This window comes from Netta rufina (assembly GCF_964035555.1).
Source record: "Netta rufina genome assembly, chromosome: 1".
Lineage (NCBI taxonomy): Eukaryota > Metazoa > Chordata > Aves > Anseriformes > Anatidae > Netta > Netta rufina.
In genome coordinates, this window is record NC_140123.1 from 97030029 (window position 1) to 97102117 (window position 72089).

General features: G+C 40.0%; 2 protein-coding genes across 2 annotated transcripts; one reads left to right on the plus strand and one right to left on the minus strand.

Moving 5' to 3' along the window:
- Positions 1-1835: 1835 nt before the first annotated feature.
- On the plus strand, positions 1836-37040 carry LOC311222318 (multidrug resistance-associated protein 1-like). Its single transcript, XM_084306552.1, has 28 exons — positions 1836-1887; positions 3300-3361; positions 5977-6121; positions 6492-6655; positions 7707-7884; positions 11254-11508; positions 12848-12913; positions 13532-13669; positions 15042-15188; positions 16343-16427; positions 16541-16607; positions 17855-17981; positions 18569-18745; positions 19050-19217; positions 20269-20455; positions 23283-23352; positions 24262-24322; positions 25646-25865; positions 26336-26490; positions 27599-27754; positions 28709-28908; positions 29733-29859; positions 31297-31398; positions 32440-32583; positions 33682-33840; positions 34893-35059; positions 35975-36169; positions 36670-37040. The coding sequence occupies exons 1-28, from the start codon at positions 1846-1848 to the stop codon at positions 36779-36781; spliced, it is 3876 nt and encodes a 1291-aa protein (XP_084162678.1). The 5' UTR covers positions 1836-1845; the 3' UTR covers positions 36782-37040.
- Positions 37041-39607: 2567 nt separating this feature from the next.
- HSPA13 (heat shock protein family A (Hsp70) member 13) lies at positions 39608-46959 on the minus strand. Its single transcript, XM_084282738.1, has 5 exons — positions 46921-46959; positions 46354-46694; positions 45297-45510; positions 44588-44755; positions 39608-43075 (listed from the first exon to the last, which is right to left on the minus strand). The coding sequence occupies exons 1-5, from the start codon at positions 46943-46945 to the stop codon at positions 42405-42407; spliced, it is 1419 nt and encodes a 472-aa protein (XP_084138864.1). The 5' UTR covers positions 46946-46959; the 3' UTR covers positions 39608-42404.
- Positions 46960-72089: the final 25130 nt, after the last annotated feature.

Genomic DNA, 72089 nt, shown 5'->3' on the forward strand with positions numbered 1-72089 from the left:
CCTCAGTCTTTAGCGGCAATACCGGTTGTTCTCTGGATACCCAGTACCCTGAGCTGGTGGAAGGGGATGGGGAGCAGGATGTGGCCCTCACTATCCGCGAAGAACTGGTTGGTGACCTGCTACGGCACTTGGATGTGCACAAGTCGATGGGGCCGGATGGGATCCACCCAAGGGTACTGAGAGAACTGGCAGAGGAGCTGGCCAAGCCCCTTACCATCATTTATCAGCAGTCCTGGCTATCGGGGGAGGTCCCAGTTGACTGGCGGCTCGCAAACGTGACGCCCATCTACAAGAAGGGCCGGAGGGCAGACCCGGGAAACTACAGGCCTGTCAGTTTGACCTCAGTGCCAGGGAAGCTCATGGAGCAGATCCTCCTGAGAGTCATCACGCAGCACTTGCAGGGCGAGCAGGCGATCAGGCCCAGTCAGCATGGGTTTGTGAAAGGCAGGTCATGCCTGATGAACCTGATCTCCTTCTATGACAGAGTGACGCGCTGGGTGGGTGAGGGAAAGGCTGTGGATGTGGTCTACCTTGACTTCAGCAAGGCTTTTGACACCATCTCCCACAGCATTCTCCTCAAGAAACTGGCTGCTCTTGACTTGGACTGGCGCACGCTTCGTTGGGTTAGAAACTGGCTGGATAGCCGGGCCCAAAGAGTCGTGGTGAATGGAGTCAAGTCCAGCTGGAGGCCAGTCACTAGTGGCGTCCCCCAGGGCTCGGTGCTGGGGCCGGTCCTCTTTAATATCTTCATCGATGATCTGGACGAGGGCATCGAGTGCACCCTCAGTAAGTTCGCAGATGACGCCAAGTTAGGTGCGTGTGTCGATCTGCTTGAGGATAGGAAGGCTCTGCAGGAGGATCTGGATAGGCTGCACCGATGGGCTGAGGTCAACTGCATGAAGTTCAACAAGGCCAAGTGCCGGGTCCTGCACCTGGGGCGCAATAACCCCAAGCAGAGCTACAGACTGGGAGAGGAATGGTTGGAGAGCTGCCAGGCAGAGAAGGACCTGGGAGTGATGGTGGATAGTCGGCTGAATATGAGCCAGCAGTGTGCTCAGGTGGCCAAGAAGGCCAACGGCATCCTGGCTTGTATCAGGAACAGTGTGACCAGCAGGGCTAGGGAGGTGATCGTCCCCCTGTACTCGGCCGCACCTCGAGTGCTGTGTTCAGTTCAGTTTTGGGCCCCTCGCTACAAGAAGGACATGGAGGTGCTTGAGCGGGTGCAGAGAAGGGCGACGAAGCTGGTGAGGGGCCTGCAGAACAAGTCCTACGAGGAGCGGCTGAGGGAGCTGGGCTTGTTCAGCCTGGAGAAGAGGAGGCTCAGGGGCGACCTTATTGCTCTCTATGGGTACCTCAAGGGAGGCTGTAGCGAGGTGGGGGTTGGTTTGTTCTCCCACGTGCCTGGTGACAGGACGAGGGGGAATGGGCTTAAGTTGAGCCAGGGGAGTTTTAGGTTGGATGTTAGGAAGAACTTCTTTACCGAAAGGGTTGTTAGGCATTGGAACAGGCTGCCCAGGGAAGTGGTGGAGTCACCATCCCTGGAAGTCTTTAAAAGACATTTAGATGTAGAGCTTAGGGATATGGTTTAGTGGGGACTGTTAGTGTTAGGTCAGAGGTTGGACTCGATGATCTTGAGGTCTCTTCCAACCTAGAAATTCTGTCGTTCTGTGATTTTAAACTCATGTTGTCACTCATACCACCAAACAACCTTGCACGGCATTACATGTTCCTCTCCCCCCCCCGCCTTCCGATAGGTCAAGCCCTGAAGCCCCGAGCAGGGGCGGAGGCGGCGGAGGCAGCAGCGCCCGCCCTGTCCCCGCCCAGTGTGCGCGGGGCAGCCCGGCCATGGCCGGCAGTTACGAGCGGCTGAGCCCGAGCGGGGAGAAGGTGGGGGCGGCCGGGCGGGCCGGGCCGGTTCAGCACAGCCTAGCCCAGCCCAGCCGTGGGGGAGCTGCCGCCGTGGGACGAGGGGGAGGCAGCGGGAGGGAGTCGTGAGGAGGGCGGCGGAGGGGCGTAGTCGTGACGGGGTTTGGTGCAGGTGTCCCCGCAGCCCCGTGCTAACACGCAGTTAACAGGGACTGTGTTGCACCACAGGCGTCCTGGGACGTATCCTGTGAATTCATACGAGGTCTCTAGGCCGGGGATTTGCTCACTTTTTTTTTTTTTTTTTTTTTTTTTAGTCTTTCTTAAGGAAGTAGGAGCTTTGCCTTGGATAGAAATAGGAGCAGGATTTGACCAGAAAATGTTCGTGCCCAAGGCTTCTTTAATAGTAAAAGACGGCATTTCAGGCAAGCAGTGCTGCGTGAATATAAAATCCCGAAGTTGCCATGATCTGTGACGAATATTTACATCTGATAGCGAAGGGCAAGTAGGCGCACAAGGAGATATGCTTGTTACAGAAGGAGCATGTACATTTTCCTTACGTACTGGTTTCCTGGATTATCATTCAGTCGTTTTTCACCGAAAGTGCAAGAACAATTGTATTTTCCACATTTTTTCAATATAGGATCTCAGATCACCGGCAGCGTTTTTCATAGGTGGTTTCTTCACACCACCTACCGAAAAGAACTGTAACTGCACCTCCTGTTAGAAATTAGTTCAAGGTGTTGCTGAATTACTGAGGGACGGAAGTTACGCCCTAGGGGTGCTAAAGGCTTCTTGGGTGTGGGTACAAATACCTCAGGCAGCGCGGGACAGTGCATGCTTGTTTTCCTGTATTGCCTTTATCTCCAGTAGGATATGAACAGGCAGCAGTACATGATCCTAATACTCTTCTCTCTTCCTTCACCTGTACAGTACACGTTAGAAGTACTTCATCTCTTAATGTCTGAAAGGAGGTTGCTTTTCTTTAGATATTAGCAGTTGATCGCTTCCAGTAGCCAGGATTTCAAATAGGGGAAGAATAAATCAAGATTTTAACCCTCAAAATTTAAGGAACGCTTGCTTATATTGGGCATGGTTTACTGTTGGTGTAATACTCTGGAGTGTGTATAAACAGTGCAATATCAAGCTTAAGTGATGGTTAATTATCGTCTCACTGCAAGTTGAGTTGTGAAATTTATTAAGTCATGAAACGGAAGATCTCTCATTCTCCATACCTTGTGTTAGAATTTATTGGTGGGAGCAGGAACCAAAACAAACAAACAACAAAAAAGCAATGTTAAGTGTAGGCAGTGTTGTAGATTAGAATTAAATAGCTCCTAAGAACTATTAAGGAATACTAAGAGGGAAAAAAGTTCTTTAGTCTTTCAAGTAACATGCCTTTTTTTTTTTTCCCTTTTTTTTTTTTTTTTAAACAGAAATGCAGCCCTGAGGAAAATGCTTTTTGCCTCAGTAAATTAACATATGCCTGGTTTAGCAGGTAAGAACTTAATAAGTAGCTTGTTAAAGTTCATTGATAAATTCTGAATTACAGAGCTTGCACATTCCACGCTGTCATTCAGGCTTTATCCATAGCTTGAGACTGAGATTGCTGTTAAATTTTTATACAAAAATCAAAGTTTACCATTTTTAGAGATCATACTATTTTTTGATAGCACAGCATTCTTTTTGTGATAGAAACTACTTTTAGCCACAGGATTTAAGTGCCCCAAATAGGCTATTTTTTATTTATTATTTCTCCTTTGTAAAGTTTGGCAATAGACAAAAAATAAAGCAAGGTTTTCTTTGTGCTTTTTATAGTGACATAACAATTTGCTAGATCTCCAGGAACAAATACTCAGTGGTACATTTAAGGTGTTTTTAAAATAGCTGACTTCATATTTGTCTTCCTCCCTTGTTTACGTCAGGCCGTACATCATTACAGTAGATCACCTGTTTAAGAAGACCAGGAGAGTCCCTCTGCTTCTTAAGATTTTTTCCACTGAAAAATAGGAACTAAAAGTTCAGCTGTATGAAGTCATGCGTCTTCCAGTCACTTAATACTTTGGATGGTATTTCAAACAATCTCGTGTTATGAATGAGTAATAGTCAGAAGATGTAACAGTTTTCTTTTTTTTTTTTCCAAATCATTTAAGCCAGACCTATATGAACATTTTAAGTGAGAAAAAGTATTTTAGGAGTATGGTAACTATGGCTTGCTTTATTCAACATTATTATTTTTAAGCAAAAACTGAAAATGGTATCTGCACTTAATAAGCTGAGACAAAACAATCAGATTATTTAAAGCACTGGGAGTATTTGGTTACCTTCAACAGGGCTGGAGTTCAAGAGTACACCATTTTCAGAGTAGCTGTGGTTGTTACCAGTCTTTCTGTACCATACCAAAGTATGCAGTCTACTGAGTACAGTACATTCATATAATATTTATTTGTTTATGTCATAATGTTAACCCAAATGTCCAATATGGGACATTTGTGTTTTTTGGTTTTGTTTTTTAACAAAACATTGTGTTTTTTAACCAGTTCCACAATGTTTAACGAAAAGAAGGGAGTGGGCTGGGGTGTTAAGATTTCAGTTCTGCTCAGTTAGAGCTTGGTTTACGATGAAATAGGTTACTGGATGCAACTAAATTAATACTGTAAATATTATATATGATCCCTCTTCCCAAGCAGAAGCAAACAAGAGTAATAAATTGTTAAACTCACCTTCAGTGCTTGCAATCTAAATGAAAAAGTCTCAAATTAATTGTTATATAATAAACATGTAATGCCATATTATGTTTCCTCAGCATTCATGCAATGCAGAGATTGCACTGTGAAGGGCATTTGGTAAATCAGTTTACCAAATAGCTGGAGGCAGCAGTGGTTTTTAGCACTGAGATGAATAGCCAATGTCATTCTGCATAACTTAAGTATTAATTGGTCTGCTTTCCTCATCTTCTCAAAAGCTGGTGCTCATAGTACAAGGCAGTGTTGTTTTTGCCTAAATTTATCAAGTGTAGGACAAATACGCTTTGTCTTTGATGTTACAGTTTCAGTAGAAAGGAGGCCCATATGGATAGTGAGGTCCATCCCCACTAGAATTTTGTTACTTCCAACAAAAGTTTCTGAATCTTACTCTGCATACTGTGCTAAGCACAATGGCACACACATTAACACGAAGCCCAGCACTGGCACTGATTGGCACAGAAGTCTGCACTGGATGCACGCTCTAGAGAAGATGGACACTGCATCTGCATTTCAGCCCTCAGGGACGAAAATCACCACCAGCCTAAAAGCATTACAGCTGCCACTGACAGGAAACACTCCTGTGTCCGTGTATGTGTCTCTTGCTGCTTCCCAGATGTTTGGGGCTTTCTTTAAGGTGCATAAGATTGTCCACATTAGTCCTGCTGCATTTTTTCCATCTCAGGAATGGGATGGCAAGTTCTCTGAAATCTGTCCTGCCTGTCAAAAAATACAGGTCAACAGTTATTCTTTGAAATGGAATTCTTGTAGCTTGTTCATCAGCCCTATTTTGCTACTTTTAAGACTGATTTCACGTCTTTTTAACAATAAAGTGAGTAACAGCACTTTGCTGAAACAAAATTTTAATACATGAAGATCTGCAGTAAGGAAACTTCCATCATACTTGTGCTGAACCCCAGCAGTTTAAGGTTGTTACTTTGGTTAGAAGTGAGTCACAACATAATGCAATCTGAGAATTAAAAAAAATAAGATTTAATTCCCAGTTATAGTAGTAACTGTGTAATGGTGCTACACAGGTTTGTGAAATACTGTATTTTCCTGTAGAGAAATGTGGGATCAGAAATGTAGACAGACTTTGAAGTAAAAAGTTTACTCAGTCTGTTTGGGACCTTCTTACTTCAGGTAAATTTCAGTATATTTAAGGTGACTGTAAGTATGTTCCAGTGTTAGGCTGTAGCCTTTATAAGATTACATATATTATTTTGAATATGGAGTTTATTTATATACCCAAAATGATATCCTTAACTTTTTGAGTTTGTATGTCTGTGTTTTTTTTTTTTTTTTTTTTTTCTCTGTATTTCATGCTGTCTAAATTCGTTGTTTGCTTTTTTGTTTGTTTGTTTTTCAGGCTAATATCTATAGGCTATAAAAAACCATTGGAGAGGGATGACCTGTTTGAGCTGAATGAAAGTGATTCACCATACAGCGTGTGTCCTAACTTTGAAAAGCAATGGAGGAAAGAAATCCAAAAGTCTGCTGCAGGATTGATGGCGGTGATAATTAAGAACAGCTAACATTTTTTTCAACCTTAGACATAAAGTTCTTAAAAGTCTAAGTTTTTTGACCTGTGACAATCATTTGAGGATTAAATTATTTTCTGATTTTGTAGGGCTTCTAGACAACCCTAGAAACAATATTTTTCCTTTCCTAAAAGATTTCTAGCCAGACTACATAAAACCACAGTTCATTTCTTACCACAGTTTTTCTTCAGTCCTGACTATAGGAAATGTGCTTCTTCAGAACATAAGTACAAACATGACTTGAAATGGACACTTTATGTTTCATATGTTATATTTGTAGGTGGGGTAGAGGGATGAAATCATTTCATTTGTTAATTATCTACATATTTTTGTAATCTTGCAGGCTTCTTACATCAAAAGAATGCTATGCAAAAGCAAGACAACGAGTTTCCATAAGCAATCTTTGATTTTGCCACTATGGCAAACATTTAAATTTTTATTGATTAAAGTTGCTTTTCTAAAAGTTGCAGCTGACATTCTGCCTTTCATGAGTTCACAAATAATGAAGTAAGTTGTTAATGTGTTTTACTGTATGTTTAAAGATGATTAGTAATAATAAAGGGTTACTGGTATTAAAACCAAACTAAGCAACAGCTTAGATGTGTAAAGATGGGGTGTTTTTTTTTGTGTTTTATTTTTTTTCCTTCAGTGATTATCTGTAAATGATCTAATGAGGGAAAGCTCAAAGTGATCAGTTTATTGACTGACAGACTGAGATAAAAGCAATATAAACTCATTTCCACAATATTTAAGTGTTAAATATAGTTAAATACAAAATCAAATATTAAAAAAAAAAAAAAAACAAAAGAAAAAAAAGTGAAGTGCTGAGATATTTAACTTTCCTGCTTTTTGTTAATATTTTTGTGTCTCTACTTTTACAAAAAAAAAAATAAAAAAATTAAATGTACAACAATGTCTATAGTTCCAAGGTTTCTGGGAAAACTGTGGTAACTCTCTTCTAATGTTATTAATATCATAAGGTGGATGGATATTATGCTTAACAGAAAAGTATAAAGAATTTATCTTGTGCTTTTATAAAGAAAACTAATAACGAACAGAATTATTGTTAACTTCCATACCCTGTGTCAGGGAAATTCTGTTGTATCCTGGGATGCTGAACAAACCTGTTGACCTGTTTCAAGATCTGTTTGAAGATACCACAGTTGCTGGTTATTTAAGATAAACTTTTGCTAACACCAACATAAGAATTAATTTTCCTTCAGATTTATTTTCTCACTTTTGTAGTTGGTAGGTGCAGCCTTTGTGACTTCACAATTAAAATGCTCTGTTTTTTTTTCTTTTGTGCTGTTCTTTATTTGTACTGCATTGCCAGCGAAGTCAGCACTAGCCAATTAATTTTTAGAATAGTGTTTGATAATTTTTTCTAGGCTAACAAATAGTAAAACACTATTTTTAATGTGGTTTGTCTTCATGACATGCCTGGATGCAAAATGGATTTAATTAAACAAGTTGCCAGTATGTCAATTTAGTGAACTTTATATTGTTGGTTGTTGACTATGTGCACAGAGTCTAAAATTTTATTTTGCTTCATTTACAGGTCAATGATAACTCTAAGTGAAAATCACCCTAGTTCATATGGAAGTGGATATGGCTACGCTATTGCCCTTTTTTTTGTAGCTTTCTCACAAACTCTCCTACATCAGCTATACCAGCGTAACAATATGCTTACTGCAGTCAAAATCAAGACTGCCGTTGTTGGCCTGCTATACAAAAAGGTAATCATGCATTCTGTTTTCTTTTGAAACAAACAAAAAAAATAAATTAAAATAAGCTTCTCAGCATGATCAAAACCAAAGATACTATAAACTGGTGACAGGCTTACAGATTGACCTTATATTGTGATGATTTTTATGCATAAGAATTTGTAATTTCAACAGCATTTCTCTTCAGATGCTCCAATCTTGCAGTTAAATTCTTTTTTCAGCAACCTGTTACAAGCTGAGCTCTTCCTATTTTTATTAGATTTAGTTTGGATATAAGGAAGAAATCTTTCACAAAGAGGGTGGTGTGACACTGGAATAGGTTGTCCAGGGAAGTTGTGTGACCCATCACTGGAAGTGTTCAGTGTTGGGTAGTATGGGGCTTTGAGCAACTGGATCTAGAGAAAGATGTCCCTGCCATGGGCAGGTTGAACTTGATAATTCTTACGGGTCCTTTTCAACCCAAATGGTTCTATGATTATGGGATAATTTCCCCAAATTTACTGAATGACATAGGAAAATATTTCAGGCTAGAATTACAGAGAAAAAGCAAGGATGTATGTGATCACAGCTTTTGCTGTACAGTCGAAGTGAATATAACAAACTGAAGTTTGCCACTTTGTCTCCTCTGGAGGTTGAATTTTTTCTCCTTGATTTAAATGAAACTGATTTTCACTTGATTTGAATGTGCAGTAGGTTAACTGCTGTATAAATCTATGTGTAACTTACATTACCTGCAGTATTTCTTATTAAAGTTGAGATTATTACTAACTGTGAGAGAGGAAAGTGCTCATAATGTAATATTGAAGGTATCTGTGTGTGACCTACAAAACATTAAAATGTTTAGAATGCTGTTACTGTATAGCATAGAATCATAGAATATCCTGAGTTGGAAGGGACCCTTAAGGATCATCAAGTCCAACTCTTGACACCGCACAGGTCTACCCAAAAGTTCAGACCATGTGCCTAAGTGCACAGTCCAATCTCTTCTTAAATTCAGACAGGCTCGGTGCAGTGACCACTTCCCTGGGGAGCCTGTTCCAGTGTGCAACCACCCTCTCAGTGAAGAACCCCCTCCTGACGTCCAGCCTAAATTTCCCCTGCCTCAGCTTAACCCCGTTCCCGCGGGTCCTGTCACTAGTGTTAATGGAGAAAAGGTCTCCTGCCTCTCGACATCCCCTTACGAGGAAGTTGTAGACTGTGATGAGGTCTCCCCTCAGCCTCCTCTTCTCCAGGCTGAACAGGCCCAGTGATCTCAGCCGTTCCTCGTACGTCTTCCCCTCCAGGCCTTTCACCATCTTCGTAGCCCTCCTCTGGACACTCTCCAACAGTTTCATGTCCTTTTTATACTGTGGTGCCCAGAACTGCACACAGTACTCGAGGTGAGGCCGCACCAGCGCAGAGTAGAGCAGGACAATCACCTCCCTTGACCTACTAGCGATGCCGTGCTTGATGCACCCCAGGACACGATTGGCCCTCCTGGCTGCCAGGGCACACTGCTGGCTCATATTCAACTTGCTGTCTACCACGACCCCCAGATCCCTCTCTTCCAGGCTGCTCTCCAGCGTCTCATCGCCCAGTCTGTACATGCAGCCAGGGTTTCCCCGTCCCAGGTGCAGGACCCGGCACTTGCTCTTATTGAACTTCATGCGGATGGTGATCGCCCAGCTCTCCAACCTGTCCAGATCCCTCTGTAAGGCCTTTACGCCCTCATTTGAGTCTACAACTCCTCCAAGTTTGGTGTCATCAGCAAACTTGCTCAAAATACCCTCTATTCCTACATCCAGATCGTTTATAAAAATATTGAAAAGTACCGGCCCTAAAATGGAGCCTTGAGGGACCCCACTGGTGACCGCCCGCCAGCCTGACGCAGCCCCATTTACCATAACCCTTTGGGCCCTGCCCATTAGCCAATTGCTCACCCATCGTATGATGTTTTTATTTAGCTGTATGGTGGACATTTTGTCCAGTAGGATCCTATGGGAAACCGTGTCAAAAGCCTTGCTGAAGTCCAAAAAAAATCACATCAGCTGGTTTCCCTTGGTCCACCATACGGGTGATCTTATCATAAAAGGAAATCAGGTTAGTTAGGCAGGACCTACCCTTCACAAACCCATGCTGGCTGGGACCAATGACTGCTTTGTCCCCCAGGTGCGCCTCAATAAGTTCGAGAACCATCTTCTCCATGATTTTACCAGGCACTGACGTGAGACTGACAGGCCTGTAATTGCTAGGGTCTTCTTTCTGACCCTTCTTGAAAATTGGCACAACATTTGCCAGCTTCCAGTCTACCGGGACCTCTCCAAATTCCCAGGATCGTTGAAAAATAATTGAGAGAGGTTCCGCGATGACGTCCGCCAGCTCTTTCAGCACCCGGGGATGAATCCCATCCGGACCCATGGACTTGTAGGGATCCAGGTGGAGTAGCAAATCCCACACACGTTCAGGGTCGGTTGGGAGTTTGTCATCCCCACCGTCCCGGCCCTCCAGCTCAGGGCACCCTGGGTCCCGAAGCATATGAGATGAAGCTGTTTTCTCAGTGCTGCACCTTTAATTCACTCTGTTACAAACACAACACATTGGTATTTTTACTGCAGTATTTGACAACGAAGGAAATGTTAAGGAAGACAAGACATAATCCCAATCTGAAGTAAAGTAGCCAATTTAAAATGCAATCGTTTTTTCCTCAAGGTATTCAAATAAACCTTTTGGCATGGCCTTTTCAGGTATTTTCTGAACCACTACGCAGCATTTCACTTGTCAGCTGCAACTCAGGAAAATGGAGGAATTCTTTCTCTCATGTCATGTGTGAGGATGTGTCAGTACATCAAGTCATGAACAGGGGAATATAGTATGAGGCTGCAACTAGAGTGGGCATGTCATCTGGCAAGTTTCCACAGCTACAGGTCAGAGAGATAGCTTGGTCCTCTCTCTGAATAGAGTCAGTGAATATCAGATCAGGTTGAGTTTTGCACGTGGAATGGATGGTGGAGTGAGTTGCTGCAGCACCGTCTAGTTTTGTGCAGGAATTCAGGTGATACAGTGGAAAAATGTGAGTCACAGCAAGAGTGTGCGTGTGATCTGGCTGGGTATCAGTCCTCAGACACCTGGACATGTGGTGTCAGCCCGCTGCACTTGTGCTTGCTGTGAAGCCTGTTGCTTCCTGCACTTGGAAGATCCAAGCTAGCCCAAAGCTGAGCCTTTCTGAGCTCTCTTTGTGCTATGGTGTCCTCTTTATTTACCATGAGGAGTTGCAAGTTTGTTTCGCTGAGTTCAGCTTTGCTTTACTATTTATCATCCCTTCTTTTAGCTTTTCCTGGGAAGTTAAACCCATCAAAATTGTTGATTTTTGCAACTTTTACCCTCTCTATTTTCTGGTTGCAGGCCTTAACTTTAGCAAATTCTTCACGACGAAAGTATACAACTGGGGAAATTGTGAACCTGATGTCGGCAGATGCTCAGCAACTCATGGAGCTAACTGTAAACATCAACCTGTTATGGTCAGCACCTTTTCAGATCATCGTGGCTGTTGTCTTTCTCTGGAAAGAACTTGGCTCCTCTGCTCTAGCAGGTGTAGCAGTGCTTCTTTTGGTTATACCTATAAATGCACTTATTGCAGCCAAAGTAAAAAGTCTGAAGGTGAGACATTTAAACAGACATGGTAAGGAGAGGTTTAATTGTCGTAATGCAGAAATGAAGGAGGGGGGGGGGGTTAAAATTATGCAGGCATAGGAATTATATTGGCACATCAAAATTAAAACCAAAACAATAAACAACCCAATGTTGTAGCTGTTTTCCACTAGAGGGGAAAGTGGGGGAGCATAACTTCAGTAAGAAAGCAATATGTTTCATAGCTAAACTACTATTTAGATTGCATACCTAAATTTTCATTATACTGAAACAATACATTTGTATTAGTAAAAATTGCTATATGACTCAATTTAGGAGCAGTTATGTTTTTGCATATTACATGAGTTAATTCTATTAAATAAGGGATTTTGTAGGATTATGGCCCTCTTTCACTTCTATTATTTAGGCTAAGCAGCTCTCTCAACCTCAGGAGAGTATGTTATGTTTATGAGAATTCCCACAGAGGTACTATATGTGTTCCTGCTTCTTTCCTGCTTCTCTTATGCTACGGTTCTCTTGCATGCATTGCATATTACTTTAACTGACAATTTCACAAGGTCCACTGGAACAAACACTACAGCCCTAAGCTTTGCATTACTATCAAGGCAAATACCTGTCTGACTTATTCTGCCTTTGATAGTGCAGCATGCAGTGAAGACTCTTCTACAGATCCATAGATTTTTTTGTAAGGCTGTGATAGTAGAGACATCACAGTAAGAAAAGCCCTCACCTCTTTTGAAGATGCAGCTGGTATGCATATACTTAGATTCCTACTAAGATGTCAGAGAGAAAAGAAGTACTGAAGTGTTTTCCTGAACACCCTGGGAACTGGAAGCCTGATAGGTCCTTCCAGTACCTAAAGGGGGCCTACAGGAAAGATGGGGAGTGTCTTTATGAGGGAGTATACTGATAGGACAAGGAGTAACAGCTTTAAATGAAAAGAGGGTAAATTTAGATTAGATATTAGGAAAAAATATTTATAATTGAAGTGGTGAGGTACTGGAACAGGCTGCCCAGAGAAGCTGTGGATGCCCCATCCCTGGAAGTGTTCAAGGCCAGGCTGGTTGGGGCTTTGGGCAACCTGGTCTGGTGAGAGGTGACCCTGCTGATAGCAAGGGGTGGCATAGAACTAGGTGATCTTGAGGTCTCTTCCAACCTAGAAATTCTGTGATTCTGTGATTCTGTGATATGATTTACATATATATCTGAAAATGATATAATTGCAGTGCTAGTGTGTTTTTCAGCAAGGCAAAAGTACTGTAAAACATAATTATTACCTAAATATACTGCATATTTTCTTTCCTTTTTTTGTCACTGAAAAATGAAAATATTGCTGTCTTTTAACCAGAAAAGTCAAATGAGATATTCAGATCAACGAGTCAAGCTACTAAGTGAAATGTTACATGGAATAAAGGTAATGCCACAACTAATAAGGTGTGGTGTTTGGTTTGGTTTGGTTTTGTTAACTTGTGAAGACTGAAAACAAGTTATTTAAAAAAAATAGGGTTCTGTGAATAATCTTTCAGACAATATTGATAGAAGCTTATAAAGAGGACATTTTAACATAATGTGCTTAAAGTTTTTTTTTTTGAAAGATATTTAATGGTTTAATATTATTTGAAAAACTTTATCTGTGATGCCTTAATTTTAGTACATTTTTATTAGAATGTAAAATGTGTTAGTAGATGTCTGAAAACCTTTAGCAGACTAAAATTTTGGTATGTAAAGAAAACACTTCTAAAAGTTGCCTAGTTTTAATCGTTATTTATACAATTCTGAAATAAAACAACTCATCATTTATGATGCATAGGAATATGTTGAAATGTGTAGAATTAAGGGGGACTAGAGCATTCTTTCCATAAGAATAACCTAAGTTTCAGCTACCTGAGCTCATACTTATATTTGTAAAACATTAAAGTTCTTATAGTTTGGTGTTTTTGTATATTTGAAAATGACATTTGGAGCTTAAGCTTATTTTGTGAAGCACGATCACTATTTTATTCAAAAACTTGTTTTTGTTTGATTTGTCTAGATCCTCAAACTTTATGCATGGGAACCTTCATACCAAAGGAAGGTCATGAACATTAGAGAACGTGAAGTGGATGTTTTGAAGTCATCTGGCTATCTGACGACTTACTCCATGCTAACATTGACATGTATCCCTTTCATGGTTCGTTTCATTAAAATATTCATTCATGCAAGACTCTTGTATTTCCAGTTGCTTTAGTAGCTCACAATGTTTGCTCACAAACATTGCCTCACAGTATCTTAAAAATATTATTAACGCAATATATCTGAAGTCACAGGTTCTAATATTAATTATACGACTGGAGAGCAACAAGACAAAGATTATGGATTGAGTAACCTTTTAAAGACTTCTGCTAGAAAGTGAGAAATCAAATTTATGTCTTCTGAATCTCATTTCACTGTTTTAATTGCACTTTATCTGTTGCATAGAAATAACTATTTTCTTTATACTTCTGATTTAAGGGAGTGTATTTTCAATCTGAAATTTTTAGCAAACCCTTCTCAAACACTAAACCTCTAAATAAATGGAAAAGAAAAACAAAAACAAAAAACACATAACAACAACAAAAAGACAACCATGAGCTGAATTCATCCTAGCTTTGTTTCAGTGGAATTGTATCAGGAAGCCATTCATGTCTTTGGATCTTTAAATATCTCTGTTAAACTTCATTGGAAAGTAAATGGATCAAACTGGATTTTTCATTATGGATAAATGACCACTCTTAACTTTAGTTACACAGACTGGAATATTCTGATGCTTAACTCACAATATGTGAGTTAAGTGAGGATGAATATTCCTTAGGTATGGTGAGATGGCATTAGGCATTAAGGCCATCCGGTTTGTAACCTTGATAACTGAAATACTTGAAGCAGTGAGTAAGAAAAAATCACAAAATTAAGTGCAGTGAAATAATCAAATTATTATTTAGGACTTTCATAGGACTCCTAGTTTAGGACTCCTGTTTTAGTTCAAAACTCCTCCTAAACTCAAGAAATGGCACATGAGACCCCATAGGACAGGTTCTTAACTTTAAGTGTTTCTGGGTAGTTCTGAAGGCTCGAGTATCTGCTGCGTAGTAGCCCATCTTATTCTCTGATGACTATACATTTTTTTGAAAAAAAAAAAAATAAATCCAGGTAGTAGAAATAAAGATATCTGCAGTAAATAATTTTACTTTATGACCAATATCATACAGACAGCAAAAAGAAAAAAATGTGAATTTGCTGAAATGTCAGCATGAAATGTCATGTCTAAGTGTTTTCGAAATGAAGAAATCAATTCCTGAGATAGGAAAATTATTTAATAGTTTCATGCACGTCCAGTTGGGTCAACCCCAGTGGCCAAGTATTTCAGCACTCAACATTGCAACCATGAAATAATTTCCAAGTGCAGCAAATGCAGAGAAGTCCCTGTTTATATGTGAAGCAGAAATGGAATTCCACATCTTTCAAATGCAAACAAAATAGACTTTATTTATAATGTGATTTTTCTTTTCATTTTTTGATTTTAAAAGGTCTCATTGGCTACATTTGGAGTCTTCTTTTATCTGGACAAAGAGAACGTTTTAACAGCAACTAAAGTTTTTACATCTATTACTTTATTTAACATACTGCGACTGCCTTTGTTTGATTTGCCATCTGTGATCTCTGCTGTGGCCCAGGTAAGCATATTATGACTAAGGGCAGTAAAAGGCTGATGTTTATTCTGTCTTCTTGTCCTTCTCTGGTGTTTCATCTATATCTAGGAATGATTAAGTCATTCAGTTATTTTAAGTTACACTTTACTAAGATGAAACTGCACAGTATTTTTACAGAAGGGGAAGCATGAAGGCTGTTTAAAGGATGACTCAGTTTTTTAACTAGAATGATAATGGGGTGGAACAGTTGATTGCGACTGAGCTTTCAACTTCTGGCTTTTCTTCCTTGCTTGAGCTAAAATCATCTGCTTTTACTCAACTTCTCCTCTTTGCAGTTCCCAGTGAAAAGTGGGACCAGTTTGGGCCACATCTTTTTTAAATAACTCAAACATTGTTACATGTTGGAGCCCTTGGTACCAAGTAGGGGAGGCCCAATGTGGCCTCTGCATTACTGTTTTTCACTAGTCACTGCTGAAAGAATTAGAGAAAAAAGAAGTAGAGCTGCTGAGGGCATTCCATCAGCAACCTTCAGCCCTAATGGTGTACTAGTAGGGATATTATATGGATTGGGAATTGTTAGCTTTTAAGGCTTTATTAGAGGTACATTATAGGAGCTGCCCATGAATGTACTCTGTCACAGCTTTTTTACAACCCAGCTTTTTGTAAGGATGGGTAGCACTGTGAACAGGTACTCATCCTGATGTGACTTCATTTATGGTCAGCATACTGTAAGATCAAAAACTTGTCTTTTCCTAAGGTTGAGTTCTATTAGCTTAAAAAATTAGCACAAGTGTAAATTCAGCTCATTTTATGTCACAGTACATTTGCACTCACAGTAAAATACTGTGTTTGAAAACAATCTAATCAGAAGAACTAGCCATTCAAGGATTAACTGTATATTTTAACATTGGATAGGTCAAGCGTGCTCTGTTATTTTATAGTTACCTGGCAGCGTAGATCCTGGGGGAGAGGGAGGTGAACGCTTGCTTATGGCTTCATTTACCCTGAACACCAATTTTTGTCTACCTTTAATTAGGACAAGGAATATGTCTTTTCATACTGTCCAGAGTTTTTTTTTTTTGTTGGTTTATTTTTTGTTTGATTGTTTTTTGTTTTTGTTTTTAAGTATTATTTAAGAATTTAGGTAGCACAGGTTGTGCTGTATGTTCATCTTGCAGACCAAGGTTTCTCTGAGACGTTTAGAGGATTTTCTGTGTGCTGAGGATCTTAACCCTGAGGATGTTAATACAAGCTACAGTGGAAGTAAGCTGCAGTTACTCATTTTTAATTGCTCATTAGTTTAAATGGGTGATCATTAAGAACCTCAACTGAGGGGATGGATTAGCAACTGTGTTCTTTTTCCTTTACTGCAACAGATCATGCTGTTGGGTTTATTGGTGCTTCTTTCCGCTGGGAGAAAAATGGCCTGCCAATCTTAAAAAAGTAAGATATTTATTCATTACTTTTTATGAGCTCTTTCAGCAGAGTGTGACATCTATAAAGATTTTCAGGGTTAGGACTAGTTCATGATGAAGACACCAGAAAGAACACACACTGTTATTTGCAGAGTATCCCATGTGATCAGCGTGCTCTGGAAAGTCAAATCTGACCTGGACTCCCTCATGCTCTAAGAGGAACCACATAGCATATGGTTCTGCAACATAGCACTCCTATTGTTTCACACTTCAGTTTGCACAAGGAAGGTTTAAGTTTCTTTGGAAAGAACAAAGTTTGCTTTTCTTACAGTGGTCTCTCTTGCCTGAAAACGCTCCTTTTTTGTTTGTCATTTCTTAATGAGGTATTTTTTAGGTATAAATTCAGATATTTTTAAGCTGCTACACAATGAATTCATTGCAGTGTTAGTAAGAAAACGGAATAATCATGCCCTGGAGTAGAATGAAGAACCTACTTGATAAACTCTGTTCAATTTTACTAGGGCAGCTGAAGCGGTTACCACCCACCCAATCTAACCCTCTCACCATGCTGTCTACTCTGTTCATCTCAGGGATAGAGGGGATCACTTGCCAGAGCCTGCAGTATAATTTCCAGGCATAAGCTGGTTTCAGCAGATGTCATTAAAGCCTGGTATAGTCTCTGTGTACAGTCTTTCTCAACCTTATCTATGCTTCAAACTTTAATCTGAAGGGGGGCTATGCTTATTTTACCATAGGGCCTTTGGTTTAGAACATGCTTAGATCCAGATAGCTGGAGTACAGGTAGAGGAAGTGGCTCTCTATGTATGCAAAAGTTTATGAGATCAGGTTGTACGTGTTTTGACAGCAAAATTTGTGGAGGATGAAGAGCAGCCTTTTTTACTCAGATATTTTTCACACGTTGCATACAGTAGGTTCTACATGAGAAGTCTAGCTGTTGGTTGTCAGAACAAGGTAAAAAGGAAACTACAGGCCTGAGACAAGTAAATGTGTGTACTGGTTAGACATTCTCCCATTTGATTATATTGTGACCAGATGAAAACAACAACCTCTCAATCTGCAGATCAGCAAATTTATTCTTAAAGTCATTATTGCATGTTGCTGAAGGGTATATATTTAAAAGCCATGCAAACTGAAATACTGATTTCTCATTGTCCTGAGGGTAAAATAGAGTATTTCTTTCTTACAATGACTACAACCCATACATGATGCAGTGTTTACAAAGAGGATAACTAATTTCTTCCTTAATATTTCCAGCTTGAGTGTCAGCATTCCTGAAGGCTCTTTAGTTGCTGTTGTGGGACAGGTTGGATCTGGAAAGTCATCTTTTCTTTCTGCTATTCTCGGAGAAATGGAGAAACTTGAAGGAACAGTTCAGAGAAGAGTAAGATTGTCTGTCTGTCCCTCCATACTCCACCCCGACCTACTCACCAGAAAATAAGGAAAACTGCTTTTGGAAGTGCCATTTTATCTTTTCATCCATTTTTACAGGACATACAGCTTATGTAAGAAAAGATCTAGGAGCATTTCTGGTGATCATTGCTATCCTGTAATCTTAATTTTTAGGGGTTTATATATTCCACAGAAAGTTAGGTAAAAATACAGTCAAACCGTATGTCGATACATGCAGCAAAATGGCTCTACATTAGGTATGTAAATATTACCTTTAAAAGATGTCACTGTTTGTTACTGAGATCTTTCACTGAACGACTTCACTCAATGCATGTCCCAGCTCTGTCAGTTTTATTTGAAGTATGTGCTGTTATAGTAATTATCAGCAAGCTGTTGTACAGGAATATTAAACCAATTGTTTTTTATTAGTCAAAATTTTACCGCTTTATTAATGTTCAAATTACGGAAGTAATGTCCTGTTATTTTGAGATAAAGCTAGAATAGCAAGATTATATTAAAATGCTATTTTTGGTGCTCAGAAAGACCAAGTAAAAAATGTTTCCAATTCTTTTAATTTAGGGTTCAGTGGCATACGTTGCTCAGCAAGCTTGGATTCAAAATGACAGTTTACAGGAAAATATTCTCTTCGGCGCAAATCTAAATAGGTCATACTACGAGCTTGTTTTAGAGTCTTGTGCTTTACTGCCAGATTTGGAACAGTTACCGAAGGGAGATCAAACAGAGATTGGAGAAAGGGTGAGAATTTGAAGTATAATTAATATTAATATTAGTATTGCCCGTATGCCTGTAAGTAATAGTTAATTTTCCACGGTGCATTGTAATTGCCCATTTTGAAATGAGAAGTTAATCAACAAGGGGCAAACTTTGCTCTAATTACTTAAAAATCCAACTTGTAACTTTTCTATTTTTATAAATATTAGAAAATTTACTTTGGTTACCTGAAAAATACAATGATGAAATTGACTATGATATGCTGGTCTTGTGTAGTATTTTGTATTAAAATGTGTTTTTTTTTTGTTGCTTTTTTTTTTTTCCTTAGGGCGTCAATATAAGTGGAGGGCAGAAACAGAGAGTGAGTCTTGCTAGAGCTGTGTACAGCAATGCTGACTTGTATCTTCTGGATGACCCCCTATCTGCTGTAGATGTACATGTTGGGAAACATCTTTTTGAGAAGCTAATTGGGCCTTCGGGCCTCTTAAAAAACAAGGTAAAGTAGGGAGGCTGCTTTTCAATTTGGGGGTGAACTGCTTTGTACAATGCAACAGACACAATGCCTCAGTCATTCTGCAAAAGTTCATCTTTTTCCTAATGTGTTGTTGAAAAATATTCTGAATAAAGAGGCTAAATAAAAAGCACAGCTGAATCTACCAGTTTAAAGCCTATCAGATGGCCATAGTGCAGGCAGAAAACAAGACTGAGAGCTGGCCTGACCTCGAAGTCTGAAAAAGTCATATAATACTTGGTCATTTCTCCTTTGCTGGCAGCTATTGAGGAGTGCTGTGATGTGCATATACAAGGCAGGGTAGAGCTCTTTGTGGTCACTCTTGATGCTTCACTGCCATAAATAAGTTATAGCCAGTGTAAGTTGTAGAAAGAAGGGCTTCTTGTTGACTGAGGAAATTCCCAAAGGGAAAGTGGAATCAAAGGGAATAAGTCCTTCCATGTAAGATCTGTTAATGTGGGAAGGTAAGATGGACAGTAAAGTATTCTCTCTTCAGTGCTATGAGTTAGTGCAGATTAATCCTGCTGATGCCTGCAAAACACATGTATTATTATGAACTTACTTATTAATAGCTTACTTACTATGAAGTAAATGTCTTTCACTTCCGTCTCTCCCTTCTTCCTTTTCCTAATTTACGTGCTCTGTAGGTGATAGGTATCTGGCAGAAGAAAGAACTCTAGTAATGGTAGACTTCTAGGCAGATTTAATGGTAAGACTGTTAAACTACTGTACTGTCATACACAACTACCTCTTCTCTTTATGATCTAATCTAAACCACCCCTGAACAGAAGACAAACATTAAGAAACAGTTAAGTACAAGTAATATCAAATAGCTGTAAGCATAAACAGTTTGACGTTACAGTTGGCAGTTTAAGGAGAAATGTAGTAAAGCAGGCAATGAACAACCATAATAGTAATAAAGTAGACAAATAAGCAGAATCCCAGAAAATTTCCAACTGATCATTCCAGCATAAAATGCCGACTTTTAATACATGCTTTGTTTTTATATGCTGAAATAGAAAATCCTGTGTTTCAGACTCGTGTATTGGTGACACACAACCTAATGCTCCTGCCTCATGCTGATCTTATAATAGTGATGGAAGAGGGCAAAATAAGTGAAATGGGGACCTACTGGGAACTCATATCAAAGAAGGCTAATTTTGTTGAGCTTATTCAAGTCTTTGGTACAGAGAATAGAAGTGAAGCGACAACCCCAAAGGAAGGTGAGAAAACTTGTGTACTGTGTTTATTTAGTATTTTTCCTTTTCATTCAAGCTTCCCAAAATATTCCTCCTCTCCTTCCTTACAATTTCTGGAAAATGTAGAGCATTCCCATCTACATTTTGATTATAAACTAAAATAAAATTCAGGCTTTAGTGCACTGACGTCGAATGTTTTACTCTTTCAGCTAAAGTATGTACGATCAAGCTGCCTTATGCAGCTGTTTTCTAATCTACGTACTCATGGACAAGTAACTTAGAAAGTTACTTGATTCTGTTAAGGTTTTATTATTCAATAAATAACAAATGGACATTTCAAATTCCTCAAGTATATCCTTTATATTTGATGCTTCACATTTCCTTCAACTTAGACTGCTGTAATCATGGCAGAAGGCATAGGAGAATACTGTCCATTTGTAGGATAAAAAATAAACGAAGCTGTTCGTACTCTTCACAGAATCACAGAATCACAGAATTTCTAGGTTGGAAGAGACCTCAAGGTCATCGAGTCCAACCTCCAACCTAACGCTAACAGCCCTCCACTAAACCATATCCCTAAGCTCTACATCTAAACGTCTTTTGAAGACTTCCAGGGATGGTGACTCCACCACTTCCCTGGGCAGCCTGTTCCAATGTCTAACAACCCTTTCAGTGAAGAAGTTCTTCCTAACATCTAACCTAAAACTCCCCTGGCTCAACTTAAGCCCATTCCCCCTCGTCCTGTCACCAGGCACGTGGGAGAACAGGCCAACCCCCACCTCGCTACAGCCTCCCTTGAGGTACCTAAAAAGAGCGATAAGGTCACCCCTGAGCCTCCTCTTCTCCAGGCTGAACAAGCCCAGCTCCCTCAGCCGCTCCTCGTAGGACTTGTTCTCCAGGCCCCTCACCAGCTTCGTCGCCCTTCTCTGCACCCGCTCAAGCACCTCCATGTCCTTCCTGTAGCGAGGGGCCCAAAACTGAACACAGTACTCGAGGTGCGGCCTCACCAGAGCTGAGTACAGGGGGACGACTTAAAAGATACTTCCAGCAAACTAAACAAAAATGGCATAGTACCTTGAAAAAGCATACCTACAAACTATCTGCTTGGATTGGGACTCACTTCTTTACCTGAGCTGTTTCATGTGTGCTCTTCATTGAGCTGTGGAAAATAAATAAGTACATATTCAATGCAGACTGTTTGACTTGATTTCGTCACGTACTTTAGAAGGAGATGAATTGTGAATATTTAATTTTGAGAGAATACATCTCCACATAATACGGAAGAAGACTCTTAACAGATAAGTGCCTGCAGATGGTTGTAGTGCTGCTTTCCATTTAACGTAGTGACTCTAATTTGAGTTTGTAGCACACAGCACAGTCAGGTGAACTTATTAATTCAGGCCCTACACTGAAGCAAGCACTCTCAAATATTTGCTGGGGGTTGATGTGGAGGAGGGGAAAAACAGAACCACAAACTTGCAAAAGGACAGTCTTGAGTTAGCTGTAGGGCTCATGGTGTGAGGGAACATGCATTATTCATGAAGGATGAGTAATGATTCAAGGGAAGGGGAGCCGAGGTAACAAGGAGGAGAAACAATACACAGTGTGTTGTGATACAAAATTATACAACAGAGGTACATGCAGCAGGATAGATGGATGTAGAAATCATAACTGTCTTAAAAGGTCTGTTGACTTAAATTACATCAAGTATGAAAAAAGAAAAAATCAATTTCTGAAAAATTGTTGTTTCATGTAATTAACACACAAAGAACAGAGTTCAGTTTTCCAGCTAAGATGCCAGACTATTTTGAGATAAACACTAGTATTAATATTGTAGGGAGTTATAAAATTGTATTTTCAGTAAGAACAGAATTCCAAAGGGACTCTGCAAAGTTTGTCTGCTAGTATAGTTACTTCTGCTTCAGTGAAGATACCATAGCAGAAAATACAGAATAGTGCTTCCTTTATGAAGGTTTAGACAGTATTTCTTAAGTACTGCTGTTTCTGAGTTCCTCCTTTCATACAGTCAAGCAAACTATAGTGTGTGGTGGTTTTACCCTGCTATGCAGCTGAACTCCACCACAACTGCTCTCTCACTTCATCTCCTCAAATGAAAAGAGCAGGAGGCCGCAGCCTCCTGCAGGCCACATCCACCTGCTCCACTGGGGGCTCCTCCACGGGCTGCAGCGTGGAGATCTGCTCCATGTGGGACCCATGGGCTGCAGGGGGACAGCCTGCTCCACCAGGGGCCTCTCCACAGGCCACAGGGGAACTGCTGCTCCCTGCCTGGAGCACCTCCTGCCCTGCTGCTGCAGTGACCCCGGGTGCTGCAGGGCTGGTTCTCCTCTCTCACCCAGCTGCTGTTGGGCAGCAGTTTATTTTCCCCTTCCTTAAATCTGCTGTGCCAGAGGCCTACCCAGCATTACTCCCCAGCTCAGCTCTCACCACTGATGGGTCCCTTTAGGAGCTGGCTGGAACTGGCCCTGGTCTGACATGGGGCAGCTGCTGGGCTCTGCTCACAGAGGCCACCTCTTCAGCTCCACTGTTACCGAAACCTTGCCATGTACACTCAATACATAATATTACAAAATATATATATATATTAAATATGCTTTCCAACTTCTTCCACATTGGGAAGAAGATTTACTTTATGTTGCTCTTCTAGTATTTGGTCATAAATGTCTCTGTCTAGTGTAGTAGCTGTATCAAGATTAAAGTAACTTACACAATTCATAATTTAAAATACGCCTGTTCATCACTTTGTCCACTTTTTATTTCTAAGTTCTTTCACTGTACCCATACACTCATGGTATAATGACTGAAAATATTTTTCTATTTTTTGCTGTTACAGTGATTTCTTCAAAAGAAGAGTGCCAACTAGAGAGAAGTCTGAAACAAAGAGAATTGAGGAAACTCAAACAGTAAGTATAAAAAAGCAGTAGCCATTGCCTATTTGATACAATGCCAGAGCAACCCTAAGTGCTTATGCTGAAGGCTGTGGTGATATTCCACTGTGTAAACATGGGTTAAGACTGAATGCCCTTAGCAGTTGACTACATAGTATGTATCTGGAGCTCATCTTCTGGTTTAGTTGTATGCAAAAGAAGTATAGTTAATGTACTAGATTATTTTATTATTACACGTACTGATGTACATGAGTTCAAGGGATCTGGTTCGTGGGCTGCTTCTCTTTGTAAATCAAAGCGTATTAATTGGGAGCAAAGGGGAGTTTCAGAAGTTTCTGTTGTGGTTGCACCCACAATTCCCTCACAGCAGCTTGACTTCCTGATGTATTAACAAGCTGCTTATGTTCTTTGTTTTTCCCCTGTAACGTTAATTTTTCTTTTTCCACCTTTAAGAAAACTTCTGATCCCGCAAGTAGGGGGATGAACTTTGTAATGCACTATAGTGGCACATCTCCACGTAAAAATTCGGACAATGCAGGTCACCTAAGCCTAACCACCTTGGTCCAGAAGTAATAGAAATGGATAAGGCAAATAGCAAGACCTTTTCCTTGGCCTGCACAAGGATTGAGACCCAAGTTGCATGCTTCAGAAAAGGACAATCTTAAATTTCTAGCTGCAGAGTCAGTCAGGGCAAGCTGAGTTTTACCTACATATAACGATACAAGAAATGAAAAGGCCAGACCTGGTACTGTCTTCTGACCATAAAGTTATTCTAACAGAAAAATAGAACATCAGAGGGCAGTTCCATATCTCCATAAGAAAAAAAAAACAACAAGATTTCATAGTATATATTTCTGCTTAGACATAAATGGATGTACTCTTTGTATGATTCACAAGACTTGACATTGTTCTTCTTGTTTGCAGTTCTTCTTTTGATCAGTGGAAAATTCTCACAAACAATAAAGAAAAAGTTGCTACTGGTGGTGTAAGTATCAATAATAGAAAAAACTTTAGTATTTTTTTGTTTGAGAGTTGTTTTTTTTTGTGCATAAAAATATGTATTGTTTTTCAGTTCCACTTTTCTGTTTCTTGTTAAGCTTGCCTGACCTCTTTTTTTAAAATAAGATACAAATTTGCTAATTTTAAAATGTATCTTACATTTTTTACCAGATTTTAAGTGTTTAGCTTGATATTTCCTATTTTTATTATCTGCTATAGGCTGCATTTTAATTTTACATCTTGGTTCAGTCTGATTTATGTATTTCAGAAAGAAGAATATTAAAAAAGCTTGTATCCCCATTAGGAAAATAATCTGTCTCAACTTTAGGAAGTTTAAATATCTGTATGCTGGAGCAGAAACTAGAAATTTTGCATGGTAATACTGCTGCAGTATTGTTTTATTTTAGAACTGCACTTTCTGCATTCCCCATTAAAAAAAATTTCCAGTTGCTAGGGAGAGGCAAAAGAACAAGTGAAATAGAATGTGGGGAAGATCAAAAGTTCCAGGGAACCAAGAGGTAAGTTAAAATAAGAATGAGAATGTGGAGGAAGACTGAGTTTCCAGGAAGAGTTAGAGATAAGCACCTGGGGAAACAAACAAACAGAACAAGAACAAAAAGGAGTTTGCAGAAGGAAGACAGAAGAGTTTGTGCTAAACAGAGCTCATTTCCCTCTGGACCTTGTAAGAAAATCGAAGAATTTACTATTTTTCTGCTGTTATCAGTTCACCCTTTCAAGTGGCCTAACTGAATTTCTCCCCATTAATCCTCATCTATACTAAGGATGGGAACTTTATCCTGCTGTCACTAATTCACAGAGTAATTTAAGAGTAATTCATTTGGCTACAATAGCCCATGGTGTCGATTCTAAAGTTTCTAGCTCCAACAATGGAATAATATTTGCTTTAAACAAGCTGCACAGGTATTGCATACTCAGTTTTTTGTTTGTTTGTTTATTTCCTGTTTTCGTTGTTGTTAGTGGTGGTTGTGATTTTTAATTTGTTTGTTTGTTTGATAGTGTCTGCATATCAAAGATTTTCTTGTGACACTGGTAAGTGTCACAACAAGGTTGCCTAGGATATGTATGATTAAAAATCAGAATGCAAAGTCAGACAAAACCTTTTTACAGTATGCTTTTACATACCTTAGTTATCAGATTTAATTAAGAACTTCTGTAGACTTAATCTGAATTTAATGTATTCAGTTCCCATTGTATAATGTGTATTTGCCTTCAACAATGGTTTTGATTTTAAGAGTAACTCCTTGTATTCTTCTTACCATTAATTCCTTTTTTTTTTATTATTATTTAGATGAAGCTGTCAGTTGTTTTAAAATATCTCCAAGCCTTCAGCTGGCGATGGATGTGGCTGACCATAGCTGCTTATGTAGGACAAAATGCACTAGCCATCGGACAAAATCTGTGGCTTAGCACCTGGACTGCAGAGACAGCAAAAGCTAGTGATTTCACAGAATGGAAACAGTCACAAAACTACAAACTCGGTATTTATGGGCTTTTGGGATTCTTACAAGGTAAGCACGAACATTTATGACTGTTTTCCCACCATTTCCTGACAATGATCTACCTACATGTTTATTACTAAAGAAATAATGCTGGTTGTTTCATAAACAGAATTATGTGCAACAGTCTAATTGTTTAACCTGGGAGAGGAATAGTAGAAGAGAGATACAGCAATGTAGAAGAAAATGCTATTTAATTTTATGATACTTGTGTGAGCTCAGTAGCATCCAGGTGTAACCTAGTGAAGTTATGCTAGCATCTCAGTGAGAGAGGCATGCTTGTTTGAGACATAATTGCAGGAAGGACATACATTTTACCACTTTGTAAGAAGTATCAACAAAATGCAAATACATCAAATTGTAAAAAATTAATATATGAAGTGTGGATTGGTCACCATGGTAGAAAACAGGGATGGAAATAATCTCCATTTCCTCTTCCTCGCATACCATTCATACTGTCTTTTAATTTATCCGTTTCCAAGGTCTTCTTGTTTGCTGTGGTGCTTATGTGCTCACCAGGGGCTCCCTTTGTGCTTCTCAGGAGTTACATCACCAGCTGTTAGACAGCGTATTGCACCTTCCTCTTCAGCATTTTGAAACTAATCCTGTAGGTCAGATCATCAATAGATTCACAAAGGTAAAGGGAAAACTGATGTATTTTCTGTTTTAAGAAAATGAAGCTTGAGTGACTACACATATAATCCCAGTTAGTGTTGTTGAAAAATGAAAGATATCAAAATAAATGAATACATTGCCTAGCAGTTGAAAGCTGCTTCAGTGCATAAGAATGGTGGAACTGTCTCTGGCTATATTCTTAAAAAAAATTAGCAAAACTTATTATTAGCAAAAGTTGCATGGACCTTATCCACAATCATTAGGAGGCCATTCATCAAACACTATTCTTGCAGAGTAACAAGTTTTTCAGACCTAAACATGATCTGTTGTTTTTTTTACTTATTATTATTTATAATATAAGCTGTTTGATATTTTATTGCAAATCAGAATCAAATGATATTGCCAAAAACAATTAATAAATCAAATTCACATTCTCTGGGGTATATAGACTTACAGTAAATGTGTTTTCCATTTTTGTAGAGCTTTGACTTGAGCTGAAACCTCTAATACACAAACAGATGTTATTTACTATGACTTTAATACTTCTGAGTCTTGTCATAACTAGATTGTTGCAACACGTTGCAGATTACTTCAAGTACAGTAGCTGTAAAAGGCTGTATTTTTTAGACAAGACTAAGGCTGGTTGTGTAATACACTAAAATATCAATTGATGTAGATGTCAGTCAAGCCCCTAGTCTTTTGTAGCATTTTGTTATAAACTGGATTTGAAAAAGCTTTAATGTATACAGTAAGAGATTAATGATATTTCAGTACACATTAGAACTATTAACAGGAGTACATAGAAGAGTTAGGATTTGAACTCATGGCCTGATTTCCAGTCTGAAATGCTTTACATAAGCTAAATAGAAGCAAGTAGCAAAATAGCAAGAGCGGTCACTTCTTGACTTCATGCACCCTGTGTCTGTTCTCTGACACGAGTACTCTATCTACTTCACTTTTAGGCAAAAAATAATGATGTATGAATAAATTTCATTAGGATGTAATCGGGTGGGGGGAAATCCTACCAACTTTTATTGAGGATGTTTTAGTTTGATTCTGGTTTTAAAGGATGGTTTCTTGAAGTCTGCAGTGTACTCATAAAATCTTGATTCTTCTATGAATTGTTCCAGGATTTATTTATAGTAGACGTACGTTTCCATTACTACTTACGAACTTGGCTGAACTGTACACTGGATGTTATTGGAACCATTCTAGTTATCACATTCGCCTCACCACTATTCATAGTGGCAGTTATTCCCCTGGGATACTTGTATTTTACTATCCAAGTAAGTTCATTAAGTTTCATAAGGATTTCTAAATGTCTGTGCATAAAATGTTAAAAGCAATCAGGATACTGACTTAGATTATTACGTTAAGTGGAAAAAAAAATCTATAGAATAAATCTGAACTTGCTTTCAGAAAAAAAAAAAAATCTTTGTGCTTCTGAGAAGGAAATGAGTACACTTCTTGAATATATCCTGTAATACTTGTGAGCTTTTAAAAATTTATATTTTTCTTATGTTTTGCCTTTCTTAGCAAGATACAGTATTGATGTAGCTCCCAGTAAGAAATTGATGAAATTACCTGAAAAAATGAGCGTATGTTAAAGAGAAAGCTGAAAGCTGAAGAATAACCCTGGACAGTATACGTAAAAATAGAATGATACCTAAACTACATGTGATATTTTTTGGTAGAAGTGTCACTTATGCTACTAAGAAGCCAAAAGATAAAGCTTCAGAAAGACTAATGTTTATATTCCTGCTTCTTGATGTTTAAAGTACAGTATGTAATTAAGACCTTAAAGATTTTTAAAATAACAATATAGATGAATGAAAAGAGTGCCTGGATTCAGTCTCTGCTAAGAAATTTAAATACAGACATTATTACATTAAAGAAATAATATAAAATAGAAATTTTAGTTGGTTGCTACATACCTCTTGTAGTATAGCACATTTTCTATAGAATTTGGAAATAATGTTCTTTTACATCTGTCTGCCCAGTAATATAGGTTGCAGTTACGTTGGCATTACAGTGTTGGTGTGTCTGAAGACACAGATTGTTTTCCTATGTAGAGATTTTCAACTTCTTCATATTCAAAATTTACAGGAACTATTTAACAGATTTAAAAGAACTGGAACTAAATATGGCAAATAATTCAAATACTGTAAGATAATGCAAAATTATGTAAAAGAAATGGTAGCAACTTAAGATCTTTTTTTTTTTCTGTACTATTTTGTTAGCGATATTACATAGCAAGTTCACGACAAATTCGACGTCTAGCAGGAGCGTCACATTCTCCAGTCATCTCCCACTTCAGTGCGACTGTCCTAGGAAGATCAACAATTAGAGCATTTGGCCACCAGGAGAGATTCATTAGAAAAAACTATGATGTTGTGTATGAGAATTTAGTTTACTTCTACAACAATGTCATCTCAAACAGGTACTTTACAGCAGTTATGCATCTCTGACTGAGACCTTTGCATGCAGAATTCCACAGCTATGTGGTACCTTTAGTCAGAGTAAACTCACTTGAAAAAAAACAAAGGATAAGAGCAATTTATCCAGCACTCTTTGTAACGAATGCAGAGATTTTGTTCAAGCGCTAGGATGATTTCTTCTTTATGTCCCAGAAACTAGCAGGTTTATAAAAAAAAAAAAATTAATAAAAATGTATGTTTTGTCTAGGATGAGAATGTTTCCAAAACCACCACCACAACAAAAAGTTTACTGATAGGTCATGGGCATGGACTGTGTACTAACTACATTGCAACTGTAACAGTTGCTATGTACAACAAGCCTACAAGCTTCTTACAAGAATATGAACAAATCTAATTTATATTTCAGTAGTTCACGTGGTAGAAAGCTGGTCTAAACCTAGAGCGCAAGTTGATTCTGAGAGTGGAATCCTTGTTTTTAAGGAAATAAGTGCAGTTCACCTCCCTCTTTTGTGATTCAGTTCCAGGTAGAGATCAGCAAGGAGATTCACTTTTCTAGTTTTCACTCATATACCTGAATCTATTCCAGATAAGAAGAGTAGGAAAGTCATGTAAGTAGTGAAGAGAACACTAGGCATTAGTGGAGAGACTGCATCTTTTCTTAGCTGTGTTACTCAATGTTACATCATATTCCCTTCCCAGTCCATCTGTAAAATGGGAATGGTGGTACTTACCTGTTCTCCAAAGCAGGTTGAGAGACTATGTTCACTACACTGCTAAAAGAAATCTATAGGTAATTCACTTTTTTCCTTTGCCTTGATTACTGCAGGTGGCTGTCTGTCAGGCTTGAATTTCTAGGCAATTTAATGGTGTTCTTTGCTGCACTGTTTGTAGTACTGGCTGGAAATACAGTGAGTTCTTCTACAGTGGGTTTATCAATATCATATGCTCTAAATGTAAGTGTTTTGTTGTTTTGTTGTGTTTTTTTTTTTTTTTTTTTTTACCTGCTGTCACATTGCATATGAAAAGGAAATAACACAATGAAGTTGAGTAGATGAATGTATACGGTGGCAACAGGAAAACTAAAGCCGTGAGCAGAACAGAGCTTTCCTTTACTTCCTATTAATTCTGGGAAGCTTCACATTAATTATTTTTCCATTTCTGAATTTAGATTAAATCATATTTATTAAAGAATATTTTAAAATCAAATCAACTATATATGGCTTACTTTTAAGTGTTGTTAAACCACCAAGAATAAGAAGCCTAGTGATTTTCAAATATATTTCATATTTGATTTCTTGTTTTTGCTCACTTACTGAATATTGTGTGGGAATGCTTACTTCACAGCTTGTTAAAATCATTTACTTTTTGCACTGTGCTTGTGAAAATAATATGTGAGAGCTACATTAGGAATTTGTCCTGTAGTAAGGTAAACTGATAAGTTGCTAGTTAAAATAAACCTTAAGAATTATATATATTCAAACTAAGCATCTTTAATCTTATGATGCTTGGGACCCTACTGGAGTCCAGATTCTCACTGTTTTAAGTGCTTCAGACACACAGCTGACAGATATTAAATGAGAGAGAGAGGGAGAGAGAATAAATTAACCATCATCCACATTGTGCCCAATTCACAAGAGTTCTGTTGTCTGTTGTTCTGTCTCTATCATCACTGAGTATATGATGACATAAAGAAGATTATTCAGTGACAGGTACTGCAGTGTTTCACTTTCACCTGATGCCAAATTGACACCATTCTCTATTTAGTTACATAAGGCATCTCAAAACAGTTAAATCTAAAATAAATAAATAAATACATCTTTTGGCTTACTTTTTCTTCCTATAGAATTGGGAGTATCTGGTGACAGAATTGTTACCTACTCTGTTATATAGAATTGGTACCAATTTGGTCTGCAGAAGTATTCCCCATGTTTGAAGACAACAAATTTGGCGTGCACGATAGACCAGATATGTATCTCCACTATAGATTCTTCGCTCCATGTTGCTGGCTTACTTTATCTAGGAAATTGTGCGATAATGTACCCACAATATGAGCCATATGTATTTTTCTTTCAACATATTATGCAGTTACTGTGCACTTTCTGTTGATCTTGAAATAGTTTCAGATCTCTGGAGCTGTTATGTTAGTGAAAATTACTGTAGCCATTGGGCAGTCTGACAGCAGACAGGAAGTACTCATAGGAACGTTCAGATCAGTGATTTTCGAAGTGATAATTCCTTTGGCATGCCACTATTTTCTGTATACTTCCTGGCTTCTGTGGTTGGGCATCCAGCCTAGGAAATTATTCAATTGGGATTAAATTTTGAAATCACTGCATTGTATTATAGTATAGTTATTTTTTTACATTCTACAATGCAATTTTGTTCCCCAGATAATTCAGAGTCTCAATTTTTGGGTGCGTAAAGCATGTGAAATCGAGACCAATGCAGTTTCAATTGAAAGAGTTTGTGAATATGCAAACATGGACAAAGAGGTGAGCACTCTCATTGGAATGGTAAATAAATATTTAATTTGTGTGCATACAAAATACCTTACATTGAATTTAATATTGGTGAATGGTAATATCAGATTATAATTTGTCATTACATACTTTGTAGTTTTTTTTACATTAATACACATATTTTTATTACACTAATAATATAAAAACACATAATTAAAAAATATATATAATTATATATTATATATACATATATTTATATATAATATATATATAATATATATAAATATATGTAATAAAAATGTGTATTAATAAATACACATTATACATTATAGTCATAGCAGCTTTATTATTTTTATTTTGACCAATAAATTTCTTGGCATCCTTCTTAGTAGTAGATTTTATAGTAAGACTAATGGAACTGCATCTCAAGTCAATGTTTTATGCTATGTACAACCACAAGGAGCATTTTAAGAGGGACAGACAAGGAAGAGACATTCCAGATCTCTCACTGTTATTCACCTCATGACTGGAGAGGCTTTTGTTTTTCAAAGCAATTGGCCTTGGTTATTGTACTTTTCTGAAAGTGGCACCCATATTGGAGAAATAAGAGCCTTGGTCTGTCTTAGAAATAAGTCTGTCTTCTAGGTCTTCATTTTCTTTTATCCTTCCCTGTTTCTGCATCTTCACCTTTGTTCACGCCTCTGTTCTCTCTTATTCCTTAAAAGAAAATGTTTCTCATTAAATATATGTTTGAAATATCTGGGAAATTAGGCATCAGATTGAATTCCTGTCAAATGATGGAACAGATCATAGACTATTAGCAACTATGCAGTTAAACTTTAAAATGAGTGCGTATGATAAAAACAAAACAAAACAAAAAAAGAAAAAACAAAAAAGTTGGAATGTTGTTGCTGCCCAGCATCTGTTAAAGAAATTTTTCCTTCCCTTATATCACATTGGAACTATCATAAAGCTATTGGGATTTCTAGAGATGTATATAATTTTTCTACTGTTTTCATTGACTTGTGACACATTTACTGTCATAAACTGAAATTACAGTGGTTTTAATTCCAGGAACCATGGATAACATCAAAAAGGCCACCAGTAGGGTGGCCTGATAGAGGAATAATACAGTTTGTTAACTACAAAGCTCAGTACAGGAAGGATCTTGATTTAGCCCTGGATGACATCTCTTTTCAGACACGGAGTAAAGAGAAGGTATTGTATACAACAAGAAAAAAATCCAAAGTACAAATGTCTGTTTCTGAACTTCCTACTTCAAAAATATTTCATATGAAGAGACTCCAGTACTACATACAGCAAGATTATGTTGAACAGGGGAAATGTTAAGTAGACAAGACACTAAAGAAATAACGCATGAAAAAGGGAAAAGTACTCTTCTCCTACTTCTTATCTCTGTAGGAAACTGAAATGATGTTTTATTCCCTGTCCCTCCCTCCATATTTTGGGAAAAAATGGTTTAAATCTGAGATAAATGTTTGTTTAACTTTTATTCACTTGGAAAAAAAAATGCATAGTGGAAAAATACTACAGTTAAAAACACTTCTAGAGCTTATGCTATTTTATTATATGCTGATATGTTGCTTGTTTTTAAGATTAGTCTGGAACAGTTCTAGATCTTTTTCCAAGCCTTAGTGGCTGCAGAGGTGGTGAAGACAGTGAAATCATCATGGGCAACTGATGCTATTCATGAGAGTGGCAGCCCATCAGTGCTACATAGTATTAGAGTAAGGCAGTTTAGTTGAGTTAGATAAAGGAAGATCGACTCATTTGGTTCCATGCTGTTTCAGTGCTTGTATGAAAAGATGCTTTCTTGAGTAGGTGATCCTGATGTGAACCTTCTGAGGAGAGCATTACTCTAAGAAAAATGAATAATCACATTCACAATTAGATTTTCCAATTGAATTTGGCAGTTTTAAGGAAGATCCAAATTTGAAATTAAAACTCTTGCCTACTGTGCTGAATATTTATGTAGAAAAATGTGCTGCCAGATTGGTGCTAATCAGCTCTGGTTTGGGAATGAGGTAGTTTTGAGTCATTGGTTTGAGCTGAGGAATGCTAAACAGAAGGTGAGGGATAAGGAAACACTTCCCACTGAACCAGGCATAGGCTGGATTGTGAGTCAGGTGTTCAGGAAGTGAGTTTCAAACAGTTTTATCCACTTAGAATATTGCTTGTTGGTAAAAGAAACTGAAGTTTTGTACTGGAAGTTAAAACTGAATTTGCTAGTCACTTTTCGTATACAATGCACAGCATAGAAAGTTATAATCTTTATCAGAAATCTTTCCATTTCAGATTGGAATTGTTGGAAGAACAGGAGCTGGTAAATCAACTCTCACAAATTCCTTATTTAGAATTCTAGAGGGATCTGGAGGCAAAATAATTATAGATGGAATTGATATCTCAACTATTGGACTCCATGACCTACGCAGAAATCTTAACATTATTCCACAGGTGAGACATGTTTTAGAGATGACTGTGGCTTTTATTATTATTATTATTATTAATAATAATAATAATAATATTAATAATAATAATAATAATTACTATTTTTTTTACTAACAAGATATTTCAGGTTGTATTTTGTTTGCTTGTTTGAAGAATATGCACAAGACCTCATACCACTGTAACAGTTCTTTTTGGCCACTTAGCTCTCAAAGGTATCGCTGTTCTGCTTGCGTGTAACTTGCTAGTGAATGTTGTTGGCCTTTTTGCAATCTACCTATTGGGTTACAATGCATCGACTGCACTTAACTCTACATGTCTGCTGCCTCTAAAAACACCAGTTCTGTTTATAAATCTGTGCAGCTATTCGCATGTACTTATATATATATATGTATATATATAGTACTTATCTTTGCCTTTTAAGAAAAAGGCTTTTGTGTGCACCCAGAAAAGTTTCAGACTTGATTAAGACTGTAGAGACAAGCATTCAGTAATTATGGAGTACTGGAGGTAACTCATACCCTCAGTTGTGCTTTCCTGGCATCTTCTAGTCTACATTTATGTTTCCAGACATCCCCTGACATATTCAGTGCACAGAAACTAGTGAATGTACATTCATGCAATAATTGCTTTTGTTCTCATTGCTAAATACTTGACCTTTTCTACAGGGAAACTAAGAAAATTTCACTTAAAAACATGGCCTTCACATTTTTCTTAATTGTGTTCATGAATGTAGTATCCAGTGCTTAACAAACCCAACAATGCTAATATTTTCATACGTTGTTTCAGTTGCCAGATGCTGAGCAGGTCCTCAGCCATTGAATGAGTAACACAGAGTATGCATATGAAATCTGTTGCTCTTTATATTAATATAGAGCTTAGCATGCTGAGACCCAACATGATTTTGTATTTCCATCCATCAACTTTAAAACATTACAATTTCCCTCACAAAGCTTCTTTTCCGAAGTTATTTGTGCCAGTTTCCAATGTTAATGTCAGGATGCAGCACGCTCTTTTAGGTTTTTGTTGGAACAGTGCGCTCAAATTTTGCTATTATTTAGGACCCCGTCTTGTTTTCTGGGACACTGCAGTCAAACTTGGATCCACTTGGAAAACACTCTGATATTGAACTGTGGGAGGCACTGGAACTGTGTCACTTAAAGGGTTTTGTTGAGTCGCTCCCAAAGAAGCTCCTTCATGAGATTTCAGAAGGTGGTGAAAACCTCAGGTATATAAATAAGCAAGTGCTGTTGTAGTTATTTACTGATCTTGTAAAACTCTGTTTTCCTTATGGACAATTTACTACAGAAATTATCAGTTCAAAAATTACAATTTAGTAATTTTAGTGTAGAATTGTTCAAGTAGTAAGGGTTTTCTTGAGGCGACCAGCTGGTCACAACTGTATGAAGTCTTAGGGCCTGTGCTGGAGGGAAGCAGAGGAGGTAGACTTCAGCTCAATTATATGAATGGGTGCAAAGGGACAGGGGCTTCGTACACCACCAAGTTAGATTTAGATAGAAAAGGATCCATTCATTTAAAAAAAAAAAAAAGGCAAAACTGCAGAGAGCTTGACCATTTGCTTTATTTGCTTAGGCAAAGAAACTATTTTTTTTGTTGTAGATCCCACCACAGGTATCTACAAGAAGTGATACTAGAAATAGAAGGACTCTGAGACAAATAGTGAAACTTCCAGCAGCAAAGGGGCAGGCCATAATTTAAATGGAACGTATTGACAATTAACTTGATTTTTTAGGATGGGTCTTTTTTTTTTTTTTTTTATATATATCTAGAAGGCACACACCAGCAGTAACATACAGCAATATCCAAACTTCTACTTTGAACATTAAGTGGTTCAGCATTCAATCCAGCCTATTCAAAGTACCCAGTATGATACGAGTATCAAAGTTTAGGGCAAGACTAGCTTTAAAAGTTGCACCTGAGCTACTACTTGCCAAAACTTCCAAAAGAAGGAGAAAATGTTTCTCCAGTGTTGTTGAGGACGACAGAACAGATAGGCTCCATGCTAGTTCCAGCTTTATGTCCATGGTATCTGCTCCAATGTCTGGGGATAAGTAGTGAGGAAACATCCATCTCCCCTTCCTCGAAGTGCCTGACCTGACCTTCTCAACTGTATTTTTAACAGTATTGGCCAGAGACAGCTGGTCTGTCTGGCTCGTGTTTTGCTACGAAAGGCAAAGATCCTGATCCTCGATGAAGCAACAGCTTCTGTTGACATGGAAACAGATAACTTGGTGCAGTCCACTATCAAAAGAGAATTTTATAACTGCACAATATTAACTATAGCACACAGGTTACACACAGTCATGGATTCAGAGAGGTAAGTTTTGATATGCCATTTTAAAAAGAGATGTCTTTTTTTAATTACATGTCTTCAGACCTACAAAATTTTACTCTAGCACTTTTTACCTTGGATTGTACTGATACTAAGGTATCACAAAAGACTTGCTGTCAATATTAATTAAATATTGATTGTGTTCTGCTTCCCCACTGTAATTACAGAATGATTTTTTTTCCTAATTAAATGCATGTATAAGCTACTGTTGTGACCACTTCTCTAGAAAAAAAAAGGGAGTACACTGTAGAATTTTTACCAACTTTTTTTTTTCTTTTTCTTTAAACCAAACAGGCAAACATTCTCTTTTCAAAAGGATTTCTTAATATAGGCATTCCTAGCTTGAGAAACCAATGAGTTACCTAGTGCAATGATACTTCTTGCAAATGAGAGTTTCAGTTAATATGTATTTGTTGTAGGGCTGGAAAATATGGTTGAATAGCACTTTTTTTTTCTCCTGTAATCTTCATGCTTTCATATTGTAGAGTGCTTGTTCTGGATGCAGGAAGGATTCTAGAATATGATACACCAAATAATTTGTTACAACGGAAGGGTGCCTTTTCTGAAATGGTTGCAGAGGCTGGAATAACAAGATAAAGAAAACTAAAGAAGATAGGAATTCCTTATACTGGTAAACACTCAAAAGATATGTGGCATTCCTAATGTTATGAAATAATTAACTTCCTTGTAAGCTCTTAACAACATTTCTTTTTACTACAACTACAATCTGTATATATTGATCAGGTTTCTGAAATTAATTTTGTTTTTATACAAATCACATTTTTCGTCATCTTGGCACTGGACCAACATAATGCAGCAATAATTTTCATGGTGTATTTTATATATTGTACTAGTAAAGGTGGATTTAAAATAAATCTTGCTGTTCACAGTGTTTTAATAAAGAATTAGTGCTTAATTAAATTGCTTGAATGTTATCCCCATTTAGTTAATACATCTTTATATGATTGTGAACATATAAAAACTCAGGTTTGCTTATTGTATGAACAGAGAGGCAAATCTCCCTTGTTGCTGGTTTTTAGGACATACATATTTATTTGCTTCGGTAATAGCAAATAATTTTGCTATAATTTTGGTAATAATTTTATTTGCTTATACTTTGGTAATTCTTGCGGCAACAAACTTGCCATTTTAAGTTGATTTTTATGTTGACTGTGATTTTGAACAAAATGAAAAACAATTTCAAACAGCTGAAAAACATGTAAACATAATTGAACATTACAAAACCAGATTGTGAAAGAATCCCATGAAAATGGGGTCAGGCGCAGCTATTTGCTAGTAGATCTTAATGCAAACCTCAATACTACTTAAAGCTGCACAAAAGGTTATGCATACCTAAAGTGTCAGTTAACCATGCCTGTGTTTCCGTAGGCCTTTTTTACTACACATCCTAAGACTCTTCAAATTGAATAGCAACAGTGGGGAGGAGTGGGTTAAAAGCAGAAGAGGATGGGATGAGACCTGCAAACTGGTGAGGAGGATTGAAAACATGCTCAAGTGAACCTTGCAGCTGTGATGACAAAGCCTGGAGAGTAGGAAAACACATCTCATACCTACTGCTGTTAATCCTGTGTGTTTGACAAGCAGCGCATCCACATACAGATAACACGGGTGTTTGGTAGACTCAGAGACCCTGTCGGACATGCTTGAGCTCCCTGCCTTGGGACAGAGATCAAAGCACAGTGGTAAACTACGCCTGTGTGAACCCTTGATACATAAATAGACGTCAGTAGTAGGCCTGTGATCCTCTAGCATGGGCTGAGTTTAGCGGTGCCTTCATCCCTGGGTGTGCACCTCTGCCCAGGTGCTGCTTTGGGGATCCCCTGTGGCTGCCCAGGTAACATAAACATACTCTTTGCATTTCAGCCCTGGGTCTGTGGGCATCCCTGGTGTCGGCTGGTGCTGACTCACACCACCACCTGCAAACTTGGGTTTGCTTACTTCAACAGGTGAGGAGAAAGGAGGGAGACTTTCTGAAGAGATTTCCTCAGAGATGTGGTTCTACTACAGTGAAGGTAAAAAAAACAAACAAACAAAAAAAACTGCTCTATGCTTTCCTGACAGCAAAATAAAACAAAATCTCAAAATCTTCCTATATTTAAGACAGTACTGCTTAGTTTAATTGGCTACAAAACACAACTAAATATACTCTCCTAATAGCTTTCTGCAAGCTGTAGTATAATGATTTTAGAACCCATTAGGAACAACCCAAACCAGGTAATTACAGTTTTCTGACAGTTCTAGAGAGATAAAGTTTCTCAGGAGAGAGAACAGCTGTTTGCTTTTCATCTTCTTTTCCTCTTTTCTCCACCTGAGGCCAGCAGTGGCTTTCCCATAGAGCAGAACCCTCCATCCAAATATTTAATTTCTTTCACCACAACATTTAAAGTGCCCTGGGCAGGCTCTTCTTGGGTCCTCATTTCTTATTCACCTTCATACCTCCCACCAAATCCATCCTTTCCTAGAAGAATCGGAGGAGGAACTGGAAATGACCAAAGTGGGTGCTATTTGTCAACGGGTAAGCATATTTTAGGCTTTATGCTAGCATAGGTAAAAACTTTAGCACTCAGAGACCAACTCCTTTTACAAGGTGCACAGAAAATAGTCTGAGGGCTTGCATCAGTGTGTGGTAATTTTACTCAGGTGGAGAGATTTCTATACTTACTGGTGGGCTGGTATTTGGAGAAAGCTGCAGAAAGAATAATTGTTAAATCTGAGAGAAAAAAGCTTTAGGGTAGACAGGAAAAGTTGATTTGCAGCAGGAGCATCACCCAGGGTCTGCAATCTCTACTGTCACAGCAAGTCGGATGTCAAAGACAGAAATTAACTTTAATAAATGAAGAAGGAGCACGTGGCTCTGGTGGACGTTCCCTGGGTCCAGCCTGCAGCTGCTGACCAACACAGGGAAGGTCTGTTCCTGCCCCGTGTCCTGTGATCAAGGAGGCAAAATCCAAGGAGCATAAGAGTAAGAGTGGTGGGAGCTGCTGCCACTCCCACAGGAGCAAGGTCATCATCACTGCTTGGCCCCCTCTTTCCCTTCAATTAGGGTTTTGTGACTTATTAGCATTTCTGCATCCCTCCCAGTCACTCCTTGCTTTTCCTTGTACCAACATGCAATATTTTTTTCTCAGTTCTGTTCATCCACCCAAAATTGTAGCTTCAGGAGCCAGAGATTTTTCCTTCCCACCCCAGTTCCTAATATTCTACTGCATCTCTTCTTAGAAATTTCTTAGAAATGATCTGTCACTCCAGGCTGTAGAAACCCCTTGACAAAGTGGAAGATTATAATCTTATCCTCTAAGCTCCAAAGGAATTCAAGGAAGAAATATAGAAACAGTGCTGTTAAAATATTTCCCCGATCAATTGAGACAACAGATTGAAAGGACAGAAAATGCTTTTAATAAAAACATTTTAAAAGGTTACTTATAAAATGCATTTCATCATCTGCACTTAGAAACAGGAACATACAATTAGTGAGGCATCTTGCACTTTCAGAATGTCAACTCACAACACAAGCTTCTAGCTATATAGATTTGTTACACATCTAACACCACAGGCAACCATAGTCAGACTTCAAGGACAGTTTGTAGAAAAATTTCAGCCGTCAAATACCAAGTTGTTTAAACAGAGACTTTTGCTAAGCAATATGTGTACATACCTGGAAGTGTCCGTTTAGTACAGTGTTCTACTTATCTAAAATGTGATGGTTTGTGCCAGAATACAGTACTAAGATCAAATAAATAACTTGACCACAGAATTCAGAAGACAGTTATCTAATAAATAAGGATGCATTGTGAGATATCCAATGTACAGTAACTTATTTACTAAAAAAAGTATATTGAAATCTGAACAAATAAATACCCTTTTGTGAATTTTTCACAAGTAAACAACATCCCCTTCCCTTGCGATTCCCAGATTAACACCAAAGGTTGCTTTTAATTATTAAACTCCTCCATACTAAAGGATTATGCTAAAGAAAAAAAATAATTTATTTGCATGTAAGAGCTTAACAGTTTGAAGTTACTCCCACACTTCTCCGTAACTTGTCCAGAAATTGCAAAAATAATTTTAGCTCAATTGCAACATTTCAATGCACTGTATAAAATGAACAGCTGCATAAAGAACAACAAAATTACTGAACACCTACTAGAACTCCAGTACACTTTGACATGAATTTTTAGCAGGATAGAAAAAAGGCCACAATGACTCCAAGTATTTTGGAATATATGCTGAATTATGTATATACACATGTATGTCTGCAACGCAAAGGCCCCAAACAGCAACTGCATGTGAGAACTGTACTGTATATTGGCATTCATCCATGATTTCACTGAAGAGACTTCAACTCAAGAGTTTTAGTTATGCTCACCATCCCTTAGCACCCATTTTCTTTAATAAATGTATTCAAAAGAAAATTCATACAGTATCACATTAGTGTGATGTCCCATACAGATGTAAAGGCAGGGTCATTCTCAAATAGATAGAATGAAAGAAAAAAATCCTCAAGAATTCACTTTGGTTTTCAACCCAGTGAAGTTAAACAGATGTTAGCAATATTGTGAGAGCCTTCTGTGGATTTAAATAATACTGAAGGAATTGTTGCATGCAACTAAGATTCAATTTAAGCAGTTTTTAATAGGATTACTTCAAATATATGTTTAGAGTATAGCTATTCAAACAGTTGCATCCGCATAATTGAGAAGGCAGTGCTGTAGATCAGGTCTACTGCCAGGAGAACAATAAACCTATCTTAAAATGGTTATAGTTAAGCTGTAGATCTATAAGCCCCACAGTTTATATCTTGGCACACTTAACACAATTATTTTTGAAGCATTAAAAAATCCTTAGATCACCTGTTACTAGACCTTACCTGATTAAGACTGTGTTGATGGATGAAGAGACAAGTCTTACCTGAATGAAGTGTTTTCACTGCAGAGTTCTAAACATAAATTCATCTGGCCCTTTCAGTATTAACTCTCCATGAAAAGCAGAACTGTCACCAAGTTTTTGTATCAACTTTGTTTTCTTCCACATGAGTTTGCTAGATAGGTGGGTGGCAAAGTATTTGCCGCTACCTTAAATCCTGAGTTATAGGCTCTGCTTCCTTCCCAAAAGAACAGCTACAATCTCTAATCTACCTTCAGTTTAGAGGGGGGATATGACAAAACTTAAATCAGAGATACAATCTATCCAAAGTATAAAATTGGATGAATTTGCACTTACTAAAGGAACTAGACGTCATCCACATCGTCCCTTCTGCCCCACGCTTTCTCTCTGACAACAGCACAGCTGGGAGGTATTCAAGGGGAAAAGACATCACACATCAGGAAGTGTGCAACAATAAAATTCATATTGGTCATATTTAAGGGAATATATACAGATGTAACTTTAAGATGACTAAAAATAAAATTCTACAATTTTCAAATAAGATGGGGAGAGGTATAAAGAGTTGATGATATGCACTTGTTCCCTGTTGAGAACGTAAGTGGTATGACAGCAGCAACTATGTGTTAACCATCATGAACAGATCACGAAGTTAGCCCTTGGATACACACTAAGTAACTGTACATTAGCAAGAGCTAAATTTCTTAGCTTGGCGTGACAAACATCAGGCAATAACTTGCCACTTGATTTCAGTAATACCATTATGCTGTTATAAACAGCAGAAGAATCAACTGAATGCATAAATCTCATTCAAGCTGCAACATGCCTTTGAGCATTTAGGAACCTTTCTAAAATGACTCAATTTAATAAATAGATTTAAGCTCAAGACTACTAGTGCTATGTGCATTAACACTGCTTCACATTCTTCCAAGGTAAATATACTTGATGTGGGAACACCTACAACATAATGCCATGTTAATTCTAAGCTTTGGTCACATTCTCTTTATATTTAATTTTTCAAACACCAGTTCAGGATTTGCTAATAAAATTTAGCAAGAAGATGTGGGTCTTATTCATCATTAGCATTTTCATCCTACATCCAGTGTACAAGTGAACACAGGACACTTCCGAATTTTGAAAACCACACGTACCTTTAAAGTAACATCTAGTTTTAACACAGGCATCCAGCAGCATGAACTGGAAGTGATTAAAAAAAATGAGTATTATATGGCTAAGATTAGGCTCTGCTGCCAGTCAAATAAGTACGCACCATCAGGGTATGCTTTTGGAGAGACGGAATGCAATGGGAAAGAGTTTCTTAATTAAAATTAGTCTTCCGTAAATGCTTATTAGGAATTTCTATAGCACTGACTTGGAGAGGCCAGGACCCACCAACAATTCCTGCTTGGATAGCTACACCCATTACAACTGCTAAATCAGGGTCTACAGAGGTGTTAGGTTCCTTCCCAAAGAAATCCCGAATAACTTTGCGTATTTTAGGAATCCGGGTGGAGCCCCCAACTAACACAATTTCATCCACTTCGGCTTTGTGTAGGTGGCCTTCCTTCAACACTTGTTCAATGGGCACAAGAATCTTCTCAAAAAGGTCCTCATTCAATACTTCAAATAGTTTCCTAGAGATTTCTCTTTCAAACACAACTTTGACAAAGTTGTTTTCTCCATTTGAAGCATCTCCAAGATCTTCCAGGTCTTTTGTTTTCTGTGAAGGCTTGCCTTTATGAACAACATTTTGTTTTACCTCACCTTCTGGAAGTTCTTTTGTAAGCTTCGTTTCTGGCATAGTCAACAACACCCTAAACGTAGATGCCTCATGAACTGTCAAATTTAATTTAACTGCTTCCACAGCTTGTCTGAGGCGATGTATTTCTTCTTTTCTTGATGGCAGAGAACCATATTTTTGATGGAGCTGATCATATAAATGCTGCATCAACCTCTGATTAAAATCCTGTCCTCCAAGTTTGTTGTTACCTAAAACATCAGAACAGAGAGCAGACACATCACCTTCTAAACTTCAGCAAGCAGCATGCGTCTTCTTGTACCGGGAGATGGTACTCAAGGGCTAAAACAATGATACTAAGACCGTAAGCACTGAGCAAGAGCTCAGAGAACTGGGGAAATAGGCATAATTAATGTTCTACTGAAGAATACATGATGGATAATCATTTCCAGGTTTTTTATTTATCAGCTACTTTGGAATCTATCCCTGTCAACATTTTTCCCTGGAACTGCCCTGTTAAGCTGTAACAGGAAAAAACAAAACAAAACAAAGTTGTTATCTCAATGGGAGTGTTCTCTGCAGACATAAATACGTAACAAAAAAAGTCTGTAGCTAGTTGCCTGTCACTGAAGTGCAGCATCTCACAGCAAATTGTTTTCCCAGCTAAAATTCCCAGAGTGTTTTAATTTCTCTGCTCCAAATTGTCTTTTCTATTAGCAGCTACCAGAGTGCAGCATTACAGGAGTTAGTTCGAACATTTTCAAGTTACTCAGTGGCTTTATGCATTCACATGAAAAACAAGGTACTATTAAAGTAGATGGATATACTCTGAAAAAAGCAGAAAAATGATGAAATGCAAACAGTGAGCTTCAAGCTCTATTTACAGGTATATCTTACATTAGCCTTCAGAGAGAGAGAACTACTCTGTATAGCCAGTTTCATTCTGAAAGTTTCACATAATAACTCACATAATTTCACGTAATTGTTCATGCTTTCCATTAAACAGATTTTTAAAAATACCCTGCCAGTTTTCATCTATGTTGAACAGTATTCCCAACGTTTCCACCTCCTTTTTATGATTGAAAAGAGGAATTCACTTAATGGACATCCATCCAAATGAATCAGAATGAAGTAGCTGAGTACTTTTTGTTGTTCCACTCTTACTGGACAGAGCTGCAGCTGACATTAAAACTTATTCCAGGCAACACTGAAAGTAGCACTGCATCTCCGACCTGTCTGAATCCAGGTCACCCACTAAGCAGTTGCCTAGTCACTCCAGTTTTACTAAATATTGCTTGTTTCCAGAACTCTTTGCCAAGTGACAAATCATTTTGGCATATATGTATTAAAAATGCTTCTAGGTTAACAGAACACAGTTTCCAAAGCCTACACAACCACGCTGGAGCTAATTGCAAAACAAGGACATTCCAAAGTACCTATCAACAATTCAGTAAACACCCTCGGCTCAGACAAAGGTAACAGAAAGCTTTAGAACAGAGCAGTTGTCATATACAGCAGCACTTGTACTAGTAGGCACAAAAATCAACAGCTACAGATAAAACTAATCCACAATGATTAGTGGCCAGCTAAAAACTGAATCTCTCTTAACTGGTGAAAGCAGTTGTAAACCTAGTTTTATGTGAAGGGCAGTTGAGAACTCTTTGTGAGAGTGCTATGTTTTAAATAACTTCCCTATTGGTGACTTCTGGTGCAGCCTTCTCTTCTTCCCACTACCCCCTGAGAAAGTAAAGCATTTTTCTCACCTGCCATGGCTCGCGTGAGGAACATCCCTCCCTGCTTGTTCAACAGAGACACATCCAAAGTTCCTCCACCCAAATCCACCACCAGAACGTTAAACACATCAGCTTTGTGCAGTCCATAAGCCATAGCTGCAGCTGTGGGTTCGTTGATTACTCTCAAGATTTCTAGCCCTAAAAAGTGCAAAGCAACAGTCACAGACTTTAAAAAAAAAAAAAAAAAAAAAAAAAGTAGTTTTCACATCACAGCATTTGCCATTAGCTATTTTGAACTAAACTTAAGCGAAACACGAAGGTAAAACAGTTTCTATCAAGTATTATTGCTTAGAAAACTCTTTTCCTTATTTAAGCCTAACTACTTCAGTGTCACGATGAATGCATGAATCACGATCTGCCCAAACACGTTTTCTCCATTCTAAGATTTATTTCAGAACCTTTTATTTGTGTATAAGTTATGTCCAAGGGTGCTCTGTATATTCTATTTATAGATTACCAAAAATACTATTTTCCTTAAGTAAAATTAGTTCTTCTAGCTACCTGTATTTGCATTAGTCTACTGCATCTGTTGGTACTCAAGAGCTCTCTGCTATTCCTCACAATTGCTAGCAGTCATTAAAAAACAAGAACAAAAAAACACAGCCTTTACTGTTAGTGAAATAAATCTGAAGATAACCTTAAGGCTCCACAAAAGAAAGTGCTGCGATAGAGACATCACCTGCAAGGTTAGCTGCCTTAACAGTAGCATTCCGTTGCCTTTCATCAAACTCTGCTGGCACAGAGATGACTGCCTTCGAAATGGGCATGCCAAGATGGTCTTCTGCCATTCTCTTCAATTTCAGTAGCAGCTGAGAGCCAATATGCTCTGGAGTGACATGAAAGGTTTCGTTAGTTGTCACAGAAAATTCAGCTGATCCACCATTGTTGAAAATCTAGGAGGAAAGAGCAACACAGCCCATTGGTAACGTTTATTCTTTGATTGTGAGTACTATGCAAAACCTGCAACATAAGGGGTCGGAGTACTGAGTACCGACAACTCCTTTGACCAGGTAAGATGCACTAAAAAAAGTTAAGACTTAGCAACTACATCATCAACTTTAATGTTATGTGACACAACAACACCTTCAGTGATGAAAGTAATGCTTTTTTTAATCATTAAATTTACTCTACTGATAAACCTGCCCACAAGTTCTTTGTTGCAAAAGGAAGCAAGCAGGCTGGTATTGGAACTGTTCTTAACAAGAATACAGACTGTTTGCAGTAGCTGAAACGTAGTCTCTTTACAGAAAATACTTCACCATAGCACCATCCTAAATGGATACAATTTTTTTTTTTTTTTTTTTTTTTTAAGATACCAGCTCTCAAAATCTGTTGCTTGTCAATTTAGCACTAAGAAGTACTAGGGAAAAATGCACTGGGTCAGAAAATATGTTGACTTTTAGACTTCTTTTTCCCCCTTTTTTATCTCAGAGCAAAATGAAGCTTCATTAAAGAACAGAACTTCATGCTGAAGTTTGTACTTTAAAACAAAGGGTTGGAAAGTTACCCAGGAACACATTTCGTAGTAGAGGACAGGGTCCCATCAGCTCTCATGCAGCAGTACGCAACATACCCTGAGAAGGGAGGAGTAAACGCTGGTGGAAGTCTTACTGTTTCCAGGCCTATCAGATTTCGCCAAATGGCTCAGGGTCAGAGAACCTGGCCACCCGTTGGTTACTGACGGGAGTTTTGTACCTATTGCTGCTTGCAGAGAAGCGATGAAGACGGCTACTTACCTTAAACGGATACCTACTGCTTTCGCTCTCCAGTTCTTCCGAAGTGAACACCTTCCCGATGAATCTCTTGGCGTCGTATATGGTGTTCTGGGGGTTCGAATCCGCCAGCTCCAGCCCGTCGTACCCCACGCGCACGCCGCTGCCGGTGAAGGCCACCACGCTGGGGATGCTGTGGCGCCCGTTCCCGTCCGCTATCACCTTCACCTGCCCCGTGCCGGGCAGAAAGACGCCGACGGAGCAGTACGTCGTGCCCAGATCGACCCCGATTACTTTGGGCGTGGGCATCGGCAGGTACTGCTGGGCGAGGTACCCGGCCAGCAGCAGCGCCAGCACGGCCGAGCCTGGGGCAGCGGGGGGGAAACAACAGCGCGGGGTGAGCGCCCAGGCCGGGCCGCCACACGCCGCGCCCCACGCCCCCAGCTCTGCTAGTTAGTTACGTACTACTTCATTTATTTATCATTACCAGATTTACTCACAGCCCCCCGGGAGCACTCCCCAGCGCCCCGCACCCCTCCCGCGAGGCGCCAAACCCAGCCCGGCCCCGGCCCGGCCCGGCCCGGCCCGTACCCAGCACCGCCATCTGCCCCGCCATCGCTGCCTGCCGCTCAGCGCCGACTGCTGACGGGTCCTTCCGGGCCGCGCCGCACGCCGGGACTTGTGGTCCGCGCGGCTCGCCCGCCCCGCCGATATGTACCTGCTGTCCCGCGCGGGGGAACTACAGCTCCCAGGAGGCGCTGCGGCGCGCCTCCTTCCGGCCGATGGGAGCTGCCTCTGCTCGGCGGCAGCGGAGGGGAGGAGCGAGGAGCTAGCGGGGGCGGCCCCGCCCGCGCATGCGCGTCCCGGCTGCAGGAGCAGTTGGCGCCTGACCCTGCTGCTCGCCCCATCCCTGGCGCCCCCAGGCATGGGGAGATGCAGAACCTGCACCGGTCCCCAGGTGCTTACGAAGCACAGGCTGCTTCTGCGTACCAACAGTGACACCACTTCACAGCAAAAAGCACACACACCCCGTGTTTATTGCCAGCACCGTCATAGTGTCACAGCTTGCTCTGTGCATGTGAAGGTGGAAACTCCTTGGTGAGGGAGGCGAAAGCTAACCCGCCTCGGTGATGCATGGCCTGGCTGGTTTTCTAGTTACATATCTAATGGCTTTTCCAGGCATTGGAGTTGCAGACCTCAGTCACACCTGTTTAAGTGGCACCGTTGTGAAAGTGGTCGTTCTGGGGTTATTTAAGAGGGGGAAAACTTGTGAAGGTCGCTCACAGCGTTTCTTTGCTCATATGACAATAGATGGCACTTCGTATTTCTTGCAACTGCCAATGGTAAGCAGGCAAAATGAATGGATTTAGTGAAAACGGCATATGCTGAAACTGGGGGTTGCTGATAATTTTGATATTTGGTAGTAAGCAGTGCCTTAGTACATAGGGACCATCTGAAATCTCCCACTTCTGAAGGCTGATATGGACAGATGTTTGTTAAAAATACTGTGACAAAACCTCATTTTGGAGATTTCATCCTTTCTAAAGCATAGGCCGGGCTTCGTTGTTATCCTCAAGGTTAAAACTGAGAGGCATTGGGATCACTTGAGCAGGTACATGCTGAAGGACAGAATTCACACATCCTCAGCCACAGAGCTTCCATCCCATTTGTTCAGAGTAAAGCTGCCCGTTCAATGCAGCGTGTCAGTAAAGCTTCCCTACCTACTCCAGCTCCCCAGAGGCCTCTCTGATCCCTGCAGAATTACACAGCACAGGCCACCTGCCTGGGAGTCAAACCAAGGAGAGCCTCGTTGCTCACTGCAGCAAGCATATTGCACCAGAAACTTCTTCAGGAGACACCTTCCTCCTTGTAGCTGTTTTCAGCTTTTGTGTAATTGAAGGCTGAATCCAGCCTTCAAATTTACTTTGTAGTCCCTTGACTGCGACATTTGATCGTCAGCACTAGTGCTCAGACAAAGTCCCAAAGTGCCTCATTTTTCTCCTACATATTTTCCATGGCATATCAGGGCCTGCTCATGGATATTTCTACATGTACAGAAAGATGCCTGACTTCTCATGCATCTGCAAAATAGGCAGAAATAGTCCTAAAGGGTTTGTGTTTGTTTTCTGGGGCAACAAAGAAAGAGAAACAAAGGCAGGCCTGTTTGTTTGTTTGATTGTTTCTAAAATGTTATATTTTAGCCATATCCCTGTAATGGAAGGAAGGTACTGCCTGTACCTCAGTTTTTGACATACTCACCTGAAAATGGGCAATACAAGCTCAGACCCCTACAACTCCTTTTAAAAAGCCTGTCACTGTGATAAAGCTAGCTTCCCTGGATGTGGCAGAATTAGGGTGGATGAGGCTCTATGGTGACTTGCACTACTACAACTGAACACTCTCTGGTGTATTTGCTGATTTGGTTGTCCGTGGGGGCTCTGCTGCTGCACAGATAAATTCTTGGTGACCACGCATCTGGCCCTCAACATTACCTGCCACTGATTTGAGCAGAAGGTAGACATGTAACTACCCACCTCAGGGCCAAGTGCCTGCTTATGCTTATTAGTACATCTATTCACTCTGATAGTAAGCTTTTTAAAGCATTTCAAAAGGTTTGGGGGCATTAATTTCCTTCAAGGGGATAATGGTTTTCCCCGGTGCTTTGATAGGTGGAGGTAAACCTGTTTATATCTACAAGTAGCTTGAGGGAGAGAATTATTCTTACGATGTATGAGCAGAGGTTGGTTTGACAACAGTCTCCCATCAGATAGGAACAGGTATCTGCAGGAAAAACAAAACAAAACAAAACAAAACAAAACAAAACAAAACAAAAGAAAACTGTTACACTGGGGAGCATTGCTGAAAACATAAACCTGTGATGTGTTAAACACAGTTCAAGTACTCATTGTGAGTGGAATCAAATAAAGCTTGTTTTCATTTCTAGAATGTTTTGCATCAGCTTTATTCCTGCACCTTGAGAAAAGGGAATTGAGTTTGCAAAGCATCCTCTTTTCTGCTGTTGCACAGAACAGTGCTTCCTCTTCCTAGGGTTGACTCAGCAAGTGCTTTCTTCACTGCCTAAAATCATTCTCAAGCCAGTGTCCAAAACCAAAACACGGGGTGCTGGGGTATGATCAAAACACGGTTTGATCCCAGGAGCACAGTATGATCAAGCTGTGTGTTCCCACTGTGAAGCAGGAAAGGGAAGAGGGATTTGGATCCACTTTACAGGTAGCCAATGTTTCCTTGAGAAAGGAGACAAGTTATTTAAATGCTAAAATCTGAAATAACTTTTTTTTTTTTTTCTTACTTAAGTAAAAGTGGGTTCTTAGCCTTGGTGCAATCACATAAGTAAAATTACAGAAAAGCAGAGAACTTCACTGATGGCTCCTCTACCTAATTAAAACATCGATTTTCTCCTGCTGTATCTGGTTGGGAAAGGGAAGGCTTTCACTAATGTCCAGTCTTCCTGTGACAGACAGTTCAATGCCAGGTAGTTGGAAGAGAAGTATAACCTTCAATTGAGATGCAAAAGTTTCCATTTAAATTCCCGAGTATAGCTAAAAGATTTCTTGCTCCTGCTGCCCGGCTGTTGTGAAGGAGGTGTGCGGGGAATCCTTAATTAGTTAGGAACCAGCTCTCCAGCTGGAGGTACCACAAGTTGCTTAGGGCTACTCGGAGATCAATAGCCAAAAAGAGGAGTGAGACAATGGCGCCAAGCTTCCAGCAGATGTCCCTGCTATGCAATAATGCTTTTTATATTTGACAGTAACCCGCAGATTCATATAAAGCATATTAACCTTTTGCAGTCGTTACCCAAATTCTTGTAAAGGCATAAGTCATGGAGATGGTGCCTCATTTTTCAGTGTAGTTTGTTTAATTCTCTTAACATCTCAATTTCACTGAACCCTTGTGAAATCATGTTGAGGTTAACAATGAAATTATTATTTCCCCTTTCATTAACACAGTTGCAGTGATAACAGTGTAATGTAACCCAGTAGCTGTCCAGTCTACAAGTGAGACGAGATTTTCACACGTCTCTCTCCCACTTCGCTACTTGAATTTCAGTTGGTCTGCACACTGGTAATGGCTTGCTATGGCATGAAAAAAATGCAGAGACCCATTTTATTTAAGGGACAAGACAGGCTTGGCCTGATAACTGCGAGCTTCTCTTTTTGCTTCACCACAGTGCTGTTCAGGGCCAACATTGCAAGGCTACCAGCTGAATGACTGCCAAGAGATCAGCGGTGTGGTCCCCAGCCACCAGCAGCCTGGTTTAGGGGGCCTGAATCTTGGCGTGGATTCATGTTGAGGTCTGGAGCAAATCACTCAGCTTCTGCTCGGCTCAGGTATCCTGTGCAGAAGCAGGGATGGCCATACCGCAGCGACTCCCAGGGTGGCAGGAAAATTGATTGCTTGTACAACAGTTTGGTGGAAGCAAAGTGCTGCAAAGTACAACCTGGAGAAGAAGAAGGAGGATGTGACCGGGAGTCTCATAATCTGCATGAATCATAGTGGTGATAATGATAATGAACAAGAGTCCCAGCAGTCTCCCAGGAGGCCGTTTTCTCATTCACATTGTTGCTGTGTATATGAAATCCATACAGATGTCAGTCGGACTTGTCAATTTTATCTATTAGGAATGACAACAAAAGGATAAGCAGAGGAATGCACTCAAATACAGATGCTTTAACTGAGCTCCCCGGGCCAAGGAAAAGAGCTTTTGCAACATGTTTGTAGAAAGAAAAGTCTGTTCTTCTTTTTGTGGGGTACTGATGCTAAGGATGCAAAATATTAATTTCATGGTGATTCTGTTCTTTACTGGAAGGCCCCTGGAGTAATTCAGTGGGCTTGTACACTGGGTAAGAACTTCTGGGCCTTTCTGGTGAATCAGTGACACAGGTGATCACTTTCAGTTGTCTCTTACAAATAGTGTTATGGTACTCTAGGAGCAACCATGTCATGCCATGCCCATTTTCATGGAAGAGTTAGTCCCTGGCCTAAATTATTTCTAATCCAAGTATACAAGAGAAATAACAGTTAAAATAATAGATTGTTCTTCTTTGCACAGTGTGAAGTGGAGGAACACAGAAATGAAATGACTCAATGACTCAGGAACAGACAACGAGCCTGGAGACAAAGTACAGTTTGGAGCAAGATGTATCAAGCACCACTCCAGAGAGCTCACTACAAAATCAGCCTTCTTCCATTCTCTTAAGGAAAGGGATTTGTATCAAGGATGGCCAGCAAAGACCTAATGGGAAAGAAATGTCCTCATTTATACATGGCTCTTTGAGCAAAGTGGTAATGGCATTTCCTAATTGCCTTTATAGTACATGTCTGTCCGGCAGAAACCAGAGTTGGCATTATCATATGAATGTCCAGCATACTTCAGTGTAATCGATACATAGTTCAAATACGACTAAGATGTGAGCAAGCTCATCTAGCATTATACAAACTCAGCTTGGTTTTATTTCCAAGTGCAATGTGTGAAACCAATAGCACTTGACAGCATATCCCACAATGCCTCTTATCTACTCTAGCCCATCTGAAATGGGGAAGGAAATTCTGAGAACAGAGAGAAAGAAAACTCAGGCTCATCAGCCTAAGTCAAGGTCCTTGGTGTTGCTTCATACCTTCCCAGCACCTCTGGTCAATTGGCGTCTGCTTTGCATGAGTCTTTGCCTATGCCAAGGCTTGCAATGTACCTGCAGGGTTCTTAAACCTATTTCTGGCAGCGTTGATGGAATCATTCCGACATTAGTCAGCTTACTCTTACAAGACAAGCAAAGATGTTAGCCACGGCATGTCTTCTTTTCTCAGTGTCATTCCACACACACTGTCATGTGAGTAGCAAGTGTCTGTTTCGCCTGGAGAAAAGTTTGTTGAAAGCAGATACTGTAAAGTTAGAGCCATTCTGGAAAAAGACTGCTTTGCTGCTGAAAATGATCCATCCACCGAAGCAGAAATGAGCCTTTCTGTGCAATCACAATAAAATAAAAGCCGTATGCCAGCTCCCTCTCTCTTTCTTGAATGATTGTGCTGTGTATAGGTCTGCTGGACTGCATCAATACCTTCGTACAGCCAATAATTCATCCCTGTGCTTTTGGCTCTGTCCTGCTGCTCAGATATGCGAGAGCATGCTTTTGCTCGTTTGAAAAATCAGCTACTGCATATGCAGACACCAGCACAGTAGTACACTTTAAAATATATGTGAAATCTGCGTGCCAGCATATTTGTGGGCGCTGAGCCCTTAAGCTTCAGAATATTTTTGCAGAATACAAATTACTGTTAAAAATGCAACAGTATGTTTATGTTGTGGTACTAAGAAACGTTTTTGACTATGTGCAAACAGTCTGATTGGGCAGGGGCTGCTTTATTTTTATTTTTGCTCCTTTTAGCACAGCACAAAAGGGCCTGTGGCTGTCAGTATGCCTAGGTGCTCCCACAGTACCAGTAATAAGAATTAAACAGTAGAGTGATTGGAGGGAGGGATTTTGCAATCTCAGAAGGATATAATAGAAGTATATTAATTTCCACTGAACTGTTGGGCCAGAGAACATATCTCTTCATGTGTTTTGGACAAGCCCCAGATATATCTGGTCTCGGTATAACAGCTCTTTTCTTGCTGTCAGTCAGTCCCAAAGTGAACAGAGCTGACAGATGTCGATTCTTTCAGATTTTCCCTTTCCTAAGGACCTTGACAGCTTCAGATGCAGGAACAACAAACTTATTTCATTTTTTGCCTTACCTGTTTACTCCCACTACAGCTCTCTCCTCTCTCTCACAAGGAGATGTAGATTCAGTTTGTATCAAGCAACATCAATGCTTTACCCTCTCTTCACTGAGAAGGATCCAAGGAACAATACAACGTGTCCTTATCTCTCTGTTGGGTGCTACAGCAACCAACTTCATGCTTTCATTTCAGAAACACATTGGTATGACAGGAAAGCTGTAGGTTAGATATAGATATAAAACAATACACTACTCAAAAAGAATGTAGTTAGGTGGCAGCTATATATCTATAATACCTGCAACATGTATATCAGCAAAATAAAAGCAAATGGTGAAGAAAGGTTTTTCAATTTCAGTGATAATAAATAATCTGAACTGAAAGATCTGTGCCTAAATCCTTATTGCTCTTATATTCATTGAAAGCAAAACAGGAGTTTTATATCATGCAGGGTATGCACACAGAGGTTTTTGAAGCTGTATTACAAATTCTTGCTGAATTGAGGGGAAATATGGCATGTCCACATAGTTCCAAAGGGAACGTGACTAGGAGCCAAATGGTAAAACCTCTTTGGTAATTTGATTTCCTACAGTAGATCTTCCATAAAATAACATTGAAGTGACTGTTACCTGTAGTCACTGAAGGATGGTAATTCACTGCCATTCCATTTCTTCCTTCTGACTTCTGTTTGTGAGTAGGGATATTATGGATTAGCCTGCTTCTGTGTGACTGGTGTATATATTGTAGTTTTGAATAGTGGGGCCCTAAAACCTGATCAAGACAAGCAAAGCACATTTACTGTTTTTTTTTTTTTTTTTTTTTTTTTTTCCTGGAAAGTTCATTAGGCAAAAGCTTCACTAGTTTAAACCTTTCCCAGTTCTCAGAACTCTTTTTTATTTTATTTTATTTTATTTTATTTTATTTTATTTTATTTTATTTTATTTTATTTTATTTTATTTTATTTTATTTTATTTTATTTTATTTTATTTTATTTTATGTAGATTGATCGATTTTATCTCAAATGTGTGACAAAGTGTTAGGAGCAGAGCTCTTCCTGTAGAAGGCTGTCCTGAGAAAAATGCAGTTTAGTTTACAGCCTATGATAATCTTAACGAGATAATTCATGGAGGGTGTGTCAGGAAAATCAGCTTACCATCTCTAATGCCATTTGAAAACGATATATATATATTATATCTTCTTTTACTTCTCTTTTGACAGAATTATGATGTTTTCTTTGTCCTATACCGAAGGATAGCAGAAGCAACAGAGAAAAAAAAAAGCTTTATTTTTATGCACAAACATTTAAACAACTTTGGGGAAGTGATTGCTACTGGGAAACTGATCCACATCTCTGCTTCTCCTGTCCACCCTCTCCATCCACCTTGGCCCTCTACAGTCCCCCTTGCACCCAAGCTGTGTGCTGCAGACAGCTTTGCAGATGAAATGCACTGACTGAGCCACCTGCCCCTCTGAAGGAACACACAGTCCGGTAACAGCGTCTTCCCATCTCATTTTGGAATACATTATTACTCAGCAGTTAACCAGTCCTTTACAAACCCAAAAAAGCTGTTCACGATGAAGGAAAAAGACTGTATTTGTTGGATAGTGCTTTAACCACTGGCTGTTCAGCCTGCTCTAACCACCGCCGTGCCTTTCCACATCTATTTTCCAACGCTTATTTTTTTAAATATAGAATAAATGATCCCAGTCTGCCATTGCGTTTAGGTTATTCTACGTGACTATAATATTCTGCTTTCTATCTGAGCAGGCACTCTTCCATATGAACAGCAAAAGAGCAGATCGCAGTCGTTAGAGAAGGAGAAGCTGTATTTGACCAGAGTCCATCATCCTGTAAGGGTATGCTAGAGTACTATGACAGAGGCTGTATCAGGTATTAAATTGATATCAACACAGAATTACCTTAAATTGTAATGAGAGAGAGCAGCCCAGGTGTGGATTTCCTGCTGGTGTGATAGCTGGGGGCTGCCAGGGGCAAGAGGCCCTGTGCAGGCACTGCTCAGGCCTTGCTGGCATCAACCCCTGAGCTTAGCCCCACCAGCCCCAGGGCCATGCCCTGCTCCAACTGGGAGGGGGCAGATTCCATCCTTAGGGCTTGATCCAAAGTCCATGAGAGGTGAGGAGAGTGTTACCTTTGATTTCTGAGCAAATGGCAGCCCATCACCCCGCCCCTCAGCAGCCCAGCCTCTGGCCCCCGCAGCCTCGTGGCAGGCACTGGGTGCCTGGAGGTGGCAGATCCTGCTTAGCCTCTAAAGGCGACTCTGATGTCTTGCTGGGAGAATGAAAAATCCCATGGCATGTTTGCAGAGAAAGGGATATAAACCTTTTGGCATCCTGGCTGGATCCAAAATGACATGGATGTTTACTATTTAATTCAAATTTCTCCTGCATTTTAATTGATGCAGCTTTAACTGATGTCGTGCTTTCCCCAGACTGAGGAAGGCTTTGACACAGCCCTTTAACTGTCTGTTCCCTTACTTCCTCTTTCCCCCAAGTGTCAGGTAAAACATAGCATTTAACAGTATGTGTTAAAGTTGTACTGCACATTATACAATTGTGGAAAGTGGCACTGTATCCTCTTTCATAACTATTTTCTGTAGATTTTTTTAATCAGAATATGAAACCATGGAAAAGAAATGCTTTTACATTCTACTGATAGAGATATGAGACAAGGAATATCTTTAGTGAAGTGCTTCAAATTCTCACAACATTTTTTTCTGTCAAAACTCTTGCAACAAAAATACATTACGCCAGGTGCCCTGGTTTCATTTCTGCATGAGCTCTTCTCAGAGGTTTCATGTAGCTCAGAAATTGAAAGTCAAGCTCAAAGCATACATTTGCTGCTGCTGAACACAAATTCAGGGGTAGACTAATAAAAATACCACACTTCTTCTCAATACAGTATACATTTCCAGTGCTGAGTAAATACTAAACACAATGGCTGAGATACCCTGTTACTAAGGCAACCAACTCCCATGTCATCTTTAAATATATATATATATATATATATATGCTTCCCATGCTATTTAATAAATAAATAAATAAATAAGTTCCCATCAAGATCTAGTGAACTGAATTCTTGATGAGATCTGTCTTATAAAAGACTGAATGTTGTGGATGCCTCAGACTGGACTTTTATGTTGACAATAAGAGTAAGCACAGAAGCAAATAGAAGAACTAAGGACTTCTGAGTTGCAGATTGGCCATGTTGTACAAAACAGGTGTCAGGACTAAACTTTTCTAGGGTCTATGCATACTGTAACTGCCTTCATTGAATTTATGTTGTAACGTTTCATAGCACCTCCTTCTGAGACAGCTCTTTTTGCTCACTATATTTGAGAGACCACTGTATTTCTCAATGATGGTAATTCTTGTTAATAGTAAGCCAAAGCAAGGAAATTTCCAGCTGCATGGAGTATAATGTGTAGTCTCTTAAATCTTGCTGTTATTTTCTGTTTCCATATACATATTTTCAATAGTAGAATACAACATATAATAAGCAAGTGTGTACTCTGAGAGTAACTAAGGCGCTACTTACATATTAGTTCTTGTGCTCACTCTTGCTTCCTCTCTTTTACCCCAAGAGAAAAGTCTGTCTCTTCTCTCACATCATGCAGTAATGCCAGAAGGTCCTTATCCATGTCCCTCAGTAGGTTGCTCTCTCTCCATGGCTTGAGTCCAAGTAGTTTCATCTTTTTTCTAACATCTCAGAGGTGACACCATTCTGTCCCCATTTTTAGAAAATACCAGTGATACATCAAGACTGAGAAGAATCCTGCTCCTAAAGAAGCTGTTCCAGAAGAATCTCTTCTTGAAATCTCATTTCTTTCCCAGCCTTTTGAGATGTTTCCTGTGTGGTTGTAGTGACAGTGCTTATAATTAGGGAAATCCTTAATTCGAAGCACAATTGACGTGTTTCTTTGCCAGTTACCCCTCAACAGGGATAATAGTGTTTTATCACCCTTAAATTCAAAAGATAAATGTGATGCCATCCTGCTCAACATGCTCTAAGTGATCCTGCTTGGCAGGATCAACAGGACTAGATGATCTTCAGAGGTCCCTTCCAGCCTCGGCCATTCTGTGATTCTGTGATTTAACCAAAGTGCTCAAACCCAATACATAACTGCAATGTAAATGAGGTCTGTCCCATACAGTCCTTTCCTTGCTCACCAGCTGGAGGAGTCACCATGCTGGAGGAGTGTGCCCTCTCCTTTGAGGCCTCTGTCCATCCAGAGTTTCTAAACAGCCCTTAAACTGCACTTCTTCCTTTTTATCAACAATAATCTTCTTGCTCTCAAAACCTTCAGGGAATGTGGATTACACTTGCATGGAAATGGGATTTTTAGTAACAAGTGGCGAAATCTTCAGATGTCTCCTCTAAAGACATTTGTGCTTCTAGTGAGGGAAAAAAAAAAAAAAAAAAAAAAAAAGCCTGATCCCAGTAAGGAATCTATTTCTAAATTAATAATAATTTTAAAAGCCCCTCAAGTCTGACATACTTTAATATACAAGGTGACATTTGAATGCATACTTTGGGTCAGACTCTGGTGCTCTAAGGCACATTGAGTACTGTTTTACTTGCAAGCAGTTCCATTAATTTCAGTGACCCAGTTACGGAGTAAGACACCACTCAGCAAGAGAAAAGATGTTAAAAATCTGCCCGCAGTATTTGATGGTAATTTGATTTCTGTACTGTCTCCCAGACCCAGTCACCCCATTCCGCTTTCACCACAGTGCAGCATCTCTTTCATAGATGCTGACATCTCTAGACGGCTGTCAGCCCGTGTGACGAAGAATATTAGAGTAACACTGTATCTGTGTCAATAAAGCCCATATGCATCCATTCATGAGGAGGCTATTCTTTCAGTGATTCTCCTAAAATTCCTTGGCTTTTTAAAGTTTCAGATTCAGGTTTCTGTGACTATGGTAACTTCTGTGCATTTGCATATTGTAGGCTGTGCAGCCACAAAACTGCATTGGGGATAATTGATTTTCTCCCTGAAGTAATTTGGTGCTCTTCACTTCAGAGATCATCCTTTGGATTATCGACTCTTTATTATCAGTTATTTGCAAAATTATTGCCATAGCTGTGAGGTTCATAGCCCTACAAGACTTTTGGTTTCTTTTCCTTAGGGTTTGCTTCTTGACCAGGAAGGTTTTAATCCTCTTACATTTGTAAAAAAATAATAATTAAAAAAAAAAAAAAGGAAAGAAAGAAAAAGGAAAAGCTAGCTAGTTCTGCTGGCACTATCTCCTGTAAGGCTGATATTTCAAATCAGTTCTTTACCAACACATGCTTCTCTGCTTGCCATTATGATACCTTCAAAAAATGTTACAAAGAGCTTGGTCAGTGATGATAACCTCTGTACTCTGTGGAGTACTGATCCACTGCAAGGAGAGGAGTGTTTCCAAATGAGAACAGCATATTAGTGAATAAGTTTGTGCTTGCACTTGACTATGCTATCACCATTTTCAGTGTTTCACTGTTGGACTAACACTTTGTTTATAATAGCTCCATTCATTTTTTGTTGTTTCAAATTAATTTATAACATCAGCATAAAACCTCACTCTAGGCTAAATAGTACATACACTGCCTGCCTGGAATTAATTGAATTATTTAGTCCAAAATTTTCAAATGATCAGATTAACCTTCAAAGATCTAGTGGGTTATTTTATTTTATTTATTTATTTATTTATTTGGGGGGGAAGGTTTGGATGATCTTTTAATGACAAAAGGTGAAATTCTTTTTTTTTTTTTGTTAATATTTTACCCATTATCTTGATAGCTGTTTACCTCTTAAAGCACTTTTTTTTTTTTTTTTTTTTTTTTTTTTTTTTAACGTTGATTTTCAAAGCATTTAGGACTTTACAGAAGTGATAGTGATAATGCAAATGTAAGAGAATATTTGAGCTTAAGGTACTGCTATTTCTCTGTGTTTTCATGCTATTTTCATAGCAAGAAAGTGCTGTTTATCGGTGCAGATGCTACAGTGTTCAAACATTGCAGGTAGCAGTAGTAGTGACTCAGTGCTTCCATTAGCATCTGTGGTTTCCCCTTTTGTGCCTTTGATGATTTCTGGCTTACAGTTAAGGTAATCATTGAACGGGAAGGATCTGGTTTAGTTGTGCTGTGGTATCTGACCTAGGCAGAGGGGAGAAAATGATGGAGCTACTGCGATAGCTCCCATGGCTGTAGTCTGTTAGCTGCCATGTTGCATGTTATTTTGTTTCCAAATCCAGCTCCAGCAGCTTCCTGCTGAGCTCAGTCATCCTGTGGGAAAGTGACAGTAAAATTGGGACCCAAAAATGTAGGTACAATTTTAATAATGTCCCTGTCATTGTTTCCATAGCACTGGGGAAAGAAAGACTGATACGGAAGCACGGTGTTTTGGGACAAAACAATAAGGGATGTGACTACCAAGAACTTTTCTTTCCCCATGTAGTGTTAATTTTAGCAATGTTCATGCACATGCTCACGCGTGTGTTTATACACAACCCTCTCATTTTTCTCTGAATTTATGATGCCTCTGCCCCATCTGTCTGTGAGGGACTCCAGAACACCTCTGTGTGCTGGAGAAGGATTCTGAACTTAACATTGGTCTTAATCTACCCTTGACAGATGAGTGTCTAGTCTCAGCCACATATTTCTCAGGTAGTGGCAATTCTGCAGTCTTCTCTGTAAACTTGTTCCGTTGCTTAACTTTTCAAATAGTTATAATGTTTTTCTAATATTAAATCTAAATTCCCCCTTGCTGCATCTTAAACCTATTACTTCTTGTTCTGTCCTTGTTCTCTAATGAGAATAATTGGTCTACGTCCTTTCTATAACAACCCTTTACATATTTGTGGACAGTAATGCTTCCCCTCAGTCCTCTTTCCTCTAGACTGAACAGGCCCTGTTCTCTCAACCTTTTCTCAGAGGTCTTATTTACTAACTCTTTAATCATTTTTGTTGCTCTCACATGCACTCTCTCCAATTTCTCTGTCTGTTTTAAAATGTGATGCCCCAAAATGAATGCCATTCTCTGAACGAGGCCTAGCAAATGCTAAGTAGAGCAGAATAATTATCTTGCTTGTTAAACATGAGGTATTCCTGAACGTGGCTCTCACCTCTTCCATGAGACCTTGGTGATCTTGACTCACGTCCCATTTATTATCCTTTATAACCCCCCAGAAAACAGGAGCTCTTTAATACAACATTTGGAGCAAAGAAAAACAAATTAACTTCCAGTTTCTGAATTATCCCACTTTCCAAAGGAGAGTCTTTACCCTGCCCACAAGCTTGCACTGCTGACAAGCACAAAGAGGTCTCAGTGGCTTTGAGGTCCCTCACCCTGCAGTGCAGGTGCTCCTCACCGCAAGATGTTGTGTTGCTGCCTCATGCCCCTCCTTCCCACACTTGAGCGGAGCTGTGGCCTCCCACTCCTTTCCCTCATGGTCCCCCAAGGCCTCTCTCTGCCACCACCGTGTGCTGCTGACAGCAGCCCCTGCGGTGGGGACATGTTCCCCACATGCTGCTGATGGAGACTGGCATTACCCTGAAGTGCCGCGACAGCCTGGGACAGTGACACCTGCCAGCCCTCAGCAGGTTTTGCTTGGCACGGAGGTTTCAGCTTGGATTTCATTCTCATGCAGGTGTACAGCTGGTGATTTCACCACTGTTTCCCCATATCACAGCATAGCCTGCCATTACTGCTCAAGTGCAACGACATGTTGAGGCCAGGATGGCTGCTGAAACCCCAGGTCACAGGGTGGTGCCTAGGCAGTGCTGCCAGGGCCTCAACTGCAGCTTCAGTCACGCACCCAACAATTTCAGTGAGGATTCACCACTGCTGCTGGGCTGCTTTGTACCCCACTGGGCATGCACAGCTATCATAAATCCAGGAAATACCAATGAATCGGGACCTCTGTGTTTAAAAGAAAAAACAAACAAACAACAACAACAACAAAAATCCCCAAACAGAACAGAAACAAAACCCAACACATTCATTAAAAAATAAAAGAATGTAGCCACAATAATGCACATTTGCTTGCCTCTTTTTCAGATTGAAATATGAGTTTGCACATTGGTGTATATGAACATACATCTCCTCATGCTCCTTATTCTGACATGTTGTGATTACTACCGTGCTGCATATAGAGTGCAGGCTTGTAGCTGGGAAACACAAGGCATGTGTCTCGTGCCAGTGCTGATTTTATTTTTGTTTGTTTGTTTGCTCTCGTCTGGATTGTCTTGAGGTCTGATTTTTAAAAGAGTTCCCATTTAGCTGCTCAGGGCTGTGCAAGCCCTCCCTTTTGGCCTGCCAGAAGTCAAGCCTTGCGACTTGCCCATCTGTCTTCCTAAGTCCACTGCAGCTCTGGAAACCTGCAATGAGCAGATGAGAAGAAGAGGCCCGGGAAGGGCTGGAGAGCTGCAACCAGCATGCTAGTGACAGAAATAGTAATTGGAGGAATTGGAGGAGGAAGAAAATGCTGGTTTTTTGAGTCACACCCAGGGAGTGGAGGATGCATTTATCTTAATTCAGAAATGGTTACCAAGGGCAAGTGTTTTTTTTTTTTTTTGTTTTTTTTTTTTTTTTTTTTTTGTCTGTGCCCTGTGTGCTTGAGCATCATTCCTGACGCTTGTTTGGGCACTTAGTAGAAAAGGTTTTTCAATATCTGCTTTGGACATTGTGGCACTGCAGCAGGTGGATGCCTTGTGATGGCAGGCACCTTTTCCAGGCTCTCTTGCAGGCAGGAGCTAAAAAGTTAACTGCAGATCCTGCCCCAGCTCTTCCCTGGTAAGGGCTGGGGTGCTCAGAAGGAAGCCTGGAGTCTCACTTTAACGCCAGCCACCACCATTTTTGCTTTTGGTCATTTAAACTAAAATAATTATATCTTTCCCTTACAATGTACACATGAAGCAGGGACAGCAATGCTTTCCAGGAGAGCCGTATTACATGCATACTGAAATGTCTAACAGATCTGGTGCTGGACCCAACCCCCACCCTCCACCCTTCAGACATCCCCTTCGCCTTTGCTGAGCTTGGACTCAGCCCTTGAGATCCCCCGACTGAAGGCACTGCTGAAGATTAGTTCTTTCAGAGAGCAAGACCCTATCTGCTGACACACCAATTTGCCTGCAAAGAATTAAAAATGAGTGAATTCTGCAGAAATGTTCCACTTTCAGGCTTTTGAGGGAGAGTGCAAGCAGCACAAATCCACACACCTCCCCATCCCTGCAGTCAGCAGGGGCACTGGGCCAGAGCCTCTGCTTTGCTGAGTCTGTGTTTGCCAAAGCAGAATGAGGCACTGGCTATGGCTTCCCCTCTCTTTGCCTGGCTCCCAGCCCAAATTGCAGACTCCAGGGACCTGCTCCAGCATTTAGCATTTAGCAGCATCTCCCAGGCCATGTCTACAATGAACACTGGCCGACAGTGGTGTGAGCCGTGTGTTTCCCCGTGCTCTTTAGAGTAAAAGGGGCAAAGGAGCAGTGGAGCACCTGGAGGCACGCGTCAGTGCTGGTGATCAATCATGCGTGCATGCAGGTAGCAGAGCTCTCTGTTACCTCAGCACCTCTTAAGTGATGCAGAGAATGTGCCCACGATTTACGAGGCTCGTGCTGAGTGTAGCTGGCATCATTGACTGCTACATTTTTCCAGATCGGTGCACCAGTATGCTGTTTAATAAACCTCTAGCGTAATGTGCAGCAGTAGAGCTCCATACCTTGGAGCTAAAGCAGAGGAGAGAGGAAGAGATGAACAACACAGTTGTTTTTCATACTGCACACAGCGAAATTACACAGGAAGTAAGTCACCTCCTGAGGAGGCCAGATATCAGAGTTATCTTTCTCAGTTAAATTCAAAAGAGTGATTAAATGCCAGATAGTTAGATCACGTACAGCAGATACTCCGCAAGTGCTTTTCTTGCTAGGGAACTGACCACATAAGTTATCTTTTGATTTGAAATATCTGAGAAAGTGGAGTTATAAAAATTGCTACTGCTAATTTATTTTCTGACAGGAGTAGAAGAAACCAGCTTCGGTTACTATATAATGTATTAAAATACTGTGGCTTGTAAGTAGCGCCTGCACATGTGAGGACGTGGTGTCTGCGTTGCTCCGCGCTTGACTGATGAACTTGCATGGCCCTTACAAAAACCTCATGCACTGAGCAAGGACCCGTGACACACAAACCCTGTTGACCACATAGTCTGCTCTCTCTTTTGGCTTTGCAATGCACTGCCATGGTGTGGGACGCTGGATGCACATAACCTGACTGAAGGCAGGACCAAGGCATCCTCAAACTTCTGCTCAAATCCATCATCTCTTGGCATTTTTTGTTAGTGAGGGTCAATATAGCTGTCAGAGGAAATCCTTCTCCTGGGGCATTCTCTTGCCATCCAAACACTGACCCTGTTCTGTATCAATCTCAACAGCTAAGCTAGATGAGAGTGGTCCCTCATTGCTACATAACAACAAATATCTCTAAATCAGATCTTGTACACGATGTTTTGTTTTGTTTTGTTTTGTTTTCCTTTTTTTTTTAATTTTTTTTTTTTTTATTTTCTCCTCCTCATTTGTCACCAGATAGGAAGTAGCATATTACTCATATTTAAAGGATAAATTCAATTAATTTTAAAGGCCATCCCACTCTGTATCAAAACCTTTCCATTAATCTCAGCAGATGTTGGCAACTTGCAATCCTAACTACCAAGGGCAGCTGTATGGAGAGAAGGACTCATGCTATACATATTTGTCCCATTTCTAAACTCTGATTATGGAGTTCAGCAATTTCCTCTTGCAAAGATTTGCCTCCTCCAAAAAGTACATGCCTGAATGTTGTAATGGTTTGGGGCTTAACTGGAACTGATCACCTGCACAAAGCCTCTCTCCACAACCCTAGTTTCTTCATAAACAGGAAAAAATGAGTGTATCATAGCAGAGTAAAGTTGTCTGCATGGAGACCTGGTGTAGTATTACTGCCCCACTACTTCATGAAGTCAAGCCTTACATTAGGCTCTGACACCTACAGGCTCCCCACTCAGTGGGAAGTTTGGGGGAATTTCTTCATGGGCTCCTGCACTTTCAGACTCCCAGTATTAGCACAGTTCAAACTCTCTGACTCAGTGGAATAGAAGTTAAAAATAGAGGGGGTTGTGATTGCCTCTGCCTAGTGTTCTGTGCCAGGGAGAGAAGCAGAAAAGCTGTGTTGTTCAAATCATCAGCATACTAATGTGGTTCTTCTCTTTTTGTTTTTGGTTACTTCCCTGATTGCTGTCTGAGTGCAATAAAGGAATGAGAAACACCCCTGCTTACTGTTTTGAGTTCACATCAAAAGTAAACCAAGCCAGTTTGGTCTGTCTCTCCCAAGTCTTATAAATGATAGAGATAACTTTTGTAGGATAGGAAGGGATCAAATAATTGTTTTGATACCATGCTCCATTGAAATTCAGTTGGCCATGTCTACTTTGATACTCAGTTCTTAACAACTTGGTGGGCTTTCCATAACCTTTTCTAAAAAATATTTAAAGTATGAGTGGGGCAGGAAGCCCCTTAATCATTTAGAGACCAACCCCAAAGCAAATTCAGTCTAAATCCACCTATTCCTGTTAGTAGGACTTGGCACAGCCACTATGTCTACTCTCCCAGACCTTAAAAGATAATTTATAACAGAACTTTGAATGTTTCCTGGCTCAATGCATTTTTTAATATACTGGATCATTTGCATCAGTGTCTCTGTTCACCATATATTTCATGAGCAAGTAAATTGTGGAAGGTTAACCTTTTCTGTTAAAAAAATAGGACTTTATGTGGAAGTCAATATTGGCACAGTCTGTGAAAGAATTGTGTCTCAGCTGTCTGGGTGAATGTTTTGTCTGGCCTTCCTTGCAATTCATTGGGTTGTACTCAGTATTTTTTTTTTCCTTTCTTTTTATTCTTAAAACTGAAAAACAAAAAAGTTTCACAAGCTAATATTAGTATCAAATTTTCTAAATTGTCAAGTCATGCTCTGGCTAGCTTTTCCCCCTCAATAGTGCTTCATGCCATGGTGAACATTTATGCTTACAGCACATCTCTCCTTGGGTAATTTATAGTATTTAAAAGCTCAGATGATCTTATGGACTTCTTGGTTCTTCAGTGCTTAAGTGGACTCTTGGCTCCATAACAGTGATTCCTGATCTAGTGGGCATTTGTGTGCTGCTGCTGTGCTTGATTGCTCCCATACTCATCCAAGGACATAACTAGCAGTATGAAAGATTTCTCCAAAGACTGATGAGCGCAATTAACTGAATTACCTCAACAGGGTGTAGATAGGATAGATTTAAAGTGGAACCTGTTACTGTGCCAGTGGCTGGATGATGATCCTGCTGTGCCAGTTGCAGGAGAAGAAAATCCTTCTCTGCCAGTTCTCAGTGAAGGAATTCTTGCTGTGACAGCAGATCTAGCTCGCACGCTTGATTTAATGCCCTCAATTACCATATCTTTGTAATTATCGCCCATGTCTGATAAGTCTTGTGGAAACTATCAGGTCTTGAGTAGAGGATCTAGGAGTATTGTAAGAATATAATGTCTTGAATTGATCCTTCTGTTTAATGTTTCATCACTCTGCTACCAATTGATCATTCTTTGAATAAAATGATAGCATAGCTGTGTGCCAACACTTGTGATTCATTTTCACTTAGCTAATCAAAATGTTGTTTCACAAGACCCTGATGATGTTCAGGATGCCTTTTAGGAGGTATTAGCTTACTCCAAACTGGCTGATTCAGAGCGTCTGTTTCTTATAACTCTACCAGGCTAAACACCGTGATTTACAAGGCAGACTTTCCTCTTGCAAACAGTTCTGATGGAGGTACAAAACTGTTTAATTACAATGTTTTTCAGCCAGTGAGAAATCATAGTAAATAACATATATATATTTATATGTACATATTTATATATTTATATATCTATATATATACTTCCTGTTGAAGGAACTGCAGCATCTCAGCATATCCTAGATCAATAACTGTACATTTTCTCTTTTTACAATAAATTTAAGGATGAAGAATGGATTTCTAGGCTGGTCCATACAGATCAACCATTCATCTTTAGCTAACCCTTCCAAGCATCTGTTTATCTCTGCCATGCTGAAAACATAATGCTAAGAATCAAACACTGACTTTCATTGAGGAAGGCTTCTTTTAGCACTGTCAACAAAGTAAAAGTAAGTTTTTGACTCCTTTAGCAGTAATGAACAATGTTCATATTTGTAACTGAACTTTGAAAGCACATACCCTTCAGCCAGGGATGTGACTCTTTCTTGTGAAGATTAGTTGCTTAGACTAATTAGACTGATTTAGTCCTAGTAAGTCCAAATAGTGTAATGGAGTTTGATGCTTGCTATATCAACAAAATGGTAACTAAAGATCACCATTAGGAAGGTCTAAGGTCTGAAGCAGGAAGGAGCAGTGAGTCCAGATACTGTAATGTAGTTAAGAGACATTGTAGTTCTGAGTTTGCAATAATAAGCAAGCGTTTCATAGGCCTTAGGGACATACTTGAATTTTACCCAGAAAAAAAAAAAAAAAAAAAAAAAAAAGCATTTTCCTACAGTTTTATGTCTGGTATAATTATGTTCTCAAGTTTTAGCATACTTTTTGATATTACATGAACCTCAGTAGCAGCAGCATCAGGAAAATTGCACTGTAGCACTGAATGCTGTCTGCCTACAGCAAAGACGAAGTTTATAAAGGACATAGAAGGCACAGAGCCCCTGCTAACCTTTTGTGAATGTTTTTTTTTTTTTTTTTTTTTTTTTTTTTGGTGCACTCCAAGAAAGTAATCTTTTTCCCCCTAGGTCTTTGTAAAATCTTGGATGTTTTCTTTTCAAAGAGAGAAGACACCACTGTAATTTTATAAGAACCATCAGCCTGAAAAAGACTCTAAAGGCATCTGTTAGGGCCGGAATTGTGATTCATGATGTCAGACACCTCCTTTCACATTAACAGCCTCTCAAACCCAGGCATGTTGGATGTCAGCCACTCTCAAACCCAGGCATGTTGGACTCAGTGGCTGGTGTGGACAGGCTGATTGTTGTGACTGAGTGGTTGTGGCTAGAATGGCCACCAGATTGGGTCATGTAGAATGATCAGTAATAGATACTGGGTTTTGTTTTTGTTTTTGATTTTAATGATCAATGTAATTATTTACATCTGATAAAACAAGCATTCCTCTAAGTCCAATGTATTTTGGGCTGTATTTCCATGAGTGCAATTACAAATTGCAAATTGCACTCACTGGAAGTTGCATGTGTCTGCCTCTTTCAGAGACTGGTAAGTTGGACTTCTCACCATTTGCCTTTGCTTTCTACAGCATTAATGGTCCTTTGAGTTAGTGATGCTTGAATAATTCCAGATGAGAGCTTCCAGTACCCACGTGGTAACGTTTCTTCCTGATTAAGCAGAACAAGTGAGCACCTGATTGACTTTTACCATAAATGCTGACATTCTGCAGCCAAAGGGGAGAGGGAAAAAAAGAAAAAGAAAAACCACTTTGATAGTGTTTAAAGCATACAGGCCATTTTCAGCAAGGATTTCCATTTCAAGGGATTTGTTAGTGTAGTCTTGGATTAGCGTATGCATTGAAAGCTTTACTTAGGAAGATTTTCATCCTCTGAGGCACAGACATACCACAGCTCTTTGTTGTTCTGAATCCATATGATTATATGCTGAATACTGAATATTTTTAAAAGCTTTATGCAGCCATTCTGTGACACCTTACCAATTTCATCCATTCTGACATTCTCGCTCTAATTTATGTTGCCATTTCCTAAAATAAAACTTTTAGCAAAGACTTGTAACTATTTAGAAATTCTTCCATCCCAGGCAACTGAAGTGCTGAGAAGCTGATTAAAAAAAAAAAAAAAAAACAAAAAACAAATGGTATCATATGCTGATTTTGTTTTAGAACAAGCTGACTAGCTGCAATTGAGGTTAATTGACCTTTATAATGGATACACAGGACAGTACTAAAGCTATATACATAAACTGCAAGTTTATTTGAAAGCAAATTGTGTTAATTGACATTCATTGTGCATCTTTGTGTTGTTTATTGCTAGTTACTCATGTGAATAGTTTGTTGATATTATAGATAGGACAAACATTTGTTTCAGATAAATAGGATTTTCAGTTGAATGGGTTTTAATTAAATGATCTCCTGTACTCAATTTTGAAATTGTGAATTACTGTACAGTGTGTAGTTAATCCTGTTTTCTAGGATCTTAAATTGTTGAATCACATCTCACACAAATTTGTTTATTTTTGGCAAACAATGTCTAACATCTCTGACAGTTGCGCAAGACTTAGGTCCTTCTCCAGAGTAAAACATGAAATTATGGTGCTGTAGGAACTGAGTTTATGCAAGAATTGGTGCTTGTCCACATCACAGGACAAACCAGAGCTGTACTAAACACGTACTCACTGTTAGATTAAAAGCATAAGTCAAAGTATAAGCATCTGCTCTCATACATGGGTCCTATTCTGTAGACGCTCAGCTGTTGTCCTTCCTCTCACAGACCTCACTAACCACCTGTGGGGCCTCACCAATATAATTGTAGCCTTAATGTTTTTCATAACACAGAGCATTTTATGATTCCTTAACTAAGTCCCACATATGCCCACAAATTCTACACAACCCGGTTGATTTTCCTGTTTGGGAAGCAAGCTCTCTGGGCTGATTACCAGGGCTTTAATCTAGGTTTGACTGGGAAAGGGAGGGGAGCTAAAGGTGGCAGAGAAGGGCTGGGGGAAGTCGTCACTACTGTCACTGTTGAAGACAGGGAAAAACTTCTGAGCTCTCCCATAGGATTGTCTGAGGGCTCCTCAGAGAAGGAAGCGTTCCTGATCCCCCAGCCAGTATCTTCTTCTTGCTTCCCCCACGGGTAACTGCACCTGCTGCTTCCCTAAAGTGCCTGTACACCAATGCATGGAGCATGGGAAATAAACAGGATGAGCTCGAGATGTGTGTTTGGTCACGAGGCCACAATCTCATTGCGATCACTGAGACATGGTGGGACAGCTCGCATGACTGGAACGTTGTCATTGAGGGCTATGTCCTCTTTAGGAAAGACAGGCTGGGGAAGCGAGGGGAGTGGGGTTGCCCTTTATGTGAGGGAGCAATTAGAGTGTACCCATCTCCAGCTGGGGGAGGGTGAAGGACAAGTGGAGAGCTTGTGGGTAAGAATTAAGGGGTGGGCTGGTATGGGAGACACAGTGGTGGGGGTCTACTACAAGTCTCCACATCAGGAGGAGGAAGTCAGTGAGGCCTTCTACAAGCAGCTGCTAGTAGCCTCATGATCACGAGCACTGGTCCTCATGAGGGACTTCAATTACCCAGACATCTGCTGGGTAAGCAACTTGGCCAGGCACGAGCAGTCCAAACGGTTCCTACAATGCTTTGTGAACAATTTTCTGACACAGGTGGTGGAGGAGCTGACGAGGCAGGGGGTGCTCCTGGACCTTGTTCTTACCAACAGGGATGGCCTTGTTAGGGATGTGAAGGTTGGGGGCAGCTTGGGATGCAGTGACCATGAGATGGTGGAGTTCCAGATGGAACTAGGCAAAGGAAGTAAGGATAAAAGCAGGATTGCTACCCTGGACTTTCGAAGAGCCAACTTCGACCTCTTCCGGGACCTGCTTGGGAGTATCTCATGGGCTAGGTTGCTAGAAGGCAAGGGTGCTTGTGAGAGCTGGGCTACATTTAAGCAGCACTTCTTCCATGCTCAGGATCGGTGCATCCCGAAGAATAGGAAATCGGGGAAGGTGGGCAGGAAACCTGCGTGGATGAGCAAGGAGCTCATCAATAAGATCAAAAGGAAGAGGAAGGTCTATGAAATGTGGAAAAAGGGCCTGTCCTCTTGGGAGGCGTATAGATGTGTTGACAGGGCCTGCAGGGACACGACAAGGAATGCTAAAGCCCACCTAGAGATGAGGCTTGTGAAAGAGATAAAGGATAATAAGAAGGTTTTTTCAAGTATGTAAACAGCAAGAGGAAGACTAGGGATAACGTGGGTCCCTTGCTGAATGAGGGGGGTGTCCTGGTCAAGGGAGATGCTGAGAAGGCAGAGATACTGAATGCTTTCTTTGCTTCAGTCTTTGCTTCAAGGACACTCCCCCGGGACTCCTTGCCCCTGGCAATAGGACAAAGGGTCTGGGAAATGGAGGGCTCCCACCTGGTGGATGTGAGAGTGGTTCGGGAGTGTCTGAGTGGGCTCAACACACAAATCCATAGGTCCTGATGGGATGCATCTGCATGTGCTAAGGGAGCTGGCAGATGTGATCGCAGAACCGCTCTCTATCATCTTTGAAAGGTCCTAGAGAATGGGTGAGGTGCCTGAAGACTGGAGGATAGCCAATGTCACTCCGATCTTCAAGAAGGGCAGGAAGGAGGATCCAGGAAACTACAGGCCAGTCAGTCTCACCTCTGTCCCCGGAAAGGTATTGGAGCAGGTTGTTCTGGATGCCATGGCAAAGGAATTGGAAGAGAAGAAGGTTATGAGGAGTAGTCAGCATGGATTCACCAAGGGGAAGTAGTGCTCAGCCAACCTCGTTGCCTTCTATGATGGCATCACCAGCTGGGTAGATGGGGGGAGAGCGGCGGATGTCATCTACCTTGACTTTAGCAAGGCTTTCGATACTGTCTCCCATGACATCCTACAACAAAGCTGAGAAAGTGTTGGATAGATGAGTGGATGGCAAGCTGGGTTGAGAACTGGCTGACTGGCTGAGCTCAGAGGGTGGTGATTGGCGGAGCAGAGTCTGGCTGGAGATCTGTGACTAGCGGTGTTCCCCAGGGGTTGGTGCTGGGTCCGGTCTTGTTCAACATCTTCATTGATGACCTTGATGAGGGAATAGTGTCTGCCCTCAGCAAGTACGCCGATGACACAAAGCTGGGAGGAGTGGCTGACATGCCAGAAGCTGTGCTGCCATTCAGTGAGACCTGAACTAGCTGGAGAGATGGGCAGGAGGAAACCAAATGAGATTTAATAAGAGCAAATGTAGAGTCCTGCACCTGGGAAGGAACAACACAAAGTACCAGTACAGGCTGGGGGACGACCTGCTGGAGAGGAGCTCTGATGGAAAGGACCTGGGGGTCCTGGTGGATGACAGGTTGGCCATGAGCCAGCAGTGTGCCCTTGTGGCCAAGAGGGCTAATGGGATCCTAGCGTGCATTAAAATGAGCGTGGCCAGCAGGTCAAGGGAGGTGATCTTTCCCCTCTACTCTACCCTGGTCAGGCCTCAGCTGGAGTACTGTGTCAAGTTCTGGGCTTCCTGGTAGAAGAAAGACAGGGATCTCCTGGAAAGAGTCCAGTGGAGGGCCTCAAAGATGATACGGGGTCTGGAGCATCTTCCCTATGAAGAAAGGCTGAGAGACCTGGGTCTGTTCAGCCTGGAGAAGACAAAACTGAGAGGGTATCTCCTCAATGTATATAAATATCTGAGGGGTGGGGGACAGAAGGATGTTGCCAGCCTCCTGTCAGTGGTTTGTGGGGATAAGACAAGGGGCAATGGCTGCAAGTTAGAGCACAGGAAGTTCCGCACCAACATGCGAAAGAACTTCTTCATGGTGAGGGTGACAGAGCACTGGAACAGGCTGCCTAGGGAGGCTGTGGAGTCTCCTTCTCTGGAGATATTCAAGGCCCATCTGGATGCCTACCTGGGCAGCCTGCTTTGAGGAACCTGCTTTGGCAGGGGGGTTGGACCCGATGATCTTTCGAGGTCCCTTCCAACCTCTACAGTTCTGTGATGATGTGATTCTGTGATTCTGTGAAACCATAGCTGACAAACCACACAACCACTGCCATTAGTGATAGCTTTCCCTTCGTTTTGAAAACAAAATGGAAAAATGCCCTCTCCAAAGCCCTAGATAGAAACCTTTTCTAGGGTAAAAAGCACATTTTGCTTAACAAAGTTGAAGTGAGCAAAGATTGTTAATATATTTTATATAAAAATAAAACCAAACTAAGAAGAAAGGTAGATGTCCTGTGGG

Excerpts from the sequence above, each read along its gene's own strand:
- LOC311222318 (XM_084306552.1), top strand. The coding sequence starts at position 1,846 with ATGGCCGGCAGTTACGAGCGGCTGAGCCCGAGCGGGGAGAAG. Across the intron at positions 6,656-7,706 it reads ATGAGTTCACAAATAATGAA|GTCAATGATAACTCTAAGTG; the intron begins GTAAGTTGTTAA and ends CTTCATTTACAG. Across the intron at positions 17,982-18,568 it reads AAGGAACAGTTCAGAGAAGA|GGTTCAGTGGCATACGTTGC; the intron begins GTAAGATTGTCT and ends CTTTTAATTTAG.
- HSPA13 (XM_084282738.1), bottom strand. The coding sequence starts at position 46,945 with ATGGCGGGGCAGATGGCGGTGCTGG. Across the intron at positions 44,756-45,296 it reads TAAGGCAGCTAACCTTGCAG|GGCTAGAAATCTTGAGAGTA; the intron begins GTGATGTCTCTA and ends TGCACTTTTTAG. Across the intron at positions 43,076-44,587 it reads CCTCACGCGAGCCATGGCAG|GTAACAACAAACTTGGAGGA; the intron begins GTGAGAAAAATG and ends CTGATGTTTTAG.